At 39.2% G+C, this 71816-nt stretch overlaps 4 protein-coding genes and 1 long non-coding RNA gene across 8 annotated transcripts in view; 2 read left to right on the top strand and 3 right to left on the bottom strand.

Moving 5' to 3' along the window:
* Positions 1-28652: 28652 nt before the first annotated feature.
* On the bottom strand, positions 28653-30425 carry LOC122418166 (uncharacterized). Its single transcript, XR_006262455.1, has 6 exons — positions 30319-30425; positions 30154-30240; positions 29483-29687; positions 29231-29400; positions 29043-29137; positions 28653-28913 (listed from the first exon to the last, which is right to left on the bottom strand). It is a non-coding gene; the product is annotated as an uncharacterized lncRNA (long non-coding RNA).
* Positions 30426-46055: 15630 nt separating this feature from the next.
* LOC122417760 (uncharacterized) lies at positions 46056-48044 on the bottom strand. Its single transcript, XM_043431554.1, has 3 exons — positions 47816-48044; positions 47453-47712; positions 46056-47183 (listed from the first exon to the last, which is right to left on the bottom strand). The coding sequence occupies exons 1-3, from the start codon at positions 47953-47955 to the stop codon at positions 46117-46119; spliced, it is 1467 nt and encodes a 488-aa protein (XP_043287489.1). The 5' UTR covers positions 47956-48044; the 3' UTR covers positions 46056-46116.
* Positions 48045-60316: 12272 nt separating this feature from the next.
* On the top strand, positions 60317-62030 carry LOC122418162 (uncharacterized). The gene is made up of 3 exons (XM_043432229.1): positions 60317-60458; positions 61208-61355; positions 61443-62030. The coding sequence occupies exons 1-3, from the start codon at positions 60406-60408 to the stop codon at positions 61635-61637; spliced, it is 396 nt and encodes a 131-aa protein (XP_043288164.1). The 5' UTR covers positions 60317-60405; the 3' UTR covers positions 61638-62030.
* Positions 62031-63456: 1426 nt separating this feature from the next.
* On the bottom strand, positions 63457-69924 carry LOC122418155 (tetratricopeptide repeat protein 27). 3 transcript variants are annotated; one of them, XM_043432218.1, is made up of 8 exons: positions 69365-69911; positions 68781-68957; positions 68099-68414; positions 67281-67347; positions 66759-67091; positions 65677-66003; positions 65297-65458; positions 63457-64212 (listed from the first exon to the last, which is right to left on the bottom strand). In XM_043432218.1, the coding sequence occupies exons 1-8, from the start codon at positions 69438-69440 to the stop codon at positions 63649-63651; spliced, it is 2022 nt and encodes a 673-aa protein (XP_043288153.1). In that variant the 5' UTR covers positions 69441-69911; the 3' UTR covers positions 63457-63648. The 3 variants fall into 3 exon arrangements, with proteins under 3 accessions (XP_043288153.1, XP_043288154.1, XP_043288152.1); XM_043432219.1 differs by having other exon boundaries at positions 68099-68342; positions 69365-69881; XM_043432217.1 differs by having other exon boundaries at positions 68099-68957; positions 69365-69924.
* A 1049-nt stretch (positions 69925-70973) lies between these two features.
* LOC122418158 (uncharacterized) overlaps positions 70974-71816 on the top strand; it is an 8486-nt gene continuing 7643 nt past the window's right edge. The window contains exons 1-2 of one of the 2 annotated variants that reach the window (XM_043432222.1): positions 70974-71172; positions 71284-71464. In XM_043432222.1, coding sequence (XP_043288157.1) covers positions 71117-71172; positions 71284-71464 — 237 coding nt within the window. In that variant the 5' untranslated portion in view covers positions 70974-71116. Of the gene's footprint in view, positions 71191-71283; positions 71465-71816 lie in introns of both variants that reach the window. The other variant, XM_043432223.1, reaches the window with a different exon arrangement.

Below are 71816 nucleotides of genomic sequence, written 5' to 3'. Positions count from 1 at the left end.
AGCGCTAATTTGGGAATAAAAAGTATAGTATAATAATGCTACGGTAAATAATTAAGCGAATATATTGAAATATCAAAGCCTTATAAAATAAGGAAAAAATGTAAACTCATGAGAGCTGCAAAAACGCAGACATGTGAGATGTTAATTTTAACAAAATGAGATGTTTGGTTCTAGTTTAAATGTTTTTATTGTAACCGAAATGTAACAAGAATGTACACACACGAAAATAAACATTTTATTCAAAAAAAAGCGTCGTGGCACCGCATTGGAGTTTGCGGCGCAAGTTTTCCGTGAGGAATTTATTGTAAGTGATATCCTTAATAATTTTTTTTTTTTCGAATCTATTTCATTAATTTTTGTTTATTTTTATTTATTTAATTTCCCTGTTCTTTTCGCAGGAGTTCATTGAGGACTTTGCCGAGTTTCGTCGGTATTGTCGGGCTAAGCCAAACGACGAGTTCGGTCGGCCCCGTGGGACTGAGGGATTCGATGTCGGCTTTTTTCGATGGATGTTCGAGGGGAGGTGGGGCCAGCTTCACCCGGAGAATGACTGGGATCATCCGGCTTGGTCCCACCCTTTGGGCGTCCCCTCAGCCTATGATGCTGATTAAAGTGAATCTTCGTGAAAATATATATGTTTTGTAAAAATTAATAATATAAATTTTTTTTTGTTAAATAAACCGGCCCGTTTTTGAATTTCAGATATGTTGGGCCCTTTTATTTCCTTTTATATATGTTCTCTTTATACTATTTTATATTTATTTTATATATATTTATTTTATATCTTTATGTGTTATATATTTTGTTTTTTTTATTATTACCCTTTATATGGTATATTTTTGTTCTTTTGTATATTATATATTTTCTTTCTTTTATCTATTTTCATTCTAGATTTTTAAAATTCTTTATTGAGTTTATTTTTGTAGTTTGGTACATTTTTTCTTTATGTTTTGTTTGGTGCTTACACCGTGACGTTGTCGCTGACGTGTACCCGTCTGCTACCGTCTGCGTCATGTACCGCGTGAAGTTACCGGTTACCGAGCAATGGTTTTTATCTCGCCGTGTGCTGTCTCACCGGCAAGGCTCGCTGCGGTTGGCTAGTGGGTAACGTAGGGCTTGATCCGCTCCACGTGTGCTCGGACAGTTTTGCGTCCCCTGCCGATACTGTAATTCACTGATGAATTCTTGCTTTTTATTTCAAACGGTCCTGTCCATTTTGGCGTTAATTTTGCTAAACTGCCTCGACGAACTGTTGGGTCGAGCGGCAGTACTTTATCGTCAACGCGATATTCTACGCTTTTAGCAGTTTCCCATTGTTTTTCCGCAATTTTCTCCTTTTTCTCCATTAATTTTTCTCTCGCGATTTGCCAAGTCGCTCGAAGTCGTTCTCGAAGTTCGGCTGCATAGTCATCGTATGCGTATGCGGTTCTCGGCGGCTCTTTGAGTGCAGTTGGTAAAACAGTTTTTTGACTATACCTCAATTCATACGGGGTGAATCCTGTAGATGAATGGGGTGTTGTATTGTATGTATACATGGCGTATGGTAGCCATAAATCTCTATCTCTTTGATCCTCTTGAACAAAATGTTTTAAATATTCTGCCAGAGTGCGATGGGATCTTTCCAATGCTCCGTTTGATTGTGGATGATATGCGGTTGTTTGAATTTTCTTGATGCGTAATAATTTGCACGTTTCCTTAAAAACGTCACTCAGAAAATTCGTTCACTGATCGGAGAGAATGGTTTGGGGAGGTCCATGTTGGCAAATGATCCGAGTGGTCAATGCCGTTGCTACTTCTTGTGCTTCCTGATTTTTCAATGGAATTGCTTCGGAAAATTTTGTTAATAAACATTGTGCTGTTAGAATATATTTATTTCTCTGGTCGGTTTCAGGTAGAGGTCCTACTATATCGACCGCGCATTTTTCGAATGCTCTTTCTGGAGTATTGGTGATAATCATCGGTGCTCGATTTAGTTTCGATACTTTATTCTTTTGACATTTGTCACATTTCGCTACGTATTCTTTTATTTCCTTTTTCATTCCCGACCAACGATACTTTTCTTGAATTCGTTGCGTCATTCTTTTTATTCCGGGGTGTCCTCCGAGAGGCGTGTCGTGATACTCTCACAGTATTGTTTTTCTGTCTCTCTCTGACAGGTTCGTCGCGTCGGAGTCGAGGTGTTCGGTTTCACTCTCGCTATCTCCTTCGTCGCTTTCCACTATGGGCGTCTCATTTTTATCTTCAGCCACACTCGGCTGATTATCAAGTCGGCCATTATGATTAAAGCTGGACTGATTGTCCGAGGAGCCTGGAGTAGTTGAAGAAGATGGAGTCGCGTCGGCTCTGATTTTTCGCGGCCTTCCTCTCCCTCCTTTTTGCACCTGATCTGTGTTTTGGTTTTGACTGCGCGTGATTGCATATATGCGACTCAATGCGTCAGCATTTGTATTCTTTTTGCCTTCTTTATATTCGATTTTGTATGTGTATTCTTCTAATTTTATTCTCCACCGCATTAATCTGGAGCCTGGATCTTTTACACTAAATAACCAGGTAAGGGGTTGATGGTCGGTAACGTTAGTGAATTTCGTACCGTAAATATATGGGCGAAATTGATTTCCGGCCCAAACAATGGCCAGCATTTCCTTTTCCGTTGCTGAGTAGTTTCTTTCCGCTTTGTTTAGCGTTCTGCTCGCATAAAAAATTGGTAAATCTTCCCCTACTTCTCCCTGTGATAAGATAGCTCCGATCGCCTTGTCCGATGTGTCTGTGGTGACGACGAACGGCTTCGTGAAGTCGGGATATTGAAGTATTGGTGCGGTGCTGAGTGTTTCTTTTAATGTCTCGAACGCTCCCTGCGTATGCTCGTTCCACTCAAATTTTCTGTCCTTTTTTATCAGCTCTGTTAATGGTTTTGCGAGTTTGGAAAAGTCCTGAATAAATTTCCTATAGTATCCTGCGAGTCCCAGGAATGATTGCACTTCTTTAACATTTTTTGGCGAAGGTGGCTCGTAGGGGCGCCCCGAGTCGCGAGGGAGGTCTCCCCCTGGCTCCCCGGTAACGTCGGCCGAGTCCCCAAGAGGAAAAGTGTCCGGGCCTCGACAAAACCACCGAACGCGATCGGGAACTTGGCCCGCGGCGCTCTTCATTTCGAGTCTGGCGTTAGCCACAACCGAGCGCGTGAGAGTTTAACTCTCCCACGTGCTCGATTTTCGTATTTGCCGCGGGAAGCGCGGTGCGCGAGCAACAATTAGTTCGCTCGTGAGGCGCGAGAGTGTGGCCTGTGGCGTGCGGCCAAACGGGGAGGGGGAAGTGCCGAAACTGCGCGCCGGCCGACGCACTAGTCAGTCTTCATCTGAACAGCGCGGCGGACGGTGCCTACTACCTAGCCTATAGGGATCTCTCGGTAAGCCCGGTCCTCATTTTTCTCTTCATCCCTGCTCTCGTGTCTCCAGTTCCTTTTTCTTATCGTATAGCTTTTAGGGGATCGAGCCCCCGTAATTTACTTGTAGATTGTGCCTGACGAAAGATCGTGGGAGGGAATTGCCGGTCTCGCGGCCGGCAATCGTCCCGACTCTTTCTCCGTCGTCTAGCTGATATTTCTGGAATGGGACACGAAGGCAGGAGCAATATTGTCTGGCCCGAATACCGATTACGCCTATTATTCTTGCTAGTTTTCACCTCAAGTCTCTCGCCGTCGCGTTATTTTGCCTCGCTGTATTACCTGGTGCCTCGAGCGCGTGCTAGCGCCCTGCCTATCTCTCTCTCTCTCTCTCTCTCGTGTTGTCGCGCTTCGGGATTTACGGCGTTTAGCTCCGGCTTTGTTTACCCCGTTTTACGTTCGCTCTTTTTCGTCTCGCGTGTTACTGTTTATTCGTAATCGAACTAATCTGGTTTGTCCTCTGTATTGCTCTCTCGCGTCGAACACAGTTTAATTATGTCATCTCTCCGCCTAATTGCCTTGCCGTGCGCGTGGTATCTTATCTGCGCTTACCTACAGCCACCGCGGTTGTTTAATTTTACCTGCGGTTTACCTACGGTACTTGCTACCGGCTATCTGCGCCTTACCTCCGGTACTGGCTACCGGCTATTTGCGCTTTACCTACGGTCTTTGCTACTGTCTATCTGCGCCTTACCTCCAATACTGACTACCAGCTATCTATGCTTTACGTACGGCGCTTGCTGCCGATTGTCTTCTATCTGCGCTTTATCTATGGCATTCGCCTCCTGCGATCGTTACCTACGCGTTATCATTTAGTTCAGAGTCACTCATCGTAATCGCTACCCATGTTTTCTTGTAAATTTCTTGTCGGTGTTAACCTGTGAATAAAATTGTTAATACTTCACTGAATCATTTGACTTGTGTCGGCTACATTCTTTCGTGTCGTGGATGGTTGCTTTTTCCCCAAGTACCCTCCCCTCTACCTTTAGTAGATTCGAGCTGAGCAGTCGGACCGTCCTCCGTCACGCGGGGAATCACGGGGTCATGTGTAATCTTCCAATTCGGGTGGGCGAAATTAAGTCGATTTTAATCGGCGGTATGCTCGTACCTGGCGCCCTGCCCACCCGGGGCCGTGTGGACCCGTGATTCTCCTCACCGTGAGTGGAAAAGGGACGAGACAACCCTCTCGAGGGAAATGTCCCGTTACAATTCATGACTTCAAAATAAATTATTCTAAATACGAAACACGAAGCCCGGGCCTCGACAGCTTAAATAAATTTGACGAGACAAGAGACAAGATTTCATCTATATCCATGTTCGTCAAGAAGAGGAAAATAAGCTCAAATACATTCTCTGCACTGCACAGGCACTGCAGATAGACTTTTTATTTTTTATTCAACTTTTACCATCTCTACATTATTGTAATTTATTTTCAATTAAGTAGTTATTGAAGTCAAAAAATCTTACGTACCGTTTCATATTTATTCGTTTGTTTGTGTAGTTCCAACGTAATAACCTGTTTGAATTATTTTTCCACCACTCTTTTTGCTCCGCACAAGCACACGAACCGAATGAACTGCGTTAATCCCCCGCCAAAAATGGCGCTAAGCGTTCTTTTAGCCACGTACCACGTGAGGTATACGCCGAAAAACCGAAGTGCACGAAGACCAATGACTATAACACCGACAGTGACAGTACCCAGTACCCATAGTATAAAAACGTACTAGATATGCCAGCGGCGTAATAACGTACTAAATGGGGGCACAACGTAATAGATTTAGTACAATTGTACTAAATTGGCAACACTGCGATCGATAATTGGTGCCGTAAATCGAGTGTAAGTGCTGTCTTATGTCACCTTGCTGGAGTAGAGTAGCTAGGAGAGATCTAACCCAAAGGATCTCAGGGGGGTGCGGGGACGGGGGAGCTCGGGGAAGGGTCTGGTGCGAGGACTGTTGCGGGGCAGGGTTCGAGAAGTATGGAGGGGATGTGTTGCGGGGCAGGGTCTGAGGAGTGTGGTGGAGATGTATTGCGGGGGTGTGTGGAAGAGGATAGTTACGTGGAGAGAGAGATGGAAAGATGGGGGTGAATGTCACCGTTTTAGAGAGAGGATTCAGGGCAGACTTTTTTAAATATCCACCATTTGATGATATTGTTACTTTATTCGTATAACTATTTACATTTTCTATTATTCTTATTATTATTAACATGCTTATTATTACTATTATCCTTATTATTATTCTTATCAATATTATATTCTTATTCTTATTCTTATAAATCTTATAGTTATATGTACTCTTATAATATACATTCTCTTTATAAACAGCTTCCTGCAACAAACAAAAATCGAAAATTCTTAATTTTTTATTTAATTTATTCAACAAAAGAAAACGTTAAAGAATAAAATTCACTCATCATCAATTCATGCATATCCTACACATCACATCAGCGATGAATAAGGAGAGCGGCCTCCCACAGTTACTGAACCACCGGTCATCGAGGCCATCATAAACCCGTCGCAGGTGTGTAAAGTGCGTAGTCACCACCCCGTATACTTCAGGGTCGCGGATAAAACAGCCCGCGCACACGAAGTAGTCCCGTTCATCCGCGTAATATGATTGAATACGACAGCTTTGAGACATCAGTGTAATGTTTGCTACCGACTCTAGCTGCCGCATCATCGCTAGATGCGAATCACCTTCATCCACACCAATTTCATAATTGGATGATGCAACCCGTTCACTATCGGGGAACTCGAAAGGGGGAGCAGTACGTTTTGGCGCGACCGTTTTGGCGCGAGGACGTTTTGGCGCTGCCGTTTGGGCGCGAGGATGTTTTGGTGCGGGGACGTTTTGGCACCGCCGTTTGGGCACAAGGACGTTTTGGCGCGGAGATGTTTCGGCGCGAGGACATTTTTGCACGAGACGATTTTGGTCCTCGCGTAATAACGAAATCGGGTCTCCTCTACGCCCACCCCCATATTTTTTTGTATGCTAAATACCCGTATAGGATTTGAACGTGGGCGAGGGGGTCGCAGGGGAGGCGCCGAAACGTCCTCGCGCCCAAACGGCTCGCGCCAAAACGGCGGCGCCAAAACGTAACGTACCCCTCGAAAGACCCTTCATAAAGGGATAAATCATCCTCCGTTTCATCACTCATTACACAGATCGCGTCCCTTTCTTCACCTTCAATATGAATTTCATTGTGCACAAAATCTCCGTCACTAACTGAAGCTGCACTCGTAGTTTCATTAGTTTCAAGGTCGATTACTTCAATTTCGCGCTCGTAAACAGCCTCGTTCGTGAGGTCAATAACTTCAAATGCGAACATTTTTTATTTTTTTTTATTTTCGCGAACTTCGAAACAAAACTTCGATGAGTCAATAGAGACGTAGAGAGCAGAGTGATTTTCCTCGTAAGAAAAATGCCCTTTTAACTCTTCGTGGAAAGAAAGAAAAAGAAGGAGGATTCCGCATACTCTAACACTTCAACTAATGGCGAGCATTGAATCCCCTCCAACGACTTTCCACCAAAAATTAGAAAATGTACAATTGAATTTTCTAGCAAAAAAAACTTTTGCTGCGGGGAAAAAAATCTAAGGACTCGCAATGACCTGCGAGTGAAGAACGAAAATGAGCGGAAGGTTTTTCGACCATTACAAACTACCCATGAAATTCATAATCAAATTTATGACATGCGAAGTGTGTGGAACATCCACCATGGTGTAACTAACTGACAAGGAACATCACTTTGGTATCCCCCTCCGATTTTCTTGAAACTGCTGTATGTGAAAGAGCATTCGAAAGTAAGAGACACGTATCTTTTTTTATCAGCGGAAAAACGGTTTTAAGGGGTGAAACCACCCTTGAAAGTAAGGCATGTCAGGGGGTAATTTTGCAGTTTCACCAACAAGCACTCAACTGATTTTGACAAAACCAAAACCAAAATGTTTCTTATCTGAAGTGATAAAAAGTTCACCATGCGCACGAAAAAAAAAAAAAAACAGGGGTTAACCACCCTTACATTCTTATATATCTCACGCCACAATAAAAAGGAACGAATATGAAGGAATGAAACGGGTTCTATTTCCATGAAAACATGAAAATAAAGTTCACGTGTTTTTGCATTTTTGCAAAATAGCAGTCTTACGGGGTTGAACTACCCCTTTTTTGAATTTTCGTACTGTATGTGGCTTATTTCTGTTTTACATGTTTTTGCTGATTCGAAATATTATAATAATTTCGAATCAAGATTTTCTGAGGTATCGAAGTCAATACAAGACTCTGAAAGGGTGAATCTTCCCCACTCGATTTTCCTCTTTATTCGCTATTTCAAAATTTCTCCCTGCATTTCGTTCAATTTGGTTGCTCTGCATCGAAATTACGAATTTAATAATTTTAGGAACGTATAATAATCGTATTGACCTCAATCTTGGCGGGGCAAGGGAAGGAGGAGGGGAGCCAATTGATATTTACTACGATTCAACTTTGAAGTCTGAATAAGTTCCATGCTTTGATCTTGTTTACTATCTAACATTTTTTAAATCAAACTTCAACACACATTAACAATTCATTAACCGTCCCACAGTATACAATCGGATTTTATTAGATAAGTACATATATCGAAATAAAATATAATGAAATCTATCATTTCCAGCAATCATGGCTCATACGTTGTACAATAATGATATTCATCAAAAAAATGTTTCAAACACAAAGATTTTTTGCACCATGCACATTTTATAATCGCTATATTATTGCAACCAGATATTTCACAGTGTGTTTTTGATTGACCGAACCCAAAATCAACAGAATTTTCGAAATATTCCGGGTTTTCCATTATATGATTACTTTTAAACCATGAATATTTGAAAAGATTGATATAGCGTGAAGATGACAATTGATTGTGGGCCAAAGATTGCAGTTTGATTATATTATTCCTCAAATGTAAATTTATATCAGCATCCACTAATAGAACACTATCTGAAAAATGTCGTACAAAATTTTTCCATATCCTAAATCCAAATACATCAAGCGGTTGAATTTTTCCAGTTGTACCTTTTGGGATAATCATTGTGATGATTTTTTTATCATGAGGGGTGGCTTCACGTACAACTTTGGGGCAGTGTCCACTCCAGGAATCAATCAGTAATACGTTGTCACTTCCAACATTCGGTAAAAAAACTTTTTCCATCCAAATTAAAAAATGATCTGTAAACATTGTGACGATTTTATTTTTCACTGTCGTCACAAACGACATGTTCGTGAGATGAAGACTTGACGAGCCGATATCCCGTCCTTCTCGCTCGTTGTTTCGGCCACGCATCGACCACGTAGAACTTTTGTAAGACAGAAAATGACAGGGAAAATAATCAATTTATTACCACGCGATTTATTTTAATTTTTCTTGGAAAGCAACGCTGGAGAGAAAGGGACTGAGAGCAAGAAAGAAGGAGGAGGGGAAGAACTCAACGTTGTTACTATGGAATATTTCAATTATAATTGAATGCCAATTCCATAATACTCCAATAATTGTTGGAGTATTGGCATCGATTTTCCCGCCCGAGATCACTCCAGTCAGATAGTCCGAGTGAAGCCAGAGGGGAGGGCAGAGAAACGAGGCTCTAAACATCGGCGTACTTTGAGCGAGGCTCGTACGCAAAGTCCCGGACATCGTGGACACTCACACCAACATGATACTTACGCCGTCGAATGTTCTCGAGATTTCCAGAAAAGGATCGACGCGAGATTTCAGGGGAGTCCCGTTTAGAGGGGCGTCAAGTCTTTTTGAAATTTAATCTCATTCGCGATACCTGAGTCACAAATCTAAGAGAAGTTATTCTCTCTCTTTTCCCGTTGCGTAAATTCATAGTCATCGTGTGTTTAGGCTTGGGGTTATTATCATCGAAATAATATCGTCGACGTTCAAGCAATTTATTTCAAGTCTAACGCCCAACTAGAAGGATTGATGCGTCGCACCTGTTGTAGGGCGAGTAAAGATCGAAGCTAGAGGGGAGAGAGAGGAGTGACACCGCGTTACGAATATCAATCGCTTTCGGCAGATTTTCGTGGGATATCGAGCGAGCAGGACGTGTGATCTCGAGAGCGTAATACCGTGAGTCTTACCCTTTTCATTGTTCGTTTGGTTCAGTGAACTCTCGTGAATATTAGTCCCGGATATTGTTATCTGTTTGACAAAAATTATAGTTATTGATAACGGGAAAAATTATTTCGAAACTGATCCCGTCTAGTTGATTTTAGCTCGACAAATTGCGGTCACGGCGGCTATTTCGTCGCGCTGATATACAAGCTTTAAGTTCACTTAATTTTCCTGGTGCCTGCGTTCCATTATCGCGAAGCGGGTTTTTCAGTACTGATTTGTTGCATTAAAAAAAACGGTTAGCTTGCGTGGCCGCGTACGAAAATTCTCAAGAGTCGTGTTGTCAGTATTTCGGAAATAATCGTGGGGAAAAGGTCGGGAACCTTGGTGCGAGTGTGAGTGGAACGGTACGAATGGATCGGGAGCGCGTACGTGTGCGACGGGAAACAGCCCGGCCAAGTAACCGATTAACGGGGGTTTGGTGATTTTTCTGATATCCCGAATTTATTTAACATCGAAATTTCCAACAGTAGAAAATTTTCTGACCGCGAGTAGATCCGCGACAGAAAGAACGGGCTCGATAGAATTTTGTGGTGGGTGTAGTTTTCCCGATCAGAGAGTAAGAGTGAGTGTGAGTTCGTGATTTTTTCCCCTCGTGTTTCGCGATCCTCCCGTAGATTGGAAACTAGAATAATTCTCCTCCGCGGTAAATGTAATCTCGTAAAGAAGAATAAACCTCAGCTGTAAACATTGGAGTTACTTTCAATTTTACCCACCCCTTCCCGCTGAACTACGCTGGTTAATCATCTTTCTCTCTTTTTGGCCGAGTCGCTTTGCGACTGGCGCCCACGAAATTATTTTTCGAAAAATTAAATCGGCGAAACAGAGAGAGAGAGAGAGAGAGAGAGAGAGACTTTGTGACATCGAGTATCATGGTAAAAAAAATACGGTCACAACATATAACCAATTATGTATTTATAACTATATTTTGGAAAAAGTTGATGCACCCTTAACGATAATACGCACCGGAAGTAAGTTTCCCAGATTACGATGCTGTTTCTATGACGTTATCTGGCTTAAACAATTCGTTCGTTACTCTTGGTCCAAATTCACCTTTTACCTCCTTTAATACTATGAAAAGTGGAGAAAGTAGTTTCCCGTTGGCATTTATTGTTGGCTGAATCGTGTAGCTATGGGTCGTTGAAGACACTGATTGTACAACACATTCGGCTTTTTTCGATCCTTCCATCGCTAAAGTTCGTGCTGAATGGATTTCCAGTTGAAAACCGCTTTGGTCCGAATTATATACATTGCTTGACCCATACTTTTCTATTAGTAATTTAACATCTTGAACAAATTTGTCCGCATTTGCTTGCAGAAGCGCTTCTTCCTCCACAGTTTTTCTCGTTATAAATTTATTAATTTTTCTGGAAACAGTGCGATGCGATTTCTTAAATTTCCATAGCCAGTTATGAGAGGCTTTGAATCGTATATCTTCATGGCCTATTTCTTTCTGTGCCTGTAGAGCCCACTTTCGAAGGTCAATATCATGAACAATGACACCAGCGTCTACATCAGTTTTCATATTCCGTAATGTGTATTCAGAAATTCGAGCTAGTTTTTCTTTATATGTGCCACCCTTGTTCATTTGTTGTGCCTAGCGTCGTAACTGCCGTATGGATTTTACAGATTTTTATTTTTGTTTGACAGTTTCAACACTGTAATTCTTTTTTTTACCAGATTTCCGATATTCAACAGCTTTTTTTTATAATTATAGCTCAGCTCATCGTCACCAGAACAAGCGTCGGAATCGACATCATCATCCTTTTGCCATATGATATCTTCAACAGCAATTGCTTCGAACTCTTTAAATGATTCTTGAAAATCAAGAGTTTCTTCCTGTATCATCTCAATCCCGTTGTAATCTTGCATAGAATCCATGAAAATTTTTTCGAAATTCTCCTTCATCTCTATTTCTGCATTATTAACAGAAGTTTGTGCAATGTTCATAGCCTCAAATGTAGCCAGTAACAATTTGATAACGTTGATTGGTTTGACTTTCATGCTGATAAAAGTAGTAGGCACAATACACCAAAAGCACAGAAAAAGCACACACGATTTGGAGCTCACTCAAATATGCACTAGTACAATGCTAATGGTTACCGCCTTCGAAAATAAGTATAGGAAGAAAAAAATATTTATTAATCTCACGATGCCTGATAACGTTTTTATCTGATGCATGACTCAAGAATATTCGGAATGACTAATGTCATTCGTTGTGTGAGAATGCCAAAAATATCAGGTGATCATAACTACTTGATAACATTTTTATCTAGCACAAACACCGGGGTCATATGTCTACGCCTCTATTTTTCCGCCAAAGTTAAGAAAGTGTTTTATAGAGACATTTTTATCTGTAGCATGGTACCTATTCATTTACGTGCAGTTTACAAGCTTTCTGTGATCACCGAAAAAGTAGTTGTGGGAACTCCCCTCCCCCGCCCCCCTGCCAAACCGCCACCATCCAGGTCAATACGAGTTTTATATGTTCCTAAAATTATTAAATTCGTAATTTCGATGAAGAGCAACCAAATTGAACGAAATGCAGGGAGAAATTTTGAAATAGCGAATAAAGAGAAAAATCGAGTGTGGGAGATTCACCCTTTCAGATTTCGTCTACCTGACTGAATATGTGACATGCTCGGCGCCTATGGCAAACGCCATCGATCTGTTGCAGGGAGATTCCTGCTATTATGGCATTCTGTTACCAACATTAATGTCCGTGCAGTATCAACTTAAAGAACTCTCGAAAAATGATGATATCATGTTTTGCAAACCACTGCTCAAAGTCATGATTGACGGAATAAATATTCGATTTGGAAAATTATTGGACTTTTCAGAGACCAATGTCGATGCAGCAATTGCTGCCATATCGCACCCTCATTTTAAAGGCCGTTGGTTGACGCAATTCAGTGAGGTTGAGCAAAGAAGAATTCATCAGCGCTTTATAGAGGCAGTGTCTTTCGAAGCGTCAACGGAGGCATCTAGTTCGATCAATGTAAATCTAGATGAAGACTTCCAGTTTGGAACCTCCTCACTAACCATCGATGAATTTGAACCCTCATTATCGCAAGGATAAGTGAAGGCAGAAGTAACCCGGTACTTGAAGAGTCAACCGATCTCATGATGTTAGAAAAGTTTCCGAACATTCGGAAAACTTTTCTTAAATATAATACGCCTTTGCCGTCATCTGCCCCCGTCGAAAGGCTGTTTAGCTACGCAACGATGTTAAACTTGCCAAAATTCAACAGACTCACTGACGAACATTTGTCCTTGTTTAATAATAAAATTTAATGGTCAATAAAAATTATTTGAATTTCCCATTAAACTTTTCATTTTAATGATTAATGCAAAATAATTATTTTCCATTTTTTTCCATTAACCATTTAAATTAAATGGTTCATGAAAATATTTTCCATTAACCATTTAAATTTAATGGTTAATGAAAATGTGTTCCATTAACCATTTAAACTTAATGATTAATGGAAAATATTTCCATTAACTATTTAATTTCCACGAAGACTTTCTGCGGCCACGTTTTTTACAATGCAGGCCAACTAACATACGAACATATCTAGTCGGTTGTACAGATACATCATTGAGAAAACTGGCGGAAATCGCTGACGCTATGATCGAAAGCTGCGGAAGTTCCTGCATCATGGCCATGTCGCACAATACTCACCCACCAGAAGTGGCGGCAGTCAACTCTCTGGACTCTCGTATAACCTTGATAGAGAAAAGTCTAGCCAATCTTCTTGCATCACATGATTCACTGAGAAATGAGTTGCAGCAAATGAACAACCGAAACAACAATAACTACAACAATAACAATAACAACACTAATGACAATTCTCGGGGACGACTTCGCTCACGCAGCAAATCTAACCAACGCTTCAATGGACAGTGCTACTTCCATGCAAAATTCGGCAAGCAAGCATTACGCTGCATCAAGCCATGCACTTTCGAAGAAACACCTGCCAATTCGGGAAACTAGAGGTGCTGTCAACGGAGCAGACGGTCGCAGGCAGCACAGCGCCTCAACAACGAGCAGAAATCCATCTTCACGTTTGTGACAAGGTTACGAACATCAAATATCTCATCGACTCCGGTTCAGTTGTCACAATTTTACCATCGAGTCTATTCAAAGAAAAACAGAGATCGTTACATACGGAAAGAAGGTAATGACATTAGATCTAGGTCTTCGCCGTCCATTCAAATGGTCTTTTCTTATAGCAGAGGTCAAGTCAGCGGTACTTGATGCCGATTTCCTTGCACATTACGGCCTGCTAATCGATCTTCAAAATCACAGACTTATCGACTCGATAACATCTTTCGCAACCACAGGAACTGTCTCGGAAACATCAAAACACAGTATATCGACTATCAGTGACAGCAACAACCTATACGCAGCTTTCTTGGAACAATACATTGACATTACGAAGCCATCATTGACGCCAAACAAAATTGAGGAGAGCGACGTCAGTCATCACATCGAAACCACCGGGGCTCCAGTCGTTCAACGGTTTCGTCGGCTAGTTGGGGAAAAATTAGCAGCCCTACGTGCTGAGATGGAGTATTTACTCGAGCTCGGACTGATACGTCCTTCAAAAAGCGAATGGGCTATTCCGGTTCACATGGTAAAAAAACAAAGCGGAAACTGGCGCCTATGCGGCGATTTTCGAACTCTCAATTCGAGAACAACGCCTGACCGTTATCCCATCGCTCACAGTCATGATCTTTTCCACGGACTATTTGGGAAAACGATATTTTCAACCCTGGATCTTACTCGAGCATACCACCAAATTCCTATGGCGGAGAATGACATAAAAAAAACTGCAATAACGACTCCATTGGGACTGTTTGAATACCTCGTAATGCCTTTCGGTCTCAGGAATGCTTCGCGAACATTTCAGAGGTTCATGGATTCCATCTTTAGAGATCTCGATTTCGTCATTGTTTACATCGACGATATTCTCATCGCTTCAAAAACAGTGGAGGGATATCACCACCACCTCAAAATCGTCTTCAATCGACTTCGTCAGAATGGTTTAACAATCAACGTTAACAAATGTGTCTTGGGTAAACCCGAACTTACTTTCCTGGGATTCACTATCAATCGCAACGGATATAAACCTCCGACCGAAAGAGTAGACGCAGTGACAAAATACCCAAAACCATCGACTATCCAAGAGTTACGTCGTTTCATCAGCGTGATCGATTATTATCGACGCAGCATACCAAACGCAGCATAGATCCAAGCTCCGCTAAACGACTACTTGAAAGACTCACGAAAAAACGATAAGCGAGCTGTCCCTTGGACTCTGGAAGCCGAGCACGCATTTAACGAGTGCAACGCGAGTGTGGCAAACGCCACCATAACAACGTGTTCATTTCTCCTGATGCTTCTCTCGTCCTGACAACAGATGCGTCAGACATAGCTATAGGCGCGTGTCTGGAGCAAATCTGCGAGGACACTCGACAACCAGTGGGATTCTTTTCTCGGAAACTGAGCCCAGCTGAAAAAAATGACAGCACTTATGACCGAGAATTATTGGCCATTTTTGCTGCGGTAAAGTATTTCTTCCATATTTTGGACGGTCGGCATTTTGTCATTCGCACAGACCACAGACCGTTAATCTACGCGCTCCAGCGGAATTCGGACAAGATGTCACAGCGACAAATTCGACAGCTCGACTTCATCGGACAACACTCCACGGAAATCGTTCATGTAAACGGACAGGAAAACGTCGTAGCGGATGCATTTTCCAGAATCGAACAAATAAGTCAGATTGAAATGCGCAAAATTTTATCTGCTCAGAGGATTAGAGACGCGCAACAACTGGACGAAGAACTGCAACAGCTGCTCCACAGCGAAAACTCACTCCAACTTCAACTACTTTCCGTTGCGCCAAATGTCGAAATATTTTGCAACATACATGCAGGTATTGTACGACCTTGTATTCCTCAATCTTTACATCGAGATGCTTTCAACTCTGTACACTCGTTATCACATCCAAGTGGACGAAGCACTTGCCGACTATTGAGAGAAAAATACGTTTGGCCGGGCATTAAAAAAGATGCGCTTCAATGGTCGCGGTGTTGTGACGCATGCCAAAGGTCAAAAATCGGTATTGTTTGACAATGATCGACAGGTTTAGCAGATGGCCAGAAGCGGTTCCACTGGAGAACATTACGGCAGATACCATAGCCACTGAATTTTACAACAACTGAATTTTTCGGTTCGGTCCACCGTTAACAATCACCACGGATCAAGGTCGCCAGTTCGAGAGCTCCGTCTTCTCATCTCTTACCAAATTAGTCGGGGCAGAACGAGTAAGAACTACAGCATATCACCCCGCATCGAATGGAATGGTGGAACGCTGGCACCGCTCACTAAAAACTGCACTCATGTGCAACAGACAAACAACGTTGATCGAATACTTACTAACTGCCCTACAGAGACTTCGCGCAGCGTTTAAAAAAAACCTGGATGCTTCTCCCGCTGAGATGTTGTACGGAACTAGCATTCGACTATCCGGTAAGTTTTTCGTCTCTTACGACGCCCCAAGCGATCCAAAGATGTTAGTACAGAAATTCAGGGAATACATAAGAGAGGTTCGGCCCATACCAACGGCATATTTGCTAATCATTTTATTTTCTTCATTAATCTCTTTCATCTATATACTATCTCAGGAATCTATTTTATTCATCAAACCATTAATTTTGAATAGTATATTTGATTAATCGTGTCTTCCCGAGCTTCGATTTGAAAACCATCCACGCCAAGTTTGTGTGTAATTTTGACAGTGAATTTGGGCATTAAATTAGAATAACAATATCTTAATCGCAAAATCATTCTGGGAACGCTTGAAGTCACAAAACTCTTTAGCCGGTACAGTTGGAGGTGTAACATGATTCTCTGCAGAAATCGAAATTTATTCAAAATTCTTGGCTATGCTAAAATGATCTCATATTTTTTTTCCTATCTTGATTTCCCTACTATGTCATTTTAGCAATAAATAATGGGAAAGGAAATTTTTCATTTACTGAAAATATATTCGAAACTAAAGAGGCGGTTTTTTAATACTTGGCGTTCTTTTTTTACTTTTTTGAAGTATTTTTATAGTGATTTCGCTTTTTTTTTTAGAAGAGTAACAATTACTAAATATTTTGGAAAATTATACATTTTTTCTTAACTCCAAAAAATTTTTTACAAATGATTTGTTTAAAGTTGAGTAAGTACCTTCAGGTGGCGAAAGCAATCAACGCTATTAAATAGTTATTTTTTCTACGTTGACGGACAAAAATTGTTTAGTCAATTTCAAATGATGTAAATCTTGTCTATATTAGAATGGTCTTATATTTTTTTCCCTATCATGAAACAAATAATGAGCAAGAAAATTTCAAATTAACAATGATAATATGTGAAGATCATTCAAAACTAAGGTTGCGGTCTTTCAATATTTGTCGCTCTTTTTTTTTACTTTTTTTCAAGTGTTTTTACTACCGGGAAAAAATTTTCGAATAAAAGACCAAAAATGTTCCGCGCTCTTTTTTCTTCTACTAGACCACTGGTTCCGATCTCGGATGCAAGAAGTCGCATTTTGAAGGGAAGACATTCACCTTTACTTTGGTTCATTCGAAAAGTCATTACGACCCTTTTTACGGGTGCTACGTCATTTCGAAAGACGTTGATTTTTGATTTGTTGGATTCTCCTTTCAATTGGACCGCGTTTTCACATGAAATTTTTTCTCCTCAATTCCACGAGCGAATCCTCAAAAGTTGAAGTTTTAGTTTCAATTTTTTTATTGGAAACGATTTTTTTCGCTCAATCATCGCGTTTTTAGCGAAAGAAAAATTTTGAAAATTCCCGCGTATCGTGAGAAATATTAGATTGCACACGATATTTCAAGCATAAGAAGAGTTGCGTCAGCGATTGTTTATTTACTGATTTTTTTTTTACATTTTCCTCCGTCCAATTTCCAGTGAAACTTCAAGTACCTTGATTGTCGTAACTCTGAAACAATGTGGTTTTTTTTATGAAATTTGAAGGGAGAGAAAAGTTTTACCTTCTATTCAATTTCAGTTCATGAGAATGTTATCAGATTTTTAACATTTTTTACTTCAAACAGTTATGGATTGATCTAGGTTTTCCGAGAATCATGAAGTCGTATTAGAATATCCAAAATAGAAAAAGTATCATTTTTGTTTTTGAATTTTTTATTGAACGATTTCTTTTATAAGACATGGCATGAAGTACTGAAGAGCATTCCTGAAAAACTCGTAGAAAAGATACCGTGGATTGCGTAAAAAGCATCCATCAAATGTTTGTCTCATATCGAAGAAACTACCTTTCGTATGCAGCACTTTTTTCCCAATCCGCAAAATTCACAAGTTTCTAAAAAATGAGCATCGGCGTCTCATATCAGGTATAACCTGTTGACTGGTATATACAAAAAAAAAGTCGGGTCAGTTCTGGTAATAATGTATCATATGCGTACATATTGAAATCTCGTTTTTAATTTTCAACCGATTGGGACGAAAAATGGTTTACAAGGGATTTTTGTGTTACTGAATCGAATTTCGGGCTTAATTTTTACCTTGAAAGAGGTGAAAATTGAGCGTTAAGGCTGACATTGTTAGATTTTTCAATGGAAATTTATTATGCGATATTACCCGAAAATTCCAAGTTCCACACTAGACTCTTTTATCGAAATAAAACTAAATTCACTATCCCCAAAGAGATGAATAATAAGGGTTGGGGTGAAATTTTCAGATTTTTCAATGTGAAAGTTTTTTATATTACATGGAAATTGCAAGTTATTTAGGACACTAAACTATTTTATTGAAATGAAAAAAAAAAAATCACTATTCCCTAAGAGGTGAAAAATAAGGTTTGAGGGTGAAATTTCCAGATTTTTCAACGGAAAATTTTATGCTTTTCCACATAAAAACTATATGTTTTTTGTCGAGCATGACAGTCCTTTATCAAAATAAACCAAAACTCCCGATCTGCCAAGGGGTGAAAAATGAGGGTTGGGGTGCATTTCGATAGAAGAGGCTAGTGTTCTAAAAAACTCGAAATTTTCATGTAATATAGCACAAAAACTCCCTATTAAGAAATCTAAAAATTTCATCCCCAAACCTTATTTTTCACCCTTTCGCAGGTAGCGAATTTTATTTTACTTCGATGAAAGAATCTGGTACCCTCAAAAACGAACATTTTTTATGTAATATAACATAAGAATTTCCCATTGAAAAATCTGAAAATTTTTACCTCCAACCCTCATTTTTCACCCCCTCGGGGATCGTGAATTTTGTTCATTTTCATCCTAAAAAATTTGGATTTTCCATGTAATATAACATAAAAACATGCCGCTGGAAAATCGGAAATATTCACTTTCAACCCTCATTTTCATCCTTTTCGAAGGTAGGTACATGAAAATTAAGATTGGGAATGAAATCAGCAACCTCGAAAATCCCCAGAAACGAATTTTCAGGTATTTTGGTAATTTATTGGCTCGTACCAGTTTTTGCACGGAAACCAGAAAAAAAAAGCTTACCAGTCAACCGGTTAATAATAAAAAATCAAATGTAAAAATGAAATTTTTTCCACTGTGTATATTCTAATACGGCTCTATAGTTCTCGAAAATTCCAGATCAATTTATTAACGTACAATGTAGAAATTTTTGGTTGACAAAAATTTGCAAAAAAATCTGATAAAATTTGAATGTGTTGGAATTGAAAAAGTAAAATTTTTTCTCCCAAATTTTCCAAAAAACCCCATTGTTTTACTGATTGAAATTTCGAACTGTGCGAAATCAGAAGGCTCAAAATTCCGAAAATCCAGCCGGTACTACATAAATATAGATATATTGCACTAGAGCGATTCTCGAAATTTCAAGCCATCTGATTTCTCACAGTTCGGAATTTCCACCCGGCCCCGTTTTACTGCAGTTACCACTATCAATGTATTCGAAGTTCCGCTGAAAAATAAATTAAAAAAAAATATATCGAAAAATTGAGGAGACAAAATGTTTTATCTGAACTTGCGGCCGAGTTGAAAAAGAAATCAAACGAACCAAAATATCAATGTTTGTTGAAACAATATAGTACCCGTAATGAAAGTCGTAGAGACTTTTCGAATACATCAAAGTAAAGCTAAATGCCTTCCCTTCAAAATGCGCCTTGTTGGATCCAAATATCCAAACCAGCGGTGCAGTAGCATTAAAAAGAACGTAAGAACATTTTTGGATATACGTATAGATCTCTCGCCACGTTACGACGAGTGGGAGAGAGAGGGAACGAGTGTACGCGCGCTGTCTCTCGCGCTCGATCGGGCGCGAATAGAGGGGATATCGCGTTCAGTGGACTGGGCGAAACGAAACGGAACAAAAGTCACGTTTCGTGCAAAGGACGTATGTCCAAAGGTAATCAAACGCTACTTAAGTCTTTCTGACTCCAAGCGACTAGCGCGTACCGAAACACTCGATTTTAATCGTCTAAATCATCATATCTCGGGATTGAATGAACGGATTTACTTGCAACATAGATCAATTGAAAGAGAAAAATCGTAAAAAAATCATCATCAATTTTCAGATTTTTAACTGCAATGGTTTATCCGTGAGAACAGTTTGAAAAACTTTATGACGTCATAAATCGACATATTCGCGTATATAAGAGTGCGGCAGGGCTCGCGCTGATTTTTCTTTTACACTCTCGTTTTTTTTTTAATACTTGGCGTCGAGCCGCTACCGCGTCTCTTGATATTTGATATGCATCGTTGCACTGTCACGTCCCGCGTGCCATGTTAATACGCGGGTCGTGACGACGGCCTCCTCCGACAACTCGCGACTTGGCAGCGGAGAATCCTTGGGTGATTCTGTGCGGTGCCTCGTGTCGCCGCGGGCCGGATGTCTTCGGAATTCGCGCGATCAGCATCGCCTGATCGCGAGCTCCGAGGGCCGTGTCCGAGTGGACGGGCGAAGCACTGAGACACTGAAAATCCCCGTCACGACGATCGCTTTCGAGCTATCGTCGCCGTGGCGAGGATTTTCATAAAACAGTTCCGTTTGCTCTTAAGTGACTCTCGGTCGTCCACGTGGATAACTCCGTAATCCAGCAATCTCGCGGCGGGGTCGTAAATCCTGGAAGATTGGTGAACCGCACAGAGAATCATAAGCCTGTTTTCCGTTAACAAACGCGAAGTGAGCAACACCCTTGCCTCACGGACGTTCCTTTAGTGTTATTCTTAATAAATCTTTTGTTCAAAGTGTGAGTGAGTGTGAGAAGGAGCGACAGCGGAAGGATTGTTTCCGTCGGTAATGTTAGTTTTAAGTATTCAAAATCATTGTAACTCAAGTATTCCGAAATTGATTCCTCGTTCCAAATTTAAAGTCTACTGATTAAAAACCTTTTATGTTCCAATTTGTGTATCAATATTTCATTTTGAACCTTCGAGCGATCCCGTCAATCTTTCCCGAGGCCCGTATGGGACCAAATAGGCGTACTAAATTATTCCGTTAACCTTGCTGGAAATTATTCGTTTGTCATTCGTCGTCTGAACCCAGAAAAATACATTGAAGAAAATCCTACAGCTTCTCTGCAGGTTGGTGGCAGCGTAACTTTTCTCCTAATAATTCCTTGACTCTCAAATTGCCTTTACCCATTGTTCGTCCCCTCAGGACGTAACAGCACACTAATGTTAGCGTCTTTGGTTCGTTGCTAGGCAATAATATTTGAGCTTGACTGGTTGTTATGTAGGCAAAATCTTTAACTTTGAAGTTGGTTTCTCTGCATTCTTCGGCGGTATTGCCTAGGTTTTCGCAGAGTGGGATAGAATCTGATAAGTGTTCTATTCCTTGGTATTTTGTAACGTAATCTCCGTTGATTTCGATGACTTCTTCGGGTTTCACCTCTCTAGTGAAATTGTTTCTTTCCATTCGTTCGACATATAACGGGAAGAGAGCGATATATGCGCCGTTCATCATTCGCGGTATCGGTGAATTTCTTATCAAGATCCAGGGTTCTTCTTCCAGGTTGGGTACAGTGATTATATAAGTAATCTTTTTCCCTGATGTACATATTGCGATTTTTGATATGTCAATGAATATCGTATGTTTCCCGTATTGGGATTCGAATAATTTGATGGATTGAATAAATGTTTTAGGCGAGAAGAGCTACGGTTGGATTATTCCATGTTTGCCTGCCTCAATGGCGAAGTAAATTGTTGTCATATCTCTTTCCAAATTTTTCTGCAATCCTCCTAGATACCCTTGTATGTTTTCAAGGAAGGTTGTATATTGTAACTTGTTATTTTTTCCACAGCTTCTTTCAGCCCCTTGGTAAGTAATTCAAAATTTGTCGATAGTGTTTTTTGATTTGTATCCAAGGTGTGAATTTGGTCTTGAGTGATTGTCATTTGTTTCTGGAGTAAGAGGTTGAGTGCTCCCGTTCTATTAGCGATGTTATCTATGTTGATGTTTATGACGTGCAGGTCTCTGCGTCTGCGGTTCCCCAGAGAAACTTTTGAATTGTCCCAGCGATATTTAAAAGTCCTTTTCTATTGCGATGTTTGAATGCTATCCCGTACATCTTTGTTTTTTCTTCTGGTTTGTTCGTGATGGCATCTCTAAAATCGGAAGCTGTTGTGGTAGTGGAAGTGGTGGGTTTCCGGATGTCGTATAGTCCCAGGATCTCGCTGAGGATTCTCAAATGATCTTGTAATCGTTCCGTTTCCATGGTGAGCACTTTTTGATTTAGTTGCAAGCTTCCCATCACGTTACCCGTCGAGTCGATCCTGAGTTTTAGTCCTTCGCTCGCGTTTCTTATCTCGGATAAGCGCGTAAAAACTGGTTGTGTGTCGATGGCATGAATTATCTTCCACTCCTCTTGATAGGCGTATACTTTCCCAACCCTCTCTTGGATGAGTGTTCCGTTGAGCGGTTTCAGTAGGTAATCCCCCTCTGCTCTCCATCTGTAAATGAGTATTGACACTGGAGTATAGGTTTTGCGTTCGAGTTCTTTGGCCCAAGCTAATGCTCTGGATCTCATTTTCTCGGGTTCCGGCTTCGTGAAGTTATTTGGTGTGTTTGGCATGTGCGGGAACATGAGGCTGTGAGGCGTCATCTTGAGCGTCGAGTGGATGGTGATGTTCCATACCTTATCGTTATGGGTAAAACGGTATCCCATGTATTTGGCCTATCTTGTGTTGTTGTTCGAATGTTATTTTTTAGAACCCCGTGCATTCTTTCGATTGCTCCATTGCCCTGCGGGTGATAAGCAGTAGTTGTTATATGCTTAATCCCATAGAGTTTCTCGAACTTAGTCATTAATTCGTTGTTGAACTCTGTACCCATGTCGCTGAGAATTTGCTTCGGGAATCCTATCATTTCCTTGCAAAGGTGCAAGTAAAATGAATTTTGTCAGCGTATCTTGCATTGTAAGGATATAATTGTTGTTTGAGTTTGTGGTTGGGAGTGGTCCAACCAGGTCAATTGCTATTTTTTCATTTGGTCTTGTGACGTATTCCATCTCTTTTTCCTTCTGATTTCTGTCGGATGTTTTCCTTTTTATATCGTTGATATACATCACAATCGGCTGCATAATCCGCGATGTCCTGATCCATTCCTTTCCATCGAGCGATTTGGCTGATTATTTCTTTGATTTTCAACGTTCCGTTGTGACCTGCTGCATCACTATGTGCTGATTTTAATATGTCCGCTTGTTGTTCTTGCGTGGGTGCCTCTTGAGTAGTGCGATAAAATTGTATTAGAGTCGGATTATTTCTGGCAAATTCTCGAAGGATTGTTTCGGTTCTCTCAATTCCTAGGGTTGTGAATTCTTTTGGGGAGACGTATAGACAGACCTTCCGTTTGTTTTCTCGTTCCTTGTGTAGCCATTTTCTTAGTTCTTCTTCGAAATTGTCTCTATTGATAAATAACATTCCTTCTTTACCTTTATTCTTGGCCCGTGCCGTTACACGCTTCCATTCTGGGTGCTCGGTTCTATTGGGAAAGAGTTTAATATCTCGGTACCCTATCTCTTTACTCAATAGTTCAGCTTCGTCTTCCAAGTCATTGATACGGTGCAGCAGTTCCAATTTTCTTTTCTTGGAAACTCTTTTCTCCCGTACTCCTGAACGTTGTGAAAAAGTATCACCCCATTGTTTTTTGGAATATTGAATTCTGTTTTCGGAGTTCCAGAACTCGTTAGTAGCATCGTTCCATTCCGTTGGAGTTTGTTTGGTGATGTTGAAAACTCGTGAAAGTGCGTCGGCAACTACGTTATCCTTTCCTTTAACATATTCGATGTCAAAATGGTATTCTTCCATACATAACCTCTATCGAAGAAGTCTTTGACTCGGATCTTTACAGTTTTTCAACCATACTAACGCTCGGTGGTCTGTCTTAATAATGAAGGGTTTATCCTTCGTCGTTAGTAGGTATTATCGGAGCTTTTTTACGCACCATACGACCGCTAATAACTCTTTTTCGGTTGTGGTATAATTTCTTTCTGCATCTTTTAGCACTCGAGAAAGAAAATATACAGGGTGTCCGTCTCGTGACAACACTCCACCGATTCCAACATTGGAGGCGTCTGTTGTCAGCGTATATTGTTTCGTAGGGTCCGGCGGTCGCAAGACTGGTGGATCCATCATGGCCCTCTTTAGTGCATCGAATGCGGTTTGGCATTCTTCGTTCCATTTATACGTAACGTCTTTTTTTGTTAGATTTGTTAGCGGTTTTCCGATGGTAGAAAATTTTTCGATGATTCTTCGATAATAACCGGTCAATCCCAGAAAAGCTTTCACCCCTCTTTAGGATTCCGTGGTGTTGGGAAGTTTCGCACAGCTTCTAACTTTGCGGGATTTGGTTTGACCCCTTCTGGTGTTATCAGATGTCCCAGATATTCCAGTTCATCTTTGAGATAATGATACTTCTCTGGTTGGAGTTTCAAACCCTTTTCTCGTAACCGCGTGAACACTGTTCTTACGTTCTGGTTGTGATCCTCGAGAGTTTTCCCAAAGATGACTATATCGTCGATGTATACATAACATATTTTGTGGTTGAGACCCATTAATGCGATGTCCATCATTCGTTGAAACGTAGCTGGTGCGTTTTTCAACCCGAAAGGCATTCGCTGATACTCAAAATGTCCTTCTGTAGTCGAAAAGGCAGTATATTTCATGCTTTCACGGTCCATCCCTACTTGGTGAAAACCAGATGATAAATCGAAGACGCTGAAGTGTCTAGCATCTCTTAGCGAGTCGAATATGTCCTCGATGATTGGCATGGGATAAGCATCCTGTACTGAGTATTCATTTAGTTTTCGGAAATCGATAACAATTCTCCATCTGGGTTTACCATCAGACTCTGGTTTTTTAGGGACTATCCATACCGGTGAATTATAAGGTGAATCGGATGGTTTTATTATCTGTTTCGAGAGCATATCTTTAACTCTCTCACTGATGATTTTTTGATGTATTTCCGGCGCCCTGAAGTTTCGAATGTTAATGATCTTGGGTTCTGTTAGTTTAATCTCGTGCACGGTCTTACATACAGGTCTGGAAACTACCGTTACATGAGTAGTTCGCTTATTGATGCCAGATGTGTAGTTCATATATTGCTCACTATGATCGCTGCGATCTAAACTCCGGCGCGTGTCAAAGTCTTTGCCCAACATTGTGGGTTCAAACCCACTTGTCGTAATTTTTTTTTTCAATAAACAATTACGGTAATTAATTTAATTTTAAACAATTTTAACATGCAAATGCTTATTTCACAAAACCTCTAACTCCAAACTGCTGACCTCAAGCGAGTGCGAAAAACATGAGCGATCTTGAATTTGTTGACTGACATGTCGAATTTGGCCCAGTAGCAAGGTGCTAGGCGTGTTATCGTAGAGTTTTGGGTTCAAATCCCCTCGAAGTATTTTTTTTTTTTTTATATATATTCAAATACGGTCGTGAAATATCATGTTTTGAAATACCTGCTAATGGAAATAAACAAGTAAGTGTATTTGTAATTGTAAATAATAGTAAATATGTAAGTATATTCCAAATTTTTCTTTTTTTTTAGCACGTTCAAGGTTTTTTAAATCAACTTAAGTCGAAATAGGGAATCAAATGTGCATGCTCACTTCTTCTTAATATTTTTTATGGTAAGTATTTTCGTAATTATTCTCTTTTTTACGAGGAACGTGATGTTTTTTTTTGTAGGTGTTCGGAATCCAAGGTGACTGGAATACGAAGCAGGGTCAAAAAAAATCAGCTGAGAAGTTTTACTTTGTAATAAAGACGCTTTATTTATTATTGATTCGTCAGTTTTGATAGTTTTTTTTTTACAACAAATTTTTTTTTCAATTTTTGGTTTTCTTGATGGGCGTTTTGCCTCATACGCAATCTGATATAATAAATGATAGCGTAAGATAAAATTTCGGGTGCATGTTCAGTGCAAGGAAATGTGAAAGTGTAAGAGTTAAGCACTTCATCAAGAGTTAAGTCGAAAACATCAGAACAAGAAGAATGTTTCGCAAATGAATTTTCGATAAAACTGATTAGTTTGAAGAAATGAAGATTAGGGTGAATAAGACCACCACGAGATTTCATCTGCACCAGTTGAGAAACAGAAGACACTCCATCAGACTTTATTCTTATCGCTCGTTCACAGCAAGCACACGACTTATATTTTTTTAATACTTGTTTGCATAAGTAGCCTGTAAAACCACGTAATCAGTTAAACAAACCATGCTCGATCAAAACACCTGACGACCCGATCCCTAGCAGGAAAATGTGAATTTATACGTCTAGTATGCATCAAGCGAGCTGAAACAGCAATGGCAAGAAAGCGACACACGATACACACAGATGTTAGTATAATACCAAAGTTTTGTTAGAAAAAAATTCATGCAGCGAGAAGAAGAAGAAGTTGCATTTATGAAGAAACACCTGTCACGTAGTAGATTATACAATCAAGAACAGAAGATCGGACATAGTCATGGTCCGAATTACAGTCGATGATATCGTCTGCTTCCCAGTCACCGTGTTGTAGTATTCCGTCGAGTTTTTGTCGAACTTTCTCTTGATATACTGTACTCTTGCCTTTACGATTCTTACCGTAAATCATCTCGATATCGCTGATAGAGAAGAGCATTGGTGGAGAAGAATTTTCCAAAACGGTGCAATTACCATATCTCGGTGGTCTTATCGCACTATATACGGATAGCACCTTGTATAACTGGAGAAAAGTGGGGCAGCTCGGATGGTCATTTATACGGATAGCACCTTGTATAACTGGAGAAAAGTGGGGCAGCTCGGATGGTCATTACAGCCTGCACATTGACGTATTGTGCCGAAGAATTTCTGAAAGAGGTTTCAATTATATATAAATGTGTGGAACGCAATGAGCAGCCCGAATTAGATGAGTTATTCAAGATAAGTGTAATTTACCTCCAAATTATCCTGATTGAGTTTTCCGCTCAATAAGTACTCAAAATCGTATTTGGTTGTAAGATAACAACAAAGATCCATCGTCGATTGAAGGGACATACGCAACCCTCGCGATGTCTCTTGGGTGAGGAATTCGTGATCTGGAATGTCCTGCTTAACCACTGCCGATTCCCAGTCATTCAGCCACTGGAGAGAATCTTGCAGAACCTACAAAGAATAAAGCAAACCAAACATTGTAAAAGGTTCTGTTCGACACTTGTGTACATTTCTTAATGATAAAAAGGAAAGTAATCTATAAAAAATCATTCATTGTTGCACCTTGAAATCCTGACAATGTGGCGTGAGTCCTTCATTAGGTGTTTTACGATTTAATGCATCAAACATATTGTTGAGCTGTCTGCAAAAAGAAACAGTTTGTTCGCATCCGAGAAATCCTTTGTACCCGTGCGACAGATAAAACTCCAATCCGGTAGCGACGGTTTTACTAAATATCTGGAACACAATAAGACATTTGTAGACAACAAGATTGCACAAAAGAATTTATATCTTTGAATGAAGCGCAAAAGTACCTGGGTAGCTAGCCGGCTGTACGTTGCGAAAAAAGTTTTACTTCAGTTGTGTGGTCTAAAGCACACTCACTTTTTTTCTCAGTGTCCCAAAAATGCTGGATCCACATACTTTAACTACAAGGGTAGACACAGCATTGTGTTGATGGCGATTTGTGACGCAAACTATTCATTTACTTTTGTTGACATCGGTGCTTATGGTCGACGGAGCGATGGTGAAATTTTTAAGGATTCGCAAATGGGCCAAAAATTCAAAGAGGGCTCTATGAATGTGCCAAAACCAAAGCCACTGAGTGTCGATGGAATGCCCATGCCATACATCCTTGTTGGGGATGAAACGTTCCAGTTGACCGACAATTTACTTCTCCCATACCCTGGCAGAGGTGGTCTGGATCAAAGCAAAGCAATTTTCAACTATCGCCTGAGTCGTGCAAGGAGAACCATAGAAAATGCTTTTGGCATTTTAGCTAGCCAGTGGAGGATTTTGCGACAACCGGTCGATAATTTGAGGCCTCGGTCGATAATGCAATAAAAATAGTCCAGGCAATCATATGTCTGCATAATTGGCTGCGAAAACAGGATGATGGCGGAAAATATATTTCACCAAACATGGTGGACCAAGATGGTCCTGACAGGGTGATTCCCGGATTTTGGAGGAGAATTAATGAATCTTCGGTATTACGAGATGGCACTATTTGTAGAAATCAAAATAGTTGTCGGTCAGCGATAGCAATTCGAGAAGAGTTCCGAGAGTTGTTTTCTGGGGAAGGAGCTATACCCTGGCAGTACAATCGACCATAATATTGGAATCGTCGGGTAACTCGGGAGTAACGGTAAAAACATAAGAAATTTTTATACCTTTGAATAACTGAAATTCTTCATATGTAGTGAAAAATCTTTATCATTTTAATTTATAGAAAAACAAGATTTTATTGCAACAAAAATAAAATATTTTAAATACTGAAACAAATATTCCATTATGATTCAAACTTTTTGAGGCATTGCTTTCTTCGCTTCATACTTTTGCAAATGAATCTTCGTTACATCTATTTTATTGCGATCTAGAATGAACATGATTCAAGATTTCCATGAGCTTTTGCATTTTCAGATTATGTGACATCGGCCGCAATTGGATCCCAACTGCGCTCAAGATCAGATCAACCTCATCAGGTTGAGGGATAGGAGGTAGCGGAGTGGGTGCAGGTGGAGTGCAGAGCGCATCAGCGATTCTGGTGATGGCAATGGCAGTTGGCTCCATAGAACCGGTCGACGTTCTGGACGCTCCTTTTGATGTCTTATCTGGCAAAATAATTATCATTTTCACTTTCCATAATTATGAAAATCATTATAATAATTATTATTATATTTTATATTAATATACAATTTTTCAAATTCAGACTGAAAAAAATTTTAATGAAAAAACGTTACTTGACGTGGTGCTGACATCATCGTCATCCCTATTCTTTTCGATCCGTTGGCCGTTGTCTTCCGACTGTACCTCTGAGCTTATATTCGATTCAGTGCTGGAAACGAAACAATAATCAATGTTTAATTCAATAGAAGTTTTTGGGTTCTAGAAAGAATATTTTTTGGTATTGGAGAAAAACCAAACTTACAGTCGAATCAGACAAGAGTCTTAGAAATTCCATGCTGTCATAATATTTCCATTTTTCTTTGGCAATAATCCGCCCGGATCCACTGGCATGATGTTCGCTCTGAATAATCTTCCTGTGGCAATCACGCAGACTTTAACATTTTTTTTTAGCCTCCTCTCCACTTAGTTTGCCTGCAAAAAAATTGAAACAATGACGGAGCTCAAACCAATATAAGACACAATTAGATAAAGGAAAATGTATATAACTCTGCACCATTCAATTCTCTGGAGACTTCATCCCACAGCCTTCGGGTCATCTCTCGAGACCCTCTGGTCCAGTGGTGTCGTGAAATCCCATAAAGTTGCTCTGGTCTGGACTGCCATGATGAGGACTTCCACAACCAAGTCGTTCAATTTTTTTCCTCTTGCTACCCGGCTATTAATATCCACCAAAGGTTGAACCGGCTGTGTCGATGAAGCTAGATATCAAAGATTTGCAGTATATTTCAGGGTAACAGTGTAAGCGCTGGCTTTCTTTTCTAATATTTGGTGTCAAACTGCAACTGCGGCTCTTGATTTAGAAATTTTTAATTAACCCGTCAGCAGTCGCGTCGTGAGAAAAAGTCTCACATTGCCCGGCGATGCGAAAGAAAATTTTTTTTTTCCAATTTTGTGACCCCTATTATTAAGTATAATAGTTATTTGATAAGTAAAAAAAAATTGAGATTATTCTCCCATTTTTCAAAGTAGTTTCCTATACTTTGAAAAAAAGTGTGAGAGATAGTCTCATATAGCACGACCGCTGACGGGTTAAATGAAACATTAAAAGAGCACAAACTTTGGGGCACAAAGTACAGAGCTACTATAAGGGATTTTTCATTTCCAGTCAAATAAAAACATTAGGAAAAGTAAAACTGCAGTTGTAGTGAACTATTAGTTACTCACCAGTTTCAGGTGATCGATTTATTTCTTCTTCTACGGTCAACTCACTTCCATCAGGCATGGCGCTCCTGCGGACGATTGTATTGTCATCTACAAAACATTTTTTTCTGTGAATTTTCTAGCAGTTCCAAACAAATTTTATATAAATGAGCAATTGATTCCACATACCTGATAGAGGATAAACATAACTGTTTTCGTCTATCCAAAGTCTTGCGAACCCTTCAGTGCATGGATGCGCCTCAAACTCATTGCAAATCTCTTCGCAAAGTCCACATGTCCACACTCTTTGGGCTAAACATACATGTGTCGAGAGATCTGTGAAGATCTCTTGACAAATATCGCATGCAGATTCCTGTGGACATAAACATATTTTATGAATAATTAATAATTATTTGAACTTTTTTAAAATTTTTATCGGATTTACATTTTATCGTAGAAGTACACTTTTTTTTGAAAATTATCATATTCCAGCTCTAAATTAAAAAATACTGCTTGGTGGTAACATACCATAATTTGGCATGGTGTAGCTCTGAACAATTAAATTGATATTTATCTCGAAGTCCATTTTTCGTTGTAAATCTTGATAATTTTCTAAAAACAATAAAATGAAAAATTAACTGACAAATCTCGTTTCACTTAAGTTCATTTGATTTAATTTTATTATTAAATTTTATTTACCAAAAGACTGTGCACAATAGTAACACTTACAACGATTTCTTTGTTTTCGTTGTGCCGCACGTGCATTTCGCGCCACGTTAAACAATATAAACTAACAAAGTCACGGTATATAAAAAATCGAAACATTATTTTAAATGTTCCCGCTTAGTGCTGGTGCGCCAATCGAACCGCCAATGGAAAGGGCCGTTGCAGCGTCAAGCGTCACCATGAAAAAACACCTTAACCTCATCATTTATCAGCATAAACAACACACCATATGTTATACGTCACAAAAATATATAGGTATATACTTATATTATAGCACCAGAAAAACAATGTATTATAGGTATTGAAACGGCACTCCCTTTTATTCGAACGAAATATCACATTTGAATCCCGCACCACGCGAGCTCGTACTCAGCCACTAGACGCGACTCTCCGTGGCTCGGCGTAAAGGCTATTGCCTTATTAAGAAAAACTCTTTTCTCTCATAATTACTCACATTTTACGTTTCAATGACTCAATCAATTCAATTTTTAGGCTAGGTAAGATTAAAATAAATAAAAAAGGTTAAAAATTCAGTGTAAAAGGCAATTGAGAATATCCAGAGAAAACTTGTCCAGAAAAGCCCTATTGCGTGCTGGATATAACGGAAATGGCCAGTCACAAACAAGCGCTTGGTTCCAGGGGAAATAATGATTCAAATTGACAATAATTTATTAATGTAATGATTGCAACAAGAAAATTTGAGTTATTTGATTTTGAAGAAGCGAAATATGATTTTTGGTTGATAAAAACATTTATTTTTACTCAGGGATCATTAATTTCTCAAAAGCGAGGGAAATCAACCTCAAGCTTGTCCAACCACGTGGGAATAGAAATCGGCCGACCAATCCATGAATTTAGAGAGCAAAACTCTGGTTGGAGATTAATTTTTTAAGCGAATCAAAGTCCAAGTTATTTTTAGACGGAATTATCATTATTATTTCTTTGTCTGAACGAGTATAAAAGGCCGTGCGAAGCAACCACGGCAGCTCATTCTTGAATCAGCTCTCGCTTTAGTACAGAGGTAGTGACTCTGGAAACAAGCTCCATTAACAAACCAACCAACCTAAATACTCCAAATTTCACGCCGAGAGGGAGGAGACTGTGCGATTCCGTGCAGTTCAAAGATTCGAGGGTGATAACCTATCCATTCCTTATTGAGAGGGAGGGGACCCTGCGATTCCAGGGGCCTGAAGATTCTTGGCATAGGCCCCCCGCCTTCACCTTCACTCCACTTTGATTTATTTTGTTGGAAGCATTAAAAATCTATTTCGAAAGCATAAGCTTCCACTATTCTCTTAGAAGCGAGGGCTGTTTCCCACATCCAAATCATTTTAAACATTTGATTAAAATAAAAATTTATTTGGTTGTCCAAAGATTTAATGAGATCATGCCCACCACACGAGCGTTGAACAACTGAATTTTTAGTCATGATAAGGGATTGGTGCTATTATATTCTCTCAAAATTTATAGATTTAAAAATTAACATAACTAATCAATTAGTCCATTGTAATTATCAATTATATAAAAAAAATATCATTATTAGTAAAAATTTAACTAGTTAACTTTTTGATTTGGCAACTTTTGTTGTTGGTGGAGAGATATATCTACCTTGCCAACGGTTAACTGATAGCTTGTCACTCACATATGACACTTGATACACATAACCAACAATTTATTTGAATTTGAGGTTACGTCATTATTTGTGATTACAAATATTTTTGTTATCACAATATTTGTATAAATATGAACAAAAAACATTTTTCTATTAATTATACCGAGAAAGTATACACGCCTGTACAGTACCGATACACTAATGTAAGCACGTCACAACTAAACACGATATACGTCGTGTAACGAGATTTTTCCCCGCAAAGGGTCCAACCTGTCCCTTCTCGACTCACCTGACCCGCTAACGGGTGGAGGCGTACCGGCGAGGTCGGGCTGGGCGCCAGGTACCGAGGTACCGTCGGAATACCGACTTATTTTTCGCCCTACCTCGCCAAATACGACCTTCCGAGCCACCCGACCCAGGTGACCGAGGACGGTCCGGCTACTCAGCTCCAACTGAGGTACGAAGTGGTAGAGGGGCTGGCCCAAGGTGAGAGTAACAACACGAGGTAACATAAAAGGTCAAAAGAGATACTCAACGCGTAGTTATTTCGACTTAAAATGCAGTTTATTAGTCGGAGGTAGTCGTGGCTCGCCCACAATAATACAGGAAGTAATAGCAAAATTGGGTCCGATCGAACTGAGAAACAAAAGAATAAAGTAACGAAATCGACCACCGAATCGGTTGCGCGCGAGGAAAGAAGTTCCACTAAAGAAAATTCGGAGTCGCCGCTGCGAGGTAGTCCAAATAGGATAGGTAAGCAGCGGCGCGTCGTGGCTTGCAGGCAACTTGACGCCTCCATTTACACAAAATTACTATGACAGAATGACGCAGGAATCGCACGCGAGAGAAATAAATCGCGATAAAGAAAGTATGGAATCACCGCTGCGAGGTAGTCCGAAACGGATAGGTAAGCAGCGGTGCGTCGTGGCTTGTAGGCAACTCGACGTCTCCATTTACAAACAAAATTATAATGTAATGCTGTAGGAATCGCACGCGAAAGAAATAAAACACGATAGCGAAAGTATGGAATCACCGCTGCGAGGTAGTCCGAAACGGATAGGTAAGCAGCGGTGCGTCGTGGCGTGTAGGCAGCTTGACGGATTCCATTTACAAGGCAAAATATAATAACGCAATAATCGCACCCGAAATAATCAAACCCGATAAAGAAAAATATGGAATCACCGCTGCGAGGTAGTCCGAAACGGATAGGTAAGCAGCGGTACGTCGTGGCTTGTAGGCAACTTGACGAATTCCATTTACAAAGCAAAATATAATAACGCAATAATCTCACACGAAATAATTAAACCCGATAAAGAAAAATATGGAATCACCGCGGCGAGGTAGTCCGAAACGGATAGGTAAGCAGCGGTACGTCGTGGCTTGTAGGCAACTTGACGAATTCCATTTACAACGGAAAATATAACAACGTAATAATCGCACACGAAATAATTAAACCCGATAAAGAAAAATATGGAATCACCGCTGCGAGGTAGTCCGAAACGGATAGGTAAGCAGCGGTACGTCGTGGCTTGTAGGCAACTTGACGAATTCCATTTACAAAGTAAGATATAATAACGCAATAATCGCACGCAAAATAATAAACCCCGACGAGGGAATAATGTTTCGCTCGGGATTCTCGACTACGAAAAATCTAGAAAATAATACGCCGGAGCATAAGATAACGACATCGGCTTGGAGAGCCCGCGCGGCGAGCGCGAAGCGCAAGGAAAAAAGGTAAACACGCGAGGACGACGCTGGCCTTGAGCGCGCGCTGAGAGAGAGACTGAGGCGAACCCGATAGTTCGCAGTTACGCAGTTACGAAACTTTGAAATATTACGACGTAATATTGGCCGTAATATTCCACTAAAATTCTCATAATAAAACAACTAATAGGAATTAATGACTCGAAAAATAGCGCACAATAAGAAAAAAAACAAGGCCGATTTGGATCGCAATTGTTCTCCTCCCGTGATTCCTCAAACTCTAAAAATTAATACCCACGTGGCGTGAACGCGAGACGGTCGCAAAAGAACACGGCATCGTGGTTCGCCAAACAAAATGACTAGTACTACAAAGGGAACGCCAAAGAAATGATTAAAGAATCACGGGATCGAACGTATTAATGGAGAGAAAGAGGAACGAGCTCACCGAGAGTTCCTCCGAATCAGCTAAGAACAACCAGGTAATCCAAAGGGCACTTACACACGACTCACAGCACAGGATATCGATCGTAGACTGATGATCCCTCGCCTCGTTCGTAGGCAAGAGCTCCCGAATTCGCTCTATCCCCACCACTCATTACCCCCCACGAAGGGCCACGCGCCCGTGTCCCAGCACTGGATTATTCTCTGTCTCTCCTATCCTCACGCCTCACGTGGTATTTCGGAGTTTTTCGCGTATTACGTTGGAATGTTATCCCCACTCCGATCCAGCGAACGAGGATCGATGCGGCTGATACGGTTCTCAAATCCCGCGCTCGAGTACAGGTCCTTCCAAATGATCGTTCCTTAGTCGCCTTCCTCTAGGGCCATCCGGCGTTCGTCTCCGGAAAGAGGGGAGGCCTCCCTCATGAATCCAAGCGTCCCTGAATCCACGGTGGGCCCACTCTTAAACCACCAGGAAATTCAGCACCTCCAACTCGGAAACGAACCCGAACCCCATTAGACGAGGCGCCGATTTGACTCGGACCGCGGTTCCCAAGGATACGATGGTGGGGTTGCAACTCTTGATTGCTACAGTAGGAGTACTAGCGGGCGGCCACCGACATTGGGCCTTTTTCCGGCGCTAGTCCTTGACACCCACTCTCAGATTTCGATGACTAAACCTGGAATACGGATCCGTACTCGAGCACGCGATTTAACCAAAAAGCTATTTTTATGAACCGTGCTGAGACGCTTGCGCGTTTTCCCGCGCGAGGGCAACTACGTGGGGTGAAATGGGCCAAAATGCAACAAAACGGCAATGGTATAATTCAATTATTAGGCTCTAACTCTCTCAGTCTCCTCTCTCGACGGCTTCTCAACCACGTTCACACGTTTTCGCGGATTCCGCGATGATATTAGATACTTTTCGCCGCAAAACTAAATCACAAACGGTGAAATAAAACAAACGAAAATACTTCGCCTCTCCGCCAGTTGAGTCTCCGATCGGTCCAGCCCCGTGAGTCGGCGTGCGTCGGTCAAGTAGGACCGTAAATCCGGTCCACTGGTCGACACGGAACCGTACGAGTGGCGTGGCTCAAATGTCACGTCACAAACCTCCACCCCGGAATTCGCCTCAGTGGTGCCGACGCTCGACGGTGATGGTAGCTGACGCTTCCGTTGGTGACCGTCTTCGCTGGGGCGATGTTGAAGGAGCCCCTCGTACGGCCGTCCCGACCAGTTTCCCAGAAGGCCTAAAAGTCGTGGCTGAAACAGAAAAACCCTCGGCTCTCGCCTCGGAGCCCAGATCTCTTCCTCCTGCCACGCTTTAGCGTGCTCCTTCTCCATACTCCACGATCCAAATCAGCAAATTTAAACTCTACAAAAAAGATGCTCTAATCGGAGGTAGCAAACATCAGTGACTCGAGACTGGTTTTTGAGCTACTTGAGACCGAATTGAACACAGGAAAAAAAGGAAAACTGCAGCCAACTTCGACCGCTTTATTAGGTAACGGGCTCGTGAAATGATTCGTACGATATGGTTCTGTTAATAAGGTTTTCACAGATCGTTTAATAACGCCAAGTCAAGTACAATTAATTTCTCGGTTCTGACACTTGTAATACTGTTCGATCGTCGATCGTTAAAATGAATGACTGGTAAGACCAGGGTTGAAGAGAGAAAAGAAGAATGGAACAAAAAAAAAACTCTTTGAGCAGAAACAAAACAAAAAAAAATTGATGGGGAACCACGCTCGCGAGCCTCTAGCTCACGGTGTGAGGTCGTGGGTGAGATTCCACCAAACGACTGGCTCCCAAACAAAAGATTTTTACTCCGAGGAGACGGCGTCAAACCAAAAGAGTTTGACCCACAAAAAAAATGAAACCAAGTACACTTTACCCCGAAGGGACGGCGTCAAGCCATACGGGCTTGACCCAGTACAAAAAGTAAATGAAATAAAAGGAGCTTTACCCCGAAGGGACGGCGCCAAGCCAAACGGGCTTGACCCAGGAAGGAAAAAAAACGAAACAAAAAATGAAATAAACGGGCTTTACCCCGAAGGGACGGCGTCAAGCCATACGGGCTTGACCCAAAACAAAAGAAAATGAAATAAAAGAAGCTTTACCCCGAAGGGACGGCGCCAAGCCAAACGGGCTTGACCCAGGAAGAAAACAAACAAAAAATGAAATAAACGGACTTTACCCCGAAGGGACGGCGTCCAGCCATACGGGCTTGACCCAGGATGCACGGCAACACTAACACAGGCAGAAGGTAGGCCGTCAGGCGGAAGGTAGTACCGTGTAGCCGGGTGATCAAGTTAACGACCTCGTTGGTCACTGCTTTTTGTCTACCCGCCATTTCTATCCCCCTGGGTTTGCAACGTTCTCGCGGTATTCGCAGGTCGGTTACCCACTGTATTGCGGACGGCCCTAGGAAGGTACGACTCGAGCCGGAGTCTACTAGTGCTCGGACCGGCTGGTCCTGAATCGTAAACGTGACAAAAAACGCGGTGGGATTCTCCTTCCTTTGCAGGGTGCCGCAACTCAAGGGTTCTGGTTCGAGTGGGGTGTTATTAATCGGGGGCGAAGGGGGTGAGTGCTCGGCGGGCTCCGTAGTTACTCGCGACGGACCCGCCCTTAGCGGTTTCCCGCGCACATGCACTCCGTGGACTTGAAGCCTGTGCGCCCGCAACGGTAACAAAAGGTACCTCTCGGCTCCGTGCAGGCATTGAAACGGTGACCGGCCTTGCCGCAGTTCCAACAGGTAGTCGGCCGTCCGGTTGGCCGATTGGGTGGGTCTTGAGCGTTCGCCCCGGGAGTCGGATTACTGAACGGATTGAGGACGTGTAGCGGGTCGATGGAAGTCGGAGGCCTCGTCGACGGCGGGCTTGCAGCCGTCGGTTTAGGTGGGCGCGGTTTACGTCGGCCGGGGGTCTCCTTTTTCATGACCGCGTTCGCCACGTCCTGGTAGCTAGGCGGATTAGGTACTTGAGCGGGGCCAAGATCTTCGGCTCCGCTGGTTTCGCTCGCGTACGGATCGGGCCAGGATTCTACGGCGGCGAAGACCTTTCGTGCTGGGGCGTTACTTTGGCTCCGGACCGGGCTGTACGCTAGCTCGGGACAGAGGGACTGATTCGGGGCTGGCGGGGCCCGATACGAACGCGACGTCTGGAAGCTTTTCTCGACCCGTACCGCGACGTGTTCAAAGGAATCGAAATCGAAAACGTCATCGCGTTGTATCGCTACGTGGAGTCGCGGTATCAAATTGCGGTGAGCGTGTTGTATTTGCTGAGCTTCATCCCAAGGGGGTTGCAGTCGGCTGAATAAGCCTCGCAGGCACGTCAAGTAGTCGGCCACGGGTTCTTCGAGGCCCTGAGTACGACGCATAATTTCTTCCCGGAGGGCATATTGATAATCCGGATCCCCGAAACGTAATCGACAGGCTGACGCGAATTGACTCCAATTTTCCCAGCGATGTTTGTCATTGCGATACCATTGCAAAGCTACCCCGGTGAGAAAAAATGGTATGCATCGGATCAAATCTACGTCGGAAACCGGAACTAGGGCCCGCCCCTCTGAAATTCGCGTAAGGAAGGTCTCTACATCGTCTCCGCGCTTACCCGAGAACGAGATATTCCACTTCCGCATGAGGTGGAGGACTGAGGAAGCCGTGACCGGGTACCGCGGGATTGGAGCTTCGGTAATTGGTCCTGAGGTATGGTTGCCTGCCGCCCGGTGTTCTTCAACAGTTGAGGGAACTGGGCGAGTCGGCTGGCTACGTGACCGCCCCGGTTGCTCCGACCAAACTTGAGGTTCGGCGACCGCTCCGGGGTTGGGATTCGTCACTGCGACCGACATTGGCGGGGGCCAAGCGTAGGTACTCGCGTGTGTCGGCTCGAGTGGCCCTGGTAGCTCTGCCCACGATTGAGGTCCGAACGGTGGCACGTTAGGGTCGAGGGTCGAATGCGGGTAATAAGGCAAACCCGCGGGATGGTCCAACCAGCGTGGTCGGTTCGAGGGAACGCTCGCATTCGACCAAGCCGAGACCCGGGGCGTTTGCGTGGCTTGGGTGGATCTTACCTCATGATTCGGTCCAACGTAGACTGGGTACGGTGTATTCCCAGGGTAGAGGGAATCCCCCATACCGGAATCTTGCGTGGACTTACCGGGTGGTCCCAATAAGCGGTCCACGCTCACCCCGGAAGCCGAAGGGTCGCTCACTCCCGGTGGTGGGGATGGCTCCCCATTCGGGTCCGTGCTCGACCTTAGGAGCGGGTTTGGGTCCTGCTCCGCCATGCTTAGGCTCCACTGAATGACCGGGCCTCGCACAATGGTGTAGTGGCGGCCGAATTTCCTGCCAACGGGCAGGTCACACGGTTCACTCACGTGCCGGTTCACTTCAATGCGATAAGTGCAATCAAGCAGGGACGGTTTTGTTCATATTTATACGGACGGAACGTGTCGTTCGATGCTGGGCACGCGGCGGAAAGCAATACGGACGGTAGTTGCGCTCTACCCGGGCATTCGCGGCAGTATTCGCGGCAGTATTCCCGTCGGTCCGCGGGTGGTCGACCGCCGAACGTGCAACCCGTTCGGTATGTCCGCGTGTCGCGCGAGATATTCGTGCGATGCGTGAGGTAGTCGCACGTGAGACGCGTTATCCGGAGTGTCTTGCGGAGAAGCGGGGATGAGCCCGAACGCGAGATAGCGGTGCGATGTGTCAGGTAGTCGCACAGTAGATGCACTATACGAGACGCCGTAGCGCGGTCGAACTGAGGTGTCGAAGTCCCGAGAAGCCACCGCGAGGTAGCGGTGCGATGCGTGAGGTAGTCGCACAATAAACGCGTTGATGTCGGAAACGGTATCGTTAATTGGATGAAGTAAGACTGAGAGGCTGTACCAGGTTCGCGTTCGCGGTGGAGGATCACTAGTCAATGAGGGTCCGGATCCGTTCTGTTACTCCCTCGGTTTACTCCCCTCCACTGGAAAGGTTCCGACTTCGGAGGGGGGCTTACCAATCCGCGATGGGTTAGCTGGGTCGTAAACGTGCAAGAACTTGTTTTGGGCACGAGGCACAACGGTTAATCCCTCACTAGAAACAAGTTAATCCCCAATAACAGGGAATTATCTCGTGCAAAACAAGTTAATCCCCAGTAACAGGGAATTATCTCGTGCAAAACAAGTTAATCCCCAACCACAAGGGATTATCTTGTGCGAAACCTCTTAATCTCCGTCTTTGTTGTCGGCCAACGGTACGCGTGTATTCGCCGAACAATGGGTTCCAACTAGATTTATTTCGGTAGCCACAGGTACGGGGGCAGGGCTCTTAATGGCTCGTCAACAATTTCTTACGTCTGACGGAAAAACTTATTTTTCGGTGTTCTCGTGAGATTCCCGGAATAACAACAGATTATCGCGTGAGTTGACAACAACGGATTAGGGGATAGCGGTGACCAGCAGTTGGGGCGAAGAAAACAGTTTCTTTCTCGCCGTCGTCGGACATAATCCTCGCCATAACAAAGGATTAAGCGAACACTTGAAACAAGGAGAGGTAGCCTAAAGATAGTTCGAATTTCGAAGTGGCCGAAAACAAGCCGCTATAAAATTTTACGACCGGATTAACGGGTACAATGAGTAGGGCCGCGCTTGTTGACAAGCAGCCTCTCCCAATCTCCATTTACCAAAAAAAATGGATGGCGTAAGATAAGACTTCGGGGAATGGCGTACGAAACAATGAGAAGGCCACAAAAAAAAATATCTCTCTCGACAACCGAGTCCATCGCGATGAATTCGCGTGTGACTAGAATTTTTCACTTAAAACTACGTTTGATTTGAGGCCTTTACACCTGTTCTCAAAATTACCGTATCGTACGAAATCCTTAATACTAAACTAAATTCACAGGGTCTCAAGCCGCTACGACCAGCCATCAAGTCCAATTACGATATACTAAACTTAACTAAAACGCGCAAATATCGCTCTCTCAGCGGCAGCTCAAGTCGTCAAGGTCGCATTTGAAACGGTACGAACGCAACAAAAGGTTTACGCAAGTTGTTACTCTCGGGCCCCACGTTGGGCGCCATTTGTAACGAGATTTTTCCCCGCAAAGGGTCCAACCTGTCCCTTCTCGACTCACCTGACCCGCTAACGGGTGGAGGCGTACCGGCGAGGTCGGGCTGGGCGCCAGGTACCGAGGTACCGTCGGAATACCGACTTATTTTTCGCCCTACCTCGCCAAATACGACCTTCCGAGCCACCCGACCCAGGTGACCGAGGACGGTCCGGCTACTCAGCTCCAACTGAGGTACGAAGTGGTAGAGGGGCTGGCCCAAGGTGAGAGTAACAACACGAGGTAACATAAAAGGTCAAAAGAGATACTCAACGCGTAGTTATTTCGACTTAAAATGCAGTTTATTAGTCGGAGGTAGTCGTGGCTCGCCCACAATAATACAGGAAGTAATAGCAAAATTGGGTCCGATCGAACTGAGAAACAAAAGAATAAAGTAACGAAATCGACCACCGAATCGGTTGCGCGCGAGGAAAGAAGTTCCACTAAAGAAAATTCGGAGTCGCCGCTGCGAGGTAGTCCAAATAGGATAGGTAAGCAGCGGCGCGTCGTGGCTTGCAGGCAACTTGACGCCTCCATTTACACAAAATTACTATGACAGAATGACGCAGGAATCGCACGCGAGAGAAATAAATCGCGATAAAGAAAGTATGGAATCACCGCTGCGAGGTAGTCCGAAACGGATAGGTAAGCAGCGGTGCGTCGTGGCTTGTAGGCAACTCGACGTCTCCATTTACAAACAAAATTATAATGTAATGCTGTAGGAATCGCACGCGAAAGAAATAAAACACGATAGCGAAAGTATGGAATCACCGCTGCGAGGTAGTCCGAAACGGATAGGTAAGCAGCGGTGCGTCGTGGCGTGTAGGCAGCTTGACGGATTCCATTTACAAGGCAAAATATAATAACGCAATAATCGCACCCGAAATAATCAAACCCGATAAAGAAAAATATGGAATCACCGCTGCGAGGTAGTCCGAAACGGATAGGTAAGCAGCGGTACGTCGTGGCTTGTAGGCAACTTGACGAATTCCATTTACAAAGCAAAATATAATAACGCAATAATCTCACACGAAATAATTAAACCCGATAAAGAAAAATATGGAATCACCGCGGCGAGGTAGTCCGAAACGGATAGGTAAGCAGCGGTACGTCGTGGCTTGTAGGCAACTTGACGAATTCCATTTACAACGGAAAATATAACAACGTAATAATCGCACACGAAATAATTAAACCCGATAAAGAAAAATATGGAATCACCGCTGCGAGGTAGTCCGAAACGGATAGGTAAGCAGCGGTACGTCGTGGCTTGTAGGCAACTTGACGAATTCCATTTACAAAGTAAGATATAATAACGCAATAATCGCACGCAAAATAATAAACCCCGACGAGGGAATAATGTTTCGCTCGGGATTCTCGACTACGAAAAATCTAGAAAATAATACGCCGGAGCATAAGATAACGACATCGGCTTGGAGAGCCCGCGCGGCGAGCGCGAAGCGCAAGGAAAAAAGGTAAACACGCGAGGACGACGCTGGCCTTGAGCGCGCGCTGAGAGAGAGACTGAGGCGAACCCGATAGTTCGCAGTTACGCAGTTACGAAACTTTGAAATATTACGACGTAATATTGGCCGTAATATTCCACTAAAATTCTCATAATAAAACAACTAATAGGAATTAATGACTCGAAAAATAGCGCACAATAAGAAAAAAAACAAGGCCGATTTGGATCGCAATTGTTCTCCTCCCGTGATTCCTCAAACTCTAAAAATTAATACCCACGTGGCGTGAACGCGAGACGGTCGCAAAAGAACACGGCATCGTGGTTCGCCAAACAAAATGACTAGTACTACAAAGGGAACGCCAAAGAAATGATTAAAGAATCACGGGATCGAACGTATTAATGGAGAGAAAGAGGAACGAGCTCACCGAGAGTTCCTCCGAATCAGCTAAGAACAACCAGGTAATCCAAAGGGCACTTACACACGACTCACAGCACAGGATATCGATCGTAGACTGATGATCCCTCGCCTCGTTCGTAGGCAAGAGCTCCCGAATTCGCTCTATCCCCACCACTCATTACCCCCCACGAAGGGCCACGCGCCCGTGTCCCAGCACTGGATTATTCTCTGTCTCTCCTATCCTCACGCCTCACGTGGTATTTCGGAGTTTTTCGCGTATTACGTTGGAATGTTATCCCCACTCCGATCCAGCGAACGAGGATCGATGCGGCTGATACGGTTCTCAAATCCCGCGCTCGAGTACAGGTCCTTCCAAATGATCGTTCCTTAGTCGCCTTCCTCTAGGGCCATCCGGCGTTCGTCTCCGGAAAGAGGGGAGGCCTCCCTCATGAATCCAAGCGTCCCTGAATCCACGGTGGGCCCACTCTTAAACCACCAGGAAATTCAGCACCTCCAACTCGGAAACGAACCCGAACCCCATTAGACGAGGCGCCGATTTGACTCGGACCGCGGTTCCCAAGGATACGATGGTGGGGTTGCAACTCTTGATTGCTACAGTAGGAGGACTAGCGGGCGGCCACCGACATTGGGCCTTTTTCCGGCGCTAGTCCTTGACACCCACTCTCAGATTTCGATGACTAAACCTGGAATACGGATCCGTACTCGAGCACGCGATTTAACCAAAAAGCTATTTTTATGAACCGTGCTGAGACGCTTGCGCGTTTTCCCGCGCGAGGGCAACTACGTGGGGTGAAATGGGCCAAAATGCAACAAAACGGCAATGGTATAATTCAATTATTAGGCTCTAACTCTCTCAGTCTCCTCTCTCGACGGCTTCTCAACCACGTTCACACGTTTTCGCGGATTCCGCGATGATATTAGATACTTTTCGCCGCAAAACTAAATCACAAACGGTGAAATAAAACAAACGAAAATACTTCGCCTCTCCGCCAGTTGAGTCTCCGATCGGTCCAGCCCCGTGAGTCGGCGTGCGTCGGTCAAGTAGGACCGTAAATCCGGTCCACTGGTCGACACGGAACCGTACGAGTGGCGTGGCTCAAATGTCACGTCACAGTCGATACACATATATATAAACAGCTGATAGAGCGGTGTTGCCGATGTCGTACCGAACCTAGTATACGCCTCTTGGATATCGTGGCGAAGCTACGGCAACGCCATCGGTCGGCTAACGGCGGCAACTCGGGGTCGTTTTTCTCCTAGACGTCAACATTTAATTCGCATAAAATTTACTACACGTTTTGGATATTTCTTTATCGTACCAAAAAAAGATCGATATTATGAGCCAAATAATTATTAAGTGTGGATTTCAGAATATTTACGCAGACTTTTTTCGCGGAAAATCTGTGTCAAAAGGTAAGTAATTACACGAACCATGAAATCTTCTTTCAAATTCATTGCATATATAATTTTTACCACGTATTCATTTGATTGCAAGATAGCTTATCGTATTGCTAATAACGGGATGTTAAATTTATTAAAAAATATAGGGCATAAACTTTTCCAAAGCCATCATGTTCAGGAGGTCGTCGAAATCCGTAATGGTGGAGAAGGAATCATCCGTGGAAAAGTCATACCACAGACCAGAGTAAGTAATCGACCGTACGACGTGAAACTGGAGGTATGTATTAATTATTAGTTATAAAATGAATTCATAGTAAAGTAATAATGTAAACAAATATATTTTCAGCAACTTTTCAACCATCCATGCAATTTAGAAATGGAAAATAAAGATATATTTCTTTATCAAAGAAATATATATATATATATATTGAAGGAATAAGTATCGTTCGGAAATGTGGAACCGATAATAATTTCATTTATTTACTTATTTATTATTTTATCGTTTTACATCTACAATATACTATAGATACTAAAACAATGAAATAAAAAATAACTTGCACGTGAAACTCTAAAAAATGTCAGATTTATAATTAATCATGATTAACATTCTGCATGTTGGTTTCGATTTTTTTTGTGCTGGTTTTGGTGCGTGTATTGCTTGAAAACATGTAATACCGTCAACACAATAATGAATTTTGAATGCTGCATATTTTGTTTCGCAATTCCTGTGTGTACATACACGTTCGTGTAATTTTTTTGTGTGCTTTTTCCCGCTCTTCCCGTTTTTTTCCCTATAGGAACTGATTGTTTTTAGGTGAACCCAGATCGTACGGTACGAAGGACAGAATGCACTTGCAAGGCGGGTTTATCGGTTCGAGGTTGCAAACATGTAGCAGCGGTCTGCATTTTTATAAATAATGAATGTACGCAATCGAAAACTGATCAACCGCAATGTTGGAATCAGCCTCGAGAAAGTCAAGTGGAAAAATATAAAAAAGGTTGCACTATCGCTCAAATGTTCCCAGGTAAGGAACATCTGATTGATTGTAATGCAACGTATACATTCAACGACGTCCAAAATGTACCGTATGAGACAGCAAGTTCATTGTTTGGCCAGTACATAGAATCGGAGAAAGATATTGAACCGCTAAGAGAAATTGCAAGAGAAGAAGAGAAAAAAAGAAAAGAAGAAGCATATACAAATATGGACAAAATTTATAGATTACAAGAGTCGAGACGAGATTACAGCTGCTATGAAGTTTCGTCACTCGATGATTTGAAAATGCGACTTCAAAAATATACGTGTCCTCGTGAGCTGCGATCGAAATATGAAGAAAAGATTGTAGCAAGCAGGAGTGAGTGTTTGAGCATCAGCGTACTATCGGAAAGTCAATCCGATTGCTTCGAATGGTTTAAAGAAAGAGCAAAACGGGTAACATGCTCCAGCAAGGCTCACCGCATAAAAACGAGGCGAGACGCATTCGAATCTTTGGCGGCACAATTAAAAAATAAAAAATTTGATGGCAAGATGACAGAAGCCATGAAGTATGGTCTTGCAACCGAGCCGCATGCAAGAAAGTGTTTCGAAGAACAAACTGGCTTAAAAGTAACTTCAGTTGGATTAATTATAAATATTACCCAACCGTTTATGGCCACGAGCCCCGACGGAATAATATTAAGCGAATCAACTTTATTGGAAATCAAATGCCCATTTACCTGTAAGAATCAGCAAATCGTGAACCGTGACGATAAAGTTTCGAATGTCCCGTATTTGGAAATAGACGACAATAATGAAATTTATTTGAAGAAAAGCGACAAATATTATACACAAATTCAGGTATCAATGTATATACTCAACCTTAAAAAATGTCATTTCTTTGTTTACTCGAGTCACGATAACGTAGAGGTCATAGTTGAAAGGGATGAACATTTTTTGGAAGAGTTAATTCCCAAAATTGAGTGGTTTTATTTTCAACATTATCTTCCACTATTATTCTAGGCATTGAATAGAATAATACACTTGTATCTGCTTCAGTATTTTTATTTATAAACATATTTGTTTCACGTACGCAGTTCTTTCCTTCTTTATAAATCAAAACTTCCAAAAATTCCTGAAAGCCAACTACGCACTCATTTGTGTTGCTGAATTGGCCGCTTCAGGATTTTTTATAAGTGGTGGCTTGCTATTGGCAATAACGCAGCACATGTGCATAATCGCATCAAGATACGGTAAGAGTGAAATGGGAATTAATTTCAAAATATTGCAGAGTTTTATCCTTTGAATAGCACGTTCTACATGTATTCTAACTGAAGCGATTTTGTACGTTTCATCTATTTCGGAGTTTGTAAACTGTGGATCGAACGCAAACGGAGGTATCACCAAGAGGGCATTGCGTTTGAGCAGTTCAGATTTTATCTGAGGGAAACCTTTGTCGGCTAAAACCGTATCACCCGGTTCTATGCACGATAAAAGTCCACAGTCATTCGTTATAAAACTATCTGTAGCTCTTCCGCCATACCCTTTTGATAATTTACAAACGAAACCATCGGGCGTAATAGCGATCAAATATTTGACGGTAAAACGTGACTTGTAGTTGGAGTACATGAGAACGCGTTGTTCCACAGTAGGGGGAGTTTCAGTAAATATTTCCGTGCAATCGATTATGCATCTGCAATTCGGATATTTTTTGAAACCGATTGGTAAATTTTTTTTTATGCTTTCTCTCGATGGCCAAAAAATCCAAGTCTTTGTCTTCTCAGTCAACGTAGTCAAGATTTCGAAGAAGATTTGAGAAGCAGTTGATTCGTGTATCTTAAAAAAGCAAGCTAGTTGGCCATCTGTTTTCACACTAATCAAGTTGAGCAACACATTGAAAAAAATTAATGAAACCCCGCCTAACTGCAACATAGTTTTGTTTGAACCAATATCAGAGAATCCTGAGAAACCGTAATGAAAAATATCGTCAGGACCACATAACTTGTCGGCAACGGTTTTCAGCTCTTTCACTATGATTCGCTCGTTTTTATTTGGCTTCCCAATGTAAATATTCGTCTGCGTGGAAGCTTCATTTTTATCATTATTCCAACTCCAGAAAGTATTCCCTTCTGCACTGGCTCCTTCGTTGTCACACGCATCAGTTTGACAAGCAATGCATGTACTGCCAGCTTCCGTCGGAGTTTCATTTAATCCTGTAATTAGACGAAATTATTGAAACTTCATTTAAAATAACACAACATAAAACAATTGTACATTTTCGAAACTTGAAACCGCCTAACATTTACAGATACTTTTAATAGTACATTATAACACTAGGACGAAAAAGTTTTTCGTACGCGTGTTATACGAAATTTTATATTACGAGGTGCGGAAATGGGGGTTTTGTGTACGCGAAGCGTACGCAAAAGCGTCCATTTACGTACCGCGTGATATAAAATATATTTTCAATTTTTGATCGTACCCATTTCAATGTCACTTGCGATATTTTCCTTTTCTTGCGGTTTTGCAGCTGTTGATGTGCTCATTCTTTCTTTTCTTTTCAGAAGTCGTTCGTGTCTAGCTAGGTCCAGTTGTGATTTCTCTCTTTTTTTGTACACAGCGGGGAAAATTGTCGGCACATACGCTGGGCTGTTTTCGACGTTGGATTGCTTGCCTCCAACAAAATGAGCACTGCAGATGCGAGTGTTCGTACTCGGGTGCCACGTCTTGTTATCTAATGTACTAATAAAAATATAACATACAATACACGTACAGAAAATTTGGAGTTTGAATATTTTCAAAACGTTCCTGGTATCAAATCGTCATAATAATAATATTTACTCACATTCTTCTGACAGCTTTTATCCACTTATTTCTTTTTTCAACTTCCCAACTCCGTTTCGGAAACGAATAAAAAGTTAATTCACGATTCCGAGATTGGGAATTTTTACACCCCACAACACAACAGTACCTCGTACCACCCATTTTTTTCCTGTTTGAGAGCACTTTTTAAACGTGATCCGTACGGCTGATCGCACGCAAAACGCCCACGAGTTGCCTAAATCTGCCACAACGCCGCGCCACTAGCGTTATCCAAGAGGCGTATTCAATGATTCATCGTGAGCGATAATCATAGTTAATTTATGATTTCATTCTTAAAGTTTCGGTGACCTGATATTTTTATAACGCCATTAACAAGATAAATGTTCAACGAATACGTATATGATTTAATTTTTTTTTTTTCCAGCATTTACGATCCCTTAAATTTGATTGAAAAATCACGATCCATTTACTGCTACTACGATGTCCAATTTTTAATACTTATTTTCTTGCTTAAATGTTCGGTAACCTCCCCTCAATTTTTTTTACCGTAATTTTCGAACATTTTTCTATGCTGTGTAAAAAAATCAGATTTTTCTGCAGATTTTTAAATAGTGGCCATGATCTCATTAATCAATCTCAGTCGTTTTGTATCGAGTCAAATTCCACACTCATTTAAAATGATATAGAATCACAGGATTGATCAGATTGATTAAATTCGAAAATTAAGGAAATTAGGAATGAATTTCTGAGCTCACAGATAACATTTATAAATTAATTAAAGAGTCAGCAAAAGAGAGCAGAAATAAATAAAACTGGACAAATTTCTGGACATAAGAAAGCGAGACCACGCGTAAATTGGACAAGTTTACTGAAATTAGGAAAATATTTTCATTGACACCACAAAACACCAACGATTTGCATCGCATTCTCATTTGTTTAATAAAATTACTTTGAATAAACACTATTATTATATTTTCACACACATAAATTCTTAATCTCTCGTTCATTTCATGCCTGCTCCCAAAAATTTAGTAGCTCGAACACACACGTAGCGGGTGAGTCTAAAAGCGTGCCGTTACAGTATATAAAATGTATTATGGCACCAGATTTGTCACTAAATAAAACAAATAAACATCAAAAATGTGTGCGAACATCCGAGACCATTTTTTGATGCAATTAAAAAATAAATAATTAATATCTCTTCAACACGTTAAGCTACAAAGTTCGAAGAGGTCGCAATCGAAAGAAAAAAAAATAAAAAATATGTCAACTTATAATATTCTCCGGAATGCTATAATTAATTAATTATTGAAGAAACAAATTTTGAAAATTTTCGAAAACAATTGGAAACACTATCGCTCCGGTAAAGAGTCTCTGGCAGCAACTCGTCATAACATAAACGTACTCGTCTCAGAGTCGCTGCCGCGACTCTAGATCCCTTTCTTCTAAATTCTAATTCTTTTTCTATTTGTTTTTCAGGTTTCAGGCTCTATGAGACAAGTTTCATTGGTAAGTAACAATTTTATAAGCATTTATTCCATTTTCAATCTATTAATTTTCTTTTTACTTTTTCAGGTTTTGTGGAGGGGAGAGTTCCAGGTAAGTCGCTATTCTTCAGGTAAGTGTGATTTCATTATATTTTTCTAATCAATTCTTTGTTTTTCTGTTTCAGATTTCTTGGTTCCAGGCTCAAAAAAAAATTTTCAGGTAAGTAAATGATTTTAAAAAATGTTCTTTTTTGTTGTTTTTGATCGTTATTTTTCTTGCTTTTTCAGGTTCTACGGATATTGGACATTTCACAGGTAAGTAATATTTTTCGTTCTTATATCTAGTAGTTCATTGTAGTAATCTAGTAGTAATTTTCCTAATATATGCTTTTCTTTGTTTTTAGGGCACGGGTCGGAAAATGACACGCAAACACCAAGGATTTCCATCGTGAAGAAAATATGTTTATTTGTAAATCGTAAAAAAATAAATAAATGGTATTTGGCACTTCTAACTGGTATTGTCGTTGAACATTTCTTTGACCGAAAAAAATATATACAAAAAGAAATATCTTCCTTGATTAACGCAAAAAGGGATTTTACACACGTGAGTCGAGAGACGGAGACGGTCTTTTGATACATTGTTGATAACCGCTTGTATATAAAAGAAAATATGCCCCTTTTTTTTAAACTCATTAATTTTCCATTCGTGATTTCCTCTGTGATTTGTCTGCGTTTCTATTTCATATCTTCTTGGTTGAAGTCGATCTCTTTATTCGCCGTCTCATATTCGGCAAATGAACAAATGGAAACGTCACAATCGTAGCTCTTCGTTTGGCGGGGGATGTCCTTTTTCACGATCATGGTCCACTCGGTTGGGATGAAATCTTTTTGTCCTTTTTCCCTTGCCTTATCGATTAAATATTGGAGAAGCAGTACCCACAAACAGCCTCTGTCGTTCCCAAATAGGCTATCATAGTAGCTAATGCACTTTTTGTTGAGGTTTATTGAGGCTAGACGCCGGTGGTTTTTGAAATGAAGAGGCACGAGGATCAAACCAAATGAAAAAAGGTTTATTTTTTTTGTCCATTTTTTGACGGATTTATACCTTCCCTCCTGCAGACGTTTATAAAAAAAAACGAGTTCATACAGTAGACTTGTCGCCCCTGTCCTGTTTCCTTTCGTGATCGATTGGCAATTAAAGTCATATAGGCATTTATGACCTCATCGCTTACCCAATTTTCATTTTGGAGTGACTTGCAGCATGAGCCTTGGCCATTTTTGGTGCCCACCCCGTATTTTTCTTCTTTCCATACAAATTCACCTATTCTCCATGTTTTCCATTCTTCTTCTTTTTTTCTACTTCTACTTTGTATCTTTTTCTCTCTTCAGAGGCCACTGCTCTCTTTATTTTTATTTCCTGTTTTGTCGTCAATTCTAGTTGGGTGTGACTCCTTTGGATCGGTGATATCATTTTTGGCGTAGCCATTTCTTTGAGCATCTCGCTTGTATTTTTGTGTCGCGAAATCTGTTTGAACACTCGATCTCGGCTCGATTTTTGATGATCTTATTCTGTCCACTAGGGTGGCCCTTAATATGGGTAAAAAAAAATGATCGCGCCGCCCCCCAAAACAGTTCCTCCAAATGATACAAAAAAAAAATCTACGCAAAGCCGTAGCTATGTCCGGTAAGAGGAAAAGGTGCCTGTAAGCATGAACTTGGATTTAAATATCAATTTTTCTGCATGATTTAGTAATTTTTAAAAATGTTGTATTTCAGTGAAAAATGGTCGTATCGAGGTCTAAAAAAACGCATTTTGAAGCTTCAAGTTTCTAATTTCAAATCTTATGACGAAAAAAATGCAGAGCTGCATGTTCTGCGCAATTTTGAGAAAAAGTGCGAGAAAAAAACAGCAATTTTTAATGCTTTTTTATCAATTCCACAAGCGTGTATTAATTTTACATTTATTTTTGAGCACACATTAAGATTTGGTACAGCCTGTTTGGCGGTTTGTTCGCTCTCTCAATCCACACAATCGGATTATGCGTTTTTTTATGAACATTATCGATGTTAATGCATACCTTCACACCTCTCACACACACATTACGCTACGGGATGTCGTTGATACCAAGGGCCAGCCGAAGATCGCCTCGATGATGTCGACGAATCGAGATGCGATGACTCCGGGGTCTATCGACGGTGGTTCGAATACTGGCGTTACTACCGCCCAGTACTGCACACGACGTCGCCGTTGAGGTGACGAGAATACAAGATGCGATGGAGGTCCGTGTTTTCCGGATTTGGGTGTATTTATGTTGGATCTCCGTTTACGAAGGGTCTGCAGCCACTGGCCATAGACGTTGGACCAGGGGCTAGTAGAGAGCGGACTAGTCGAGCTTATTTCTTGTGGGCTCTGGGTCTCACACTGACTTCCTTTTCGGATCGATCTTCGCCAGATCTAGGCACGACTAGCGAGAGGGGAGAATCCTATCCCCACTCCATTCCTTGAAGCACTGACATACTACAAGCGTAGATTTATTTTTTTCAACTAAGCCATGATATGGACCGGATAGCTGGTTTATTAAGCTTCAATTTGCTTTTTTAAAAACTTGGGTAGGACCATTTTTTGCTGAGATGTTGAACTTTGAATTAAGAAGAACTCTTTTGTCTTTGATCGACGATATCTCGGCAACCAATGGTCACACAGGAAATTCAAGGGCAGTTCTGAAAACTGGAATGAATGTCCTACAAGATTCCGTTGCGATCTTGAAGATGAAATTTTTCTTTCATCCTTGTCGTGAATAAAAAAAAATAGGATAAAAAAGTAATTTATGGTTTTCAGAAAGTCAATAACCAAATTTCAAATAATCATGAAATTACTGATGTTGAGTATGCCATTTACAGCTGAATATACCCCCAAAAACCCTGCGAAGTTACATTTCGATCTAATCAATCGTTTCTTCGTTGCAACCGATCAAACATTAATCAAATTTAAGGGTCACGTTTTTAACGTTAAACGAGTAAGTAGATCATGACAAAAATAAAAAAAAAAATTTCCAAGTTTTTTCTACATTTTTCCCATAAATAAGGTTGAAATATACAAAAAAAAATTCCGAAAGTTTTTGATGAAAATTGATTTTTTTTCTTAAGGCTTCCAACATTGAAGGCTTCTGAAAAACCATAAATTACCTTTTTTTTCCTCGATTTTTAAATTCACGACAAGGATGGAATAAAAAATTCATCTTCAAGATTGCAACGGAACCTTGTAGGACATTCATTCCAGTTTTCAGTACTGCCCTTGAATTTCCTGTGCGACCATTGGTTGCTGAGATATCGTCGATCAAAGACAAAAGAGTTCTTCTTAATTCAAAGTTCAACATCTCAGCAAAAAATGGTCCTACCCAAGTTTTAAAAATAGCAAATTGAAGCTTAATAAACCAGCTATCCGGTCCATACCATGGCTTAGTTGGAAAAAATAAATCTACGCTTATGGAATTGATAAAAAAGCATAAAAATTTGCTGTTTTTTTCTCGTACTTTTTCTCAAAATTGCGCAGAACATGTAGCTCTGCATTTTTTTCGTCATAAGATTTGAAATTAGAAACTTGAAGCTTCAAAATGTGTTTTTTTAGACCTCGATACGACCATTTTTCACTGAAATATAACATTTTAAAAAGTTACTAAATCATGCAGAAAAATTGATATTTAAAACCAAGTTCATGCTTACAGGCACGTCTTCCTCTTACCGGACATAGCTACGGCTTTGCGTAGATTTTTTTTTTATCATTTGGAACCGTTTTGGGGGGCGGCGCGATCAATTTTTTTTTTTACCCATATTAAGGGCCACCCTAATGTCCGCGCTCACCAGTCGCCATATGAAAGCTTGGGTTGCCTTACTTTTTGGGCGATTTGTTTGGGTATCAGAGTTTTGGGTAGGCACCTTCTTTTTCTTGTCTCTGAGTCTTTGTCCTGTTCACTCTCTGCTTATCCTCTCGAACCTTTCTACCTCCCCCTCTCCTTTATCCTCTTGTCCGTCCCATCCTGCCTCTCCTCCTGTTTGTTGAGAAAAGTGTGTTCTCAACACTTGGCACCGTGTTTGCACTGATGCATCCATTTCTCATATGAGAATTCTTTTTATACTCATATCGTTTATTTAAATTTCTTCATACCTGTTTTTCCTCTTAAATTGTTTGACGAATTACTTATCCGCTTGCTACTCTTATGGACAGGGTTCGGGGGTTTAATCTTTGTTCATTTCTCCCGAATTCCCCGTTTTTCGTCTGAAGTACCGTTCTCCGGCACTTGCGTGAAGTCGGCCGGCGAGACCCTTCGAAGTATGCTGCTCTTCTTTGTCCAAATTCGTTTCATTTCCTTTTCATTGTTATTTTTCCGTTTATGTTCATTTACGTTAGGGTAGTTATTGGTAATTATTTAGATTTTTATTTTGTTTTCGATTTTATTGATTTTTTTGTGTTTTTCAGGTTTTTTATAAAATTGATAAGGTAAGTAATGATATTTTAAGTTTCTTAATTGTTTAAATCATGATCAAAAATAAATAATAAATTTTTCTTTTTCTCTTTTTTGAGTTTCGTCTGGAGTTCGTCCCCCAATGGGTAAGTATTGACTTAAATCATAATTTTATTTATTGTTTGTTTAATTTCCGTATTTTATTTTTCAGGTTCACCGCGCGAAGCATTCTTCTTGGTAAGTATGCATAATTCTTGTCTTTTTGTTTAAATAATAATGAAAATTAAATTCCATTTTTTTCTTTTTGCAGGTTACGTTTGGAGTTCGTCCCGCCGGTAAGTTTATTAAATGAAAATCATAGATTTATTTTTTGTTTATTTAATTGTGGTATTTTTTTTCAGGTTAGCAGAGTAAGTATTGACTTAAAATTATAATTTTATTTATTATTTACTTATTTATTTATTTTTTTTTCTAGGTTAGCAGCGTGGTATCTCTTGCTTGGCAAGGATTAATTTAAAATAATAAATTTGTCGATTGCTGATTTAATTTTTGTATTTTTTCAGATTTTGCGCATGGTACATTCCCCTCTCCACTTTACTGTAGATATTCTCAAGGATGTAAGTAGCTGCCGCTATTTGTTTCTTAAGGAGGGTGGCTACCGACGATACAATGTTGCCATGCTAATCCATGTTAAATACATTAAAAATTTCAAAATGATAAGAATTTAATAAAATTTGGTGAACATATTCTTTAGGGCCAAATTTGACAATACAAATTTTTTAAGATTTTTCTTCTGTATAGTTATCGAGTAATTGATCACTCAAGTTCAAGTGTATAAGCATAGCGTTTCCATATATATAGGTATACATTTCGGACATAAGAAATCTGCTTTAATGCGTAATTACTCGATAACTAAGCAGAAGAAAATTTTGAAAAAAATGGTGTCTTCGCACTTGATGTTGAAGAACATTATCACCAAATTTGATCAATTTCTTATCATTTTGACGAGTGTAGCCACCCTCCTTAATCCTGTACGGTCCCTCGTAGATGGCAAAGAATTTTGCCATTTTTTTGTTTATTGGATCGCTCACGTTGCATGCTTTTGCCAACACAAGATCTCCAACTTGAAATTCTGTTAATTTGTGCTTCTGATCAAACTTTTCTGCCCTTTCTCATTATTCTTTCTCGTGCCAAGATTAATTTTTCTGCAATTTCCTCTTGTTGTTCTTCATTTTCTTCTTTGTCAATTTGTATCCACTTTTTCCATATTCTTCGTGGTTTTATATTTTTTTGTATCTCAATAGGCGTCATTTCCGTAGTTTCGTGATGAGTTTTATTAATACAATCTTCAATCACCTTGACGCATTTTAACCAATCTGTGTATTTTTCAGTTAAGGAAGTTGAGGCTGTACAGTCATTTTTTTTTACCCAAAAGTGATGACCTGTACCTTTCAAAAGTTAGGCCAGTTTACAGTTTGCCAATGTTGCATACACTTTAAAGAAAATTTGGGGGAAAAAAGACGAAAAACTGGTGAAAGCTCAGTCGAAAACACGAACGATGACGATCCTAGCCTCAAAAAACTGCACGGGAAACAGATTATTATTAATATAATCTCAGCAAATCTCCTAATAAATCTGAATAAAATTGACATTATTCAGCAAGCGTTGCTCATATTGCCCAAAAAATTTCATATTTTTAGCATCATTTTTAACGGAGATATCACCGAATGTGTCTTGACTTCCATAAGATTACATGTTATTTGGGCCAAATTGTTATTGATTTTTCTCAGCAACGACGCTCCTAAACTGTCTAAAAATTTAACTGATTTTTTTTTACACTTCACTTTATAAGATGCAATCGGCTTAAAAGCGGTGACATCATTTTCATTCTAATGCCTCAACTTCCTTAAGAATGTGCTAAAAAATCTACATATCTCTCGATTCACTCTCTCCACTACATTTCCTTGAGGATGTCTGATAGACGAGAAAATCGGCTGTATTCCCTCACTAGCTAACTTTTCTAACCATAATCTTGATGTAAACTGTGTCCCGTGATCAAAATGTAATTTTCTCGGTTTTCCATTTTCTGGTATGTAATAATTGAAGATTTTATTGATAGTTGCTGGTGCAGTTGCAGCTTTCAATGGATAAAGAGCTACGAATTTTTTAATAAACCTCGATCGTGACGAGGATGTGTTTCATTCCGCTTATTATTGGGAGGCTGGCAAAGGACCGAAAAAATCAATTGAAACGATATCTCCGGATCCTTCCGAAATGATTTTTTGCTGCGCCACATATGAATACTGATTCGGAGCCGTGTTTCTTTGGCACGAATCGCAAGATGCGAGAATCTGCCTAATGACGCGATACATTCGTGGGTAAGTAAAATCGTTATCGATAGTTTTACTCGCAGGCTTACTCCAAATTATGATTTGGTTTTTCGGTGAACAATGTTAATGTACTCTGGGGTTACTTGGGGAACAATGGGAAACAATGCTACACGTCCGTTTTGCCATGCTCGTTTTACTCGCAGGCTTACTCTGGGGTTACTTGGGGTTACTCTGGGACTACTTGGGGTTATTTGGGGTTACTCTGGGATTACTTGGGGTTACTCTGGGGTTACTTCGGGTTACTTGGGGTCACTTGGGGTTATTCTGGGGTTCCTTGGGGTTTTACTTGGGGTTACTTGGAGTTACTCTGGGGTTACTTGGGGTTACTTGGGGTTACTCTCGGGTTACTTGGAGAACCCCAGAGCCACTTGTCCGTTTTGGTTGAGGTTACTTGAGGAATTGTTAGAATAAGATAAAAAGAATGGAGCATTGGTTTCTAAAATATTTTCAAGCGCGATTTTTCGGTTTTATATTTCTTACGTTTTATTTGAATTTTTTTTTCACTTAAAAAAAACAGATTTGTATTTTTTTTTTTAATATCATGTTTTGGTGAAATTTTTGTCGAATTGTTGTGTTGAAATTATTTACAGTTCGTTTATGGAATTTTTTTTTTTTTACATTCCTCGTGATATGATCAGGAAACATGGGATCATTAATGTACTTGTCCCAATATTCTTTCCCTAGGAGAATTTTTGTGTGTCCAAAATTGTCGTTTTGCGCATTAATGGGTTAGTATGGTGATGCTATACAACATTTTGAGGGTAGGAGTATTGGAAATTTTTTCCGTGTAGCAACATGCTTGTGAAGTAAAAAATTTCAAGATTTTCCAAACGTATTGAGGCCCACAGTAAAATCGTGAGTTAAAAAATTCTACCATAGAGTTGAAATATCATTGAATCAACTCTTCAAATTTCAAAAGTCTATATTTTTTTTTCTTGCCGCAAAAAAATCGCGAAAAAACCCCACAAAATCCGGCTGCCACACGGGGTGACCCCCTTATGTTGGATTTCATTATTCTAATCGATCAATATCGCGTTATCTGAAAAAAGGATTCGAGTGCCTTAGTCGTTGAAATCCTGTCGTTATTTAACGACTTCACCTCAACATTGAAATTTATAATTCGTTGCAATTTTTTGAATTTTTAAATGAATTAGCTGTAATTTGATTTAAAAATGTTTGTTCCCTTTTTTCGATATCTCTTTCGAAGAGACAGGGAATAATTTTAATTAAAATTTTTTTCCATAAATGTCGTTTCGCAAGTACACTCTGATGGGAGATAATCATTACCTAACATGAAGATTTCGGTTTTCCCATATCCTGTAAAAATTTTTCAAGTTCACAGTGCTCAAAAAGTAGTCAAATCAAATCATAAGTCTATTATTGTATACTATTGTTACTCTATGGTGGCAGAGACTTATGTTAGAAGAAAATCGATTCTTCTCAGACTTTCAGGATCCCCTGGTAATTATATTTAAATATGTGCTAAAAGTATAGTAAAAAATTGTTCATTCAAATAAAAATGAGGCTCTTGTAGATCTGATAGATCACATGTACATGCCTACAGAGGGAATTGAGAAAATTATCTCCAAGAGATTTTAGCTTAATTGCATTCATTATAAAAAATCCAAACAAATTTTTCTGTAATATACAAGAGATATTATTGTATATTGATGAAAAAGTACCCTTCGGACGATAAAAATTGTCAAGCTTCCAAAATTAACTCCCCAGGTTATATATTGAAATGACGGCAATTTTTACTACACATTTCCTTCTTCAAACGAATTTTATTTGTTATAGCAACTAATCTATTCTATTACTGAAGATATTCACCTGATAATAAATCGCATTTGAATAAATTTTCGAGAAGATTCGTCTATACAATCTCATTTTTTTATCATCACGTGCACAATTGCACTTTGTTGAAATCAACATAAAAACATGCGTGAATTGTTGCGAAGAGGTAGTAGTCGCCGAGGATATATATGGGGCATTCCACGTCAAATCAGTCACTTCAAAACTTTTGGATTTTTATTTGGTTCAAAATTTTTCACGTTGTTATACCCATTGAAAGGAGCTCTCTTGATTTTTTCCAGAATTTTTAGTCGATTGGATAATAAGTTATGATTTTTGGAAAAAAAATAGAGATTTTTTTATCTTTTCCCTATAACTTTCCGAAAAATGGGCCGAGTTGAACTTTTTTTTTAAACTTGAGTGTATTTTTCTGTTCTTTTCGAAGATATTTCTGAAAAAATAATTGATGTAGATTTTAATCAATTTTTTGCAGCTTTAAACAAAAAAACCATTAATTTCAGGCAATAAGGCAGTTTCAATTTTTTTCAAAAAATTCTCAAAAAAACTTCAACTAATCCAACGATTTTTAAGACTAGTTGCGTTATGGGATCTCGTTAGGTTATATTTCTTTTGTAATTTTGAAAAAAAATTCACCAATAAAATCTTAGTTTTAGACCTGGACATTCAACCAAAAGTGATGTTTCATACGTGCAATACCATTTTGAATTATAGATCCTATTTGACTACAAGCGAAGTGTCGAATAGCAGTTCGAAAAGTTTAATAGAGAAGGTAGTCATAAGCCATTGATGAGATAGAAACTATCGGTGGGACAGTTCCGATCTGGCGAGATCGTTGTTGGAGTCCTTTTGGGTTGAAGAGGCACTACAGAATAAACTTACGATCGGCATCCGAGGATGCTTAAAAAAAACTTGGTTCAAGTAAGGATTGCTTACCTAATGATATTTCAATCTCAGCGTTGTCACTATCATCATAGTATTAACCCGTTATCAAATTTCATTAGAGATATTCTATGCCAAAAGATAGAGCACAGTTGATGGGTCTTATTTAAACCAAGTTTTTTTTGAGCATCCTCAGATGGCGATCGTAAATCTATGGCGCGCCATTGTGGTATTTATTAGTTGAATGTTAAAACCTCAAAAAAAAATACAGAACTTGATTCAAACTAAAGCCACGAGTTGTCAGAACGATTTTAATTTTGTCAAGAGTAAGAATATTGAATTAATTTTATGTTATAACTTAATTTTAATTCATTTCTATTATGTTATAACCAAATTTGAATGCATTTTCCTTCAACTTGATAGTCATGAGCATTGAAAGACCAAAATTAAATGAGCTACATAAAAATTCAAGAAATTAATACTGTGGCACGACACCACACGCAATAACGATTCAAATATTTATTGACTTCAAATGAAAATTAGCTAAATAAAAATTAAACTCTAGGAGCATGAATATGGAAGCGACATTGAAATCCAACTCACATTCTAATTCACTGCATAGAACAAAAATTTTAATTCCGTGGGACTTCTATTATGTCTAGACAAAATTTTAATTCACAATTTTTATTTAGTGCATAATTTTAATTCCCGAATTAAAATTTGGAACATAATTTTAATGACCCCAAATTTTAATTCGAGAATTTAGATTTGGTCCATAATTTTAATTCTCAAATGGAAATTGCGGAGAATTAAAATTTGAACGAATGAAAATTTGAGAACGAATTGAAAGTTGAAACATAATTTCAATCAAGTCAAATATTTATTCATGCATTAAAATATAAAAATAATTTGGATTCTCGAATAAAAATTCGTACAAGTCAACATTTGACCAATTAAAATTTAAATGCATTAAAATTTGGGGTAATTAAAATTTGGTACATAATTTTATTTCATTCACATTTTAATTCCTGAAATAAAATTTGAAGTTTCTTTATAACCTTTAGTAATGAATCGCTCATTTGAAGCAAGTTTTGAGAGAATAGATCGAACAACTTCTTGTGAATCATCATGCATTTGTTTTTTGAACTACATGAGTATCACATAGGGTTTTTATTACCCAATCAAAAGATAATAAAATTGCAGCCTCTAATGAAAAACTAATTTGTACATACATTCTCGCAAAATCAAATTAAAATGATCAATTGTAAATGAATTGTTCATTGTTAAGAATTCCTTTCAAATCAACCTCGTGGAATTTTCTCACCAGTCGAGAAGCTCTCTTTATTGACGTTTGGCGTCCGATGCGACGCATCAAAGTTTAAAAAATACTCTTGTTACGAACGATAGAATTGCGAAGCCTAAAAAAAGAATACGAAAGTCAACTCCACATTGATCGTTACGTGAAACAATGGAAGGGATCGTTCAGACTCCATATATATTTCAATTGTCTCATCGTCTTCATTGTCAGTCATACCAAAGATTCAATTACTCGTCGATCAGGAGTGATTTCGAAAAAATATCATGTATTATTTCGGTGTTTTTGCGTTTATTCTTATCTGCCTCAACAGAGCTGCGTATGTTTTCATTTTTTTTTTCATAGTCATCACATTATCGACGTCGGTTAATATGAAAAATATGTGTGGAAAATATCTGTGAAACTCCGTGTTCGAGAATAAAACTAGAAAGTTAATTAATCATTTTCTAATTGTTTGCTATCTGAATCATATTCAGAATTTAGTGTTGAAATTTTGCTATTTATCTTACTCTTTCGTCATAGAATTCGCAGTTAAAAAAATGACGAACGAATAATAAGGAAAATATTTTACCAAATTGTGCGCTTACCAATTCTTATCCAATAATATATGAGCAGTCGAAACTTTCACTCAATCGGATTTTTCATCAAAAATGAGTTTAATTAAATCAAGTAATTTCGATTGAATCATTTCGTTTTTTGTGATTCCTCTGAAATGGGATTGAAATGCATCTGGATATTCATTAAAAGTTCTCCATTCAATGGAACGAACTAGAAACTTGAATGAATTGTGCAAACATACTATATATAGATTGAATTAATTTAATTATCTCACACCATTAACGTTTGTTTTAGTAAATAATTTTTTCGGTGATGAATGCATAATTTTTTCCTAACTGTAATTCGAAATAACGAAATTCATAAGGATTTCAAGTGTTTATTCTACTGCTATAGTTTCCTGAATTTTGTTGCAAAAATCAGAAGAAAATGTTCAAATTTCCGAAACTTGAAAATGCATGATGGGATTTAACCTGCTGTTTTTGTTCGTGATTTTGATATTTTCCGAAATAGAACAACGGAAACGACTCAGGGGAATTGTGCCTGTGCGGTGTTTGCAGTATCGTTATCGAACCAACCATTGATGGAGCACAAATTTCCACTGAACGTGTCATGCGACGAGGAAGGTTCAGAAAAATGTCTGGCACTCTGCACAGCTCTCGTAATATCGAGTTTACCATGATTCTCTCTCATAAAAAAATGATTAATTTCATCCCAAATACAAATTCACTGTTTTCGGTAATTGCAGGCTGAAGGAGTGAAAAAACAAGCTCCTGCTTTAATTTGCGAGAAATTAAACAGGCACGTGGAAAATTTAAAGGTTTCGGTACATACGAGAGTCTGTAACATGGGAGACTGGAAGTTCACGGGTCTTGAAATGACCCAAGGAATTTGTTGTCACGAAGGAAAAGACACAGAGTGCCGACCTCGACCAAGAAAATGAATTTTCCCTGATGTCTCCATCTTCGGTCCCCTCACGTTTTCTTCCAATAAATCAGACGCTAAATACTTAATTCATACGACGACTGGCTACGTGTAAAAGGATCCTCTCTGGACTGAAACGGAGAAAAAAAATCCCGTTGACATTTGCAACGCTTCGAACCAACGAAATTCTCAAAACGAGATTCGAAAAGCAAATGTACCCATTCAATAATTAGTTTATTTCGAGTTCAATTATTTAAAAAAACAACATATATTTTGTCTTGTTCCAACGATGCAAAATTCGCCACCATATACGTGTTTTTTTGTGCTAAACATTTGCATTATTTATCTAATAAAGTGCTTGTAAATTTGATATCTTTCATACAACAATAAACAAGGACATCTCCGAATGTAACGATGAAAAAATGATTTTTATATAACGCAATCACGTTTTCCTCACTTTTCAGCGTTTCTGTGAGACCTAAAGTAGGCATTTTCACAACTGTCGAAGAAAGTAGTAGTGAGCGGATACTCTAAAAAGAACTTTTTTAACTCCTAGGATTTAAAAGTGCTTATAGGGTATTTCACTTAACTTGACCACCTCAAATATCTCGGTAATTATCGACGCCACAAAAAGAAGTTCTAGACGAAAGTTAATTGTATGGTGCGAAGAGTATCATCAAATGCGGCTAATTTTTTTCATTTCGGTGGAGGTGCTAACGCACAGTCAAGGTCACTTTCACTTTTTTATATTGAACCGTACATTTTATTTAAACCAACTCGTAGAGCATCGCAAACTGCGTAAAAAATACTGGGAGGGGTAAAGTTGTTCAAGGTCATTCAAGATCAGTATCGATAAAAATCGAATACTTGCTCAAAAATATTTTCAAATTTACATTTCATTTTAATAAAAAATCAACGCGCAAAAAAATCGACTATTTTTTTTCAGCGTCTCCTATGAAAATATGTTAATTCATCATGTTTCAAGAGCCCCCTCCAAAAATCAAGTCAACAAAAAAATTTTTAAAAGTCGCTCAAGACGTATTGTATTAAAGGTCGTATTGTGCCTGTAACTTTGTATTGTCACCTACCGTCAGGATTTCGTGAACATTCGGTTGCACCTTATTTTTATTCTCATTACAGTTTCCTGACAATTTTTTTATGCGTACAGCAATTCAAAACGTTTCAAAGCTCCTAAATAAATTCTACACTCATTCAAATTAAATTCAAGTTAAAATTCTTCAATCAATTTTCAAAAACGTCGGTTAAAATATTTCAGTCCAGTGACATGCTCTTTTAGTCTATTGTTAATAAGAATCAGTTATTATATGGAATGTTTAAGCTTGTGGAAAGCACATTGGATTGCCAATCGTCAATGAATTAAATTTTTTTTTTTTTAATTTCATTATGAATGATACATTTTGCAAACAATGATAAAGCCTTCACGAAAAAATGTTCTATTTTTACTATTTTATATTGTTTCTTGACTTTTTTCCCTCGCATCACTATCACCAATGTCGGAGTTCCCGCGAATTTTGTGCTATTGAGATTTGTAACATTCAAAAGTTCCAAACGGTGAACATTTTTTTCCCGAAAATCACGTTATCACGACCACAGCTCGAATTAAAACTTTCGAGGTGTTGTTATTCTTTTCAAAGCATGAATGTTTGAATAATTAGCGTTATGAATCATACTTAAAAAAGAATAAAAATATTATAACCCGAAGAACACAAATTTCAAGGAAGAATCTGAAAATCGATGGGAACAGCTTGTTAAACGTTGAACGAATCAGATAATAATGAGTTTCATTTTTCAATGAATCATTCTCCAAGTTGTAATAATTTCTTTTATATATATATGTATTCTTTGATCATTTTCTGGCACAATTACAATCAGGTTATCGATGATTATAACATTAAAAAAAGACTCAATTTTCAACTTTATTTAGTTATTTAACAAATTGTGCAATATTCTTATTGGGTGAAAATAGGGATGTTAAATACTTCCAAATTTAATTTGGTTTAAAGTATTAATTATGTCGCTTTGACTTTTTCAAATTCCGTATTAATGGCTTCAAATAATTTATCCAAAGAATCGACTCGTTCGCGGACTTCCTCTTGTTGGATCAAGTCGTAATTTTTTACCCTCGTGAGAACTGATTGAAGGCACAATTTGGCGCTGCCGAGCATTGATCTTTTTTGACCGATCGAAACATTCGTATAACAATTCAAATAAGCTTCGCCTAATTGAATGCATAAATCAAGCACGGTAACAGTGCCTTTGATGGTTTCGGCCCATCTCGAATCTGAAATTGCTGCCCGATAAGAGCGCTGCAAATATTGAGCTGCTTTTTGTGCATCAAGTTCGGTGTTGTTAATTATTGTAAGCTCTGCATACAGCCGCCAAATTTCAGAATTTGTAAGTGTTATCGCTGTGAGACGACCGAACAATTCAAGAACTTTTGGCAACAACTTTCTCGACGGATTCCCATCATAATCAACCTTGTTTTCCCTCACAGCCTTTGTCAGTATCACCAGAATTTGAATGTCGATGTGTTGACCTTTGAGATCCAAAATTCGATGGTAGCACCGTATAGCCTATTTGTAACATCAACATAAAAATAGGTAAGAAATAGTTACTCTGTAACGAATGAATTAAATACTGATCAATTGAGATTGATAAATGGTCGATTGATATTATAAAACTGAATCCAACCTGATTATTTAAGGTGGACATCGACAGCGAAACTTTCAAATCTATAAAACTATTCACAATGAAGATCATTTTCAAGGTGTTATAAATACGATTCAGGAATGAAATTCACATAGAATTTATATGTGATATATAGAATTATCAACATTTTCAATTAATCTGTTGAATAGTTATTTTTCTGTGAGCCAGCTCTTCCAAATTTATTATTACTCCGAATTTGTAGTGTCTAAAATCTGAAATATGACTGAAAATAAGCATATTGCCGAACCGCATTTCAGATCAAGAACGCGAAGACCCGGATAAGTAATTCAATTACTCTTGAATTATAATTTAGATAGATCCCCAATCTTATATCTTGATTGTAAAATGTATTATTGAATATCGTCGTTGTCTATATAAATAACAACAGTTTCGATTGATTTGATATTCTTGCACAAATGTTCGATAAAAGTATCCAACCATCAAACTCGAAAACGAATAATTTTTTGCAAATTATTAGATTGAACGAAGAAATAAAGCATTAAAACGAAGGTTGTGTTCCTAAAGAAATCATTGAATAAATCCGATTTCCGTATTTGCGATAATTACAATCACGTGTAGGATATTGTCAACAACGCGAACTCGAATAATCAAACGAATTTTTAGGGTTTCCGCGTTACGAGTCGAAAACAAACTTCGGAGATATGATTCATGCTATTTATTTCTCACTTTTTAAAGAACGGAAAAACTTGATTGGAAAAATGTAATCAGATTTTTTATAAAAGTCCCTCAGATCAAACAGTTATGGTTGGACATACTTCTAGGCAGATCAAAACGAATCAACTTTCTTTTAAATATTTTTGAAATAAGTTTCGATTCGAAAACATATTCCTCTAAGTTTTCCACTATGGATATGAAAATTCCTTTCGAATTTTAATGATCAAGATACTGCCGAATGATTTATTAAAGTTTGAAAATAATGAATCGAACCTCTAAGAAATGTCCCACGTCGATACTAACGAGCATCAAATTATCCCAAATTTCCCATCTGTCATAATTGCATTTTATCGCATCCTGTAGCGATCTCCAGGCTCTCTCCTTCTCTCCCATTTTAATGTAAGCTTTCGCCAAATTGTTCCATGCTTCAAAAGTCTGAAAATTTAAAAATCAATCAAATTAAGAAATTTTGAACTGTCGTTTTTAATTTTTATCGGAAGCATTGAAAAATTTTTCATTGCATTACAATAATAAGTCTGTTTGCTTATTTGTTAATTAAATATCTATTTTTACAATTGATTCATCAAGGAGAAAAAAATTCGCATAGGCTTCATATTTGTGAATAGCATTTTTTTGCTCCCTTTTCTACACACCGAGGGTTCTAAATTGCAATAACTTCTGTATGCAGTCGCGGCCAATTTCCAATCCTCAACTTGCAGAGCAGCAAAACCCAAACGAATCCAGACATTTTCCTGAATATTGTTTAACTCCACTGATAATTTCAAATGAGGTATAGCTTCTTGATAAAGCTGCTTGGCAAAATAATGGAAGCCCCAGTGTCTTTGGGCTCTACTGCTTTTCTCATTCGACAATTTCCAGGCCGTTACGTAATGTTCAATTTCTTGAGTCGCATCACCCAATAAACACCACAATTTCACTGTTTCTTTCTTTTTTATTTCTTGACGAATTATTTCGGCAGCCTGTGAAAAAAAAAATCATTTTTACGCGTATCTGAAATAAGTGAAACATCAAATTTTGTTAATGTATTGGTTTCCTTTTTACAAACACGTCTTGTTTACTATTCAATTTTTTTGTTGAAATCATGGAGACATTGAAAGTTCCAAGAATATCCATTTCAAAATTTCAATCGTTACACTAACTTCTAACATATTCTATGAACAATTTTGTCACTATGCAACAAAAGTTTTTCGACCCTTGAGATAAAGCAATTTTTCCGAAATACTTTAAAACCATATTCGAAAAAAAAATTATAACTAGCAATTATAAACACGACAAAATGTGAAACAATTCCTTGTAAATTCCTCCTAAATAAAATCTCGGGCTAGCAGACGACAGAGTTGTCAATGTATTTGTCCCGAGACTACCGAGTCTCTTGATCGATTTTCAAGACAAAAATTACTTTTCAGACAAATTGTTAAACTAATGATGTTAAATGAACTTATTTTTTTTTTTTTTATAGTAGATTCTTAAGTTTTTTCAATATTTTACTGGCTGGCTAGCTACAGAAATATTTGCTGAAAAGCTATATGCAGAAGACCTATAGATAAATCTAATCAAAATTTAATTCAAATATAATTAAATTGAAATTAAAATTCGATTAACTTGAAAAGCAGTATTTGGAAATGTGAAGTATTCAAATAAATTGGATAAAATTATTAGAACGATATAACTATTTTGCATTGTACATTATATTTTGGATTGTTAAAAGATTTACTTTATGCTTGAGCTCCAAAATCGTATAACAGACAATAACATCTTCCCACAGGTGAAGTTTGAGGTAAAGGTCGAGAGCTCCTTTTACAAGGCCAAGGCTTAACATAGCATCAGCCAGTATCTGTTTGTAAGTCCAGATGGGCTTCATTCCGGAAGTGAAGAAAAAGTCAATTCTGTTGTAAATTGGTGGAACAGCGTGATTCAACAGTTCCATGAGATTTTCGGCCTGTGCCATTGCCCTTTCCACAGTTCTTCTGTCTCGCAACTCCATAATACAGCGTTGATGAAGCGCAGACATGAGGAGGGGCCAATTTTTTGTGTATTCGATAACATTCTTAAAAAAATAAAAAATGTTTTTATTCCTTAGACGTTCTGTATTTCAAGGATTTTTCGTTCTTTTTTGTTTCTATGGGTCACACCCCACTTTTACACCACGTTTTGTTCTTTATTTTTAATTATCATTCTCATTTCACTATTTTTTTCATTAGTTATTACCCACCGCTGGTCTAAATTTCTTACTTACATTTAAATATGGAATGATCTCTTCGTCTGTGAGTTTATCCTTAGGTTGTGATAAGAGCAAGTGAAAACTGAAAAATAATGTTTTAATTTCTATGATAACGTAAAAATAATAAAATTCATCTATGCATTTCTAGTTTAGATGCTGATATTTTATTTTCCAAAAAACATCTTTACCAAATCGAAATGAATATTGAACTAATTTGAAAAGCTTATTAATCATTTAAAAAATCTGAGTTTCAAAGTAAAGGGATTCTGAAATTTTATCTTATTAATTCTTTCAGCATGAGTTTTAAGACCTTGAGTCGACATTAATTGTCAATTTTCAAAGCTAGGTAGCTATTCTCCCATTACTCATTTATTATTAAAATCTCAAAATATTGTAATCACTTGTTTTTTTACTTCTATCAAGATTGTAATATTCAGAGCTTATCGAACTATGATATAAATATTGTTTTTGAGATTCCTTTTCATCAAAAATTCAACTTCTAAATTTTTCATAAAACACAATATTAATTCTAAAATATTGCCTCGATTAGATTCTTCAAAGTCAAATCACTTCTCAAGTATTCATGATACCAACTGTTAAAATACTTATTGTCCTGACAATGCATACAACATTAAAAATCGTAGTGCATTTGTCGTAAAAAAAATTCTGAAATGAATTTTTTCTATCCACCAAAGAATTTTTTATCACGAATAATCCATAATATCCAATTTAAAAATGTATTGATCCCAGAAGTTTAAATTAGTTAGGGATCAGCCTCTGTATCCCCTTGATATAGTATATGAACTCATTATTTGTTTCTTGGTATGTCTCACCATTTGGTCAATACAATAGAATCCTCGATTGACCCAAGGTGAGGTCTCTCCTTAACTTCGACAAACTCGATTCTCTCCAATCTCAGTTCATCATTGAGTTCTAAAGGTTTAGGTAAATCGGGGCAGCTCCTGAAGGGATAAATTTCTTTATCGATAGCAACATCCAGATAAAGTTGAGCTTTAGCTTCTTGTTGAAATTTGGTACGCTTCCCCATGGCACCTTCAAGTTTAAGGCGAAGTCCAGCTGTTTGTTGTGCAGCATTCATATACTTTTCAGAGTTTTGTATCCTCTTATATCGTAAGTAAAATTGGGCTACTTCAACATTGAACAAAGTTCGTAAGAAGTCATCTTTGATCAGCGACGATTGTTCTATTTCAGCAATCAATTTCTCTGACTGTTCCAGAAGAACATCGGAGGATTCTTCAATGATGAACTCGTGCAAAAAATTTGCCCGTAATGCCCACCATCCACAAGTTTTAAACTTAAAACATAACTCTTTCATAGAAAATATTGTTTTTGCAAAATAAAGTAATTCTGGCTTCACCATGTTATCGTTGCACTGGTCGTCCAATTTCAAGTACCTTAGAGCTTTCTCATTCAAACTCATTAGCCAAACTACATCTTCCATGTCTTCTGGACCGGTCCAATTGCACTGAACAAAATAGCAAAGGGCTGAAATACCTGCCAATAGCCATTCTTCATGCAGGTTCTCTTCTGTTTGCAAGGAGTTGCTTATTTGTTCTGTCAACTCTTTCTCATTTGACATTACATGTCGACTTATGGAACCAAAATGTTCGTTTAGACTCTCCCCGTATTGGCCCCTCAGAATTCCATTTATTTGCGGTGTCAGGGAGACATCTTAAAGATCAATTATCAATTTTTAAATTAATTTTGAAAGTTCACTTTAGTGTCCAAGACCGAAAAAAATGTGAAAGATGTGATTTCTCTTGTAGTTACATTTTTACAAGCTCAAATGCACAAACTAATATATACATGTTTATAAATAAATTAACAAACTATCATAGAAATTCATTTTCATTTTCGTAAAAGCACCATATGAAATAATAATTCTTATAGAACCCGCAAATGAATTATAGATGTTACTCAGTTGGTTTTGTTCGAATAGAATTCTTCATATTTACAGTCGCAATTAAGACAAGTATATTTATATTTAACCGAGTCGCTTCCAGAGAGTCTTTACAGAAGCAATAGTGTTTTTCAATTGTTTTCAAAAACTTTAAAAAACTAACAGTTCGCTGGCTTACCTTCAATTTTTTGAAAATTCGTCAGCAATCGAACATGCAACGTTTCAACGTCCTCCACACTATCGACGACACTCATCGTTCACGCGCGATAATGTTCGATGATGTCGTATATAAAGCAAACAACAACAAAAACAACGCCGATTCTCAATATATAAGGAATCGCTTATCCAAAAAACAACTCCCGCAACCTTTTTCCTTTTTTATTTTCGTATACAGCCTGAGAACACACACATGTGCGTGTTTGTTACTTTATTTACGGTGACAAAACATAACCTCGAAATCGAACAATCAACCAATGATTTCAAATATCAGATTCTTCTATAGAATCATTTTTTAAATGTTTTTTTTTCGTAAAAGATTGTTCTTTAGATTCATTATCTTCAGATAATTCATACGAGTTACCAAATCAATTTAAAGTACAATTTAGCTTCTTTTACATATAATCTAGAAATTAAAAAAAAAACTGTGAAATGCCGAAATGCTCATCAACAACAAAACTAGAATAAAGTCGGTGCAAATATTTCATTTGAAATTCGCTCTCCGCAATAATGTTTCATGTTTGTTTCTTCCCCAGCTAGCCAGCGTACTAGTAAAATACGAGTAATATAGGAATTTTGGTACGGTAGTGTTGGGTAATACCGTAATACTGTTTCCGATACCTGTATTTATGTAGGACTGACATTCGGTGAGAACGGTGAACGGTGAGAACAGTCGGCGTATCGCCACGATACCACAATACTCTCACCAACCAACAATCAACAATCAACGATTTATATATTAGTTTTATTGTTCATTTAACAAACTTCGACGGTAGCCCCGTCTTTTTGGTATATCTGATCGATTCCCGCTTTCGTTATTTATTTTTTCAATTGATTCAATTTGAGTTTATGCCAAATTGAAACAAATTCGATGCAATTTGATGGTCTACCAATTTTTTCGGAAAAAAATCTTTTCCCTTTTAAAAATGAACAATCATTATACGGCACGGCGTATGAATCTTTTCGATTGAAAATATCCCCTTTTACATTTGAATGAAAAACAAAAAATATCGTCACAATAAATTATCCTGCATTTATTTAAATTCCTTAACATTCTTAACGCTGTTTAAAAAAAATATAAATAAATTTAAAAAATGATTTTCTGAAGATTCGTACTGTCGAACCTCGAAGTTCTAGATCAGCGTAAGGAACACTCGATCGCTGGTTCGGTAGATACAAAAAATTTTACATTACGCTTGATCCACATGCTGTTTACTGTTCGTTACAAAAAAAATACCCTCTTCGTTTGATTTCTTTTTGATTACCATTTTTTTTTTATTAATTTTTAAATAATTTTTGAACACTTGCCGTAATTACGAATTTGTTATGGTTATAACGGTAGAATGAAAAATTTGAGTACAAATTAAATTAGTTTTGATGCAAATAATGTTTTTTTTTTATAAATTTTGAAAAACCAATAATACATATATTAACAATAGCTTTTTAAATTTGCGTTCTGACGAAATTCAAACATCTGATGTAATATACTACCGCGAAAACTATACTAGTTGAAAATTTGCTCACCAAGAGCGCGACGCGCGACTGACGACTCTGTTATTTTACTATACTCCTTTATGTAAAAACGAAGCCGCCTTGCCATGCCTTATTCCATGTATAAGTCTAGTGTGTACTTTTATTATTTCTTTTTGTAAACAATTCGCTGATATTTTTCTGCAAATCAGCAAAAACGCGGATTGTTCATTAAATTTTCTAAATGGAGATGGACATGGATCACGATGATAAAAAACCGATTCTCAATCCAGGAGTCACGTAAAATAACCTTTTTGTGTATTTTTTTTATGAAAAATTACGTCGTAAATCGTACTTCAGTGATCTCTTCGTGTGTTTACATTATCGTGGTGTTTCTTTTTCATTCTTTAGATACTTCGATCATTTCAATGGATTACTTTGGGAACTTTGTCCACTGGACAATTCCCATTATTGCCGAAAAAAGCGAATGAAATCGCATCTTGAAAGCTGCAAGCAAAAACTCCTTAGGGGCCCGAGGAAGGTTGAGTGCCCTTTCAACCCTTTACATCTTATAAATCTCATGGAAATTGAGGTATGTTCTGGGAATATTTTTGTTGGATACAGCAAAAAATAGAAATATGGTGAAATAACACATGCAAATCCAGTATTTTCAAATGCACATAAGCATTGAATATTTCTATATAATGATGAATGAATTTCTCTGAACCTGAGATTATATTCATCAAATTTAAAAGAATGTGCAAAATGCCTCAATAATGCAATCTTATTTGTAATGACAATGTGCATTCTGTACCAAACTCTGCCGGCATTCCAACCAATTTTGTGTAAAATATATTGTTCAGCATTTGAATTTTTTGCAAATAATTTTTAACATGTTCTATACAGAAAATTATCTGACATTTTAGATATTCTCTTCTAATAAT

This window comes from Venturia canescens, chromosome 11 (assembly GCF_019457755.1).
Source record: "Venturia canescens isolate UGA chromosome 11, ASM1945775v1, whole genome shotgun sequence".
Taxonomy (NCBI): Eukaryota; Metazoa; Arthropoda; class Insecta; order Hymenoptera; family Ichneumonidae; genus Venturia; species Venturia canescens.
The sequence above is the reverse complement of the archived record's forward strand: the minus strand, read 5'-3'. Positions and strand labels throughout refer to the sequence as shown.

Excerpts from the sequence above, each read along its gene's own strand:
- LOC122418162 (XM_043432229.1), top strand. The coding sequence starts at position 60,406 with ATGTATTATTTCGGTGTTTTTGCGTTTATTCTTATCTGCCTCAACAGA. Across the intron at positions 60,459-61,207 it reads ATCTGCCTCAACAGAGCTGC|AACAACGGAAACGACTCAGG; the intron begins GTATGTTTTCAT and ends TTTCCGAAATAG. Across the intron at positions 61,356-61,442 it reads TGGCACTCTGCACAGCTCTC|GCTGAAGGAGTGAAAAAACA; the intron begins GTAATATCGAGT and ends CGGTAATTGCAG.
- LOC122417760 (XM_043431554.1), bottom strand. The coding sequence starts at position 47,955 with ATGGGTGGTACGAGGTACTGTTGTGTTGTGGGGTGTAAAAATTCCCAA. Across the intron at positions 47,713-47,815 it reads ATAAAAGCTGTCAGAAGAAT|TACATTAGATAACAAGACGT; the intron begins GTGAGTAAATAT and ends TATTTTTATTAG. Across the intron at positions 47,184-47,452 it reads CGCAAGTGACATTGAAATGG|GATTAAATGAAACTCCGACG; the intron begins GTACGATCAAAA and ends GTCTAATTACAG.
- LOC122418155 (XM_043432217.1), bottom strand. The coding sequence starts at position 69,440 with ATGAGTGTCGTCGATAGTGTGGAGGACGTTGAAACGTTGCATGTTCGA. Across the intron at positions 67,348-68,098 it reads TCTATTGTATTGACCAAATG|TTTTCACTTGCTCTTATCAC; the intron begins GTGAGACATACC and ends ATTATTTTTCAG. Across the intron at positions 67,092-67,280 it reads AGATCATTCCATATTTAAAT|AATGTTATCGAATACACAAA; the intron begins GTAAGTAAGAAA and ends TATTTTTTTAAG.